General features: G+C 33.9%; 2 protein-coding genes across 3 annotated transcripts; both read right to left on the reverse strand.

Annotated features, from left to right (window-relative positions):
- Nucleotides 1-356: 356 nt before the first annotated feature.
- LOC101898159 (uncharacterized) lies at nucleotides 357-5,060 on the reverse strand. The gene is made up of 2 exons (XM_005187871.4): nucleotides 4,834-5,060; nucleotides 357-1,030 (listed from the first exon to the last, which is right to left on the reverse strand). Exons 1-2 carry the CDS (start codon nucleotides 4,840-4,842, stop codon nucleotides 548-550), a joined length of 492 nt encoding a protein of 163 aa, XP_005187928.1. The 5' UTR covers nucleotides 4,843-5,060; the 3' UTR covers nucleotides 357-547.
- Nucleotides 5,061-18,562: 13,502 nt separating this feature from the next.
- Nucleotides 18,563-39,661, reverse strand: LOC101897868 (uncharacterized). Of its 2 annotated transcripts, none has more exons than XM_005187870.4 (2): nucleotides 39,006-39,661; nucleotides 18,563-19,217 (listed from the first exon to the last, which is right to left on the reverse strand). In XM_005187870.4, the coding sequence occupies exons 1-2, from the start codon at nucleotides 39,024-39,026 to the stop codon at nucleotides 18,855-18,857; spliced, it is 384 nt and encodes a 127-aa protein (XP_005187927.1). In that variant the 5' UTR covers nucleotides 39,027-39,661; the 3' UTR covers nucleotides 18,563-18,854. The 2 variants fall into 2 exon arrangements, with proteins under 2 accessions (XP_005187927.1, XP_019893875.1); XM_020038316.2 differs by lacking the exon at nucleotides 18,563-19,217 and adding an exon at nucleotides 21,309-21,735 and having other exon boundaries at nucleotides 39,006-39,611.
- Nucleotides 39,662-66,347: the final 26,686 nt, after the last annotated feature.

Genomic DNA, 66,347 nt, shown 5'->3' on the forward strand with positions numbered 1-66,347 from the left:
ATACATACGGAAAGTTCGGAATTATGGCTAAAGTTCTTTCAAATATTCTCAAAAATCTAAGATTTTTCGTGTTCTTTAAAAAAAAATAATAAAAATTTATATTAAAAAATCGTTGATTTATAGATGGGAAGGCCCGAAAAATATATTTGTGAGCTGTTAAAAATGTATTAAAAAACCGAGATTTTTGACCAGGGAAAAATACTACTTTTAATCCTTACAAATGTCCTTGAAATTTTTTTTTTAATTAAGGAAAAATTTCATTTTTTTTGGGAGTGATTTTTTTTAGTGAGGGGCCTTTCGATTCGGTTTCCGCTCATAGATTTTAGTTAGAATAAAAAATAAAATAAAATTTCAAATTTTGTATTTTTTTTTTAATTTTAAATATTTATTTATTTGTTTTTAATTATTGTTCTCTTGTACTCTTTCACTATGAAATAATATGAAACACTCGCAAAAAATAAAATATTACAACTTTGAAAAAACAATTACAAAAACATTCTTTCGTTCGTTCTTTCTATCTTCTGTTCTTTCTTTAACTTAATCTAACCTATTGTTGTTGTGGTGGCTGTTGTTGTTGTGGAGCTTGTTGCTGCTGTTGCTGATGGACCTGTTTGCCACGCCCTTGTTTGCGGGAATGCTTATTGTGATGGGTCTTCGAGGGGCCATTTGGATTGGACTTCGATTTGCCATGAGATTTGCGGGCACGGCCTCCGGATGGATGCTGTTGTTGTTGCTGCTGCTGATGGTGTTCACCACCCTTGCGATTCTTGCCATGACGATGTTTGCGTCCACCTTCACGCACGGGTTTCTGTTCGCCGGCCACCACGCCGTGGTGATTGGTTTCCTCTTTCAGCGGCAATGCGGATTTGGGTGCATGTTCCAATTTATGTTCGGGCAATTCTTTCAGCTGATGTTTTTTCTCATGGCCACCATTCTTTAAAAGCTTTTTCGAGTCACCAGAATGTTTGTGGGATTTGTCAGCTACCACTGTGGAGACCAGCAGGCAAAGGCAGAGGGAAACGAAAATGATCTATTGTGGGGGGTGAGGGAGAAACAGAAATACAAAGAGGAGGGAAGAAAAAAACAATTAATACAATTTATAAATAACTTTATTTTATTTTGTTTTATTTTTTGCTGTTGTAAGTGGAATAAAGAATACGCAGTCATATTAATATTAGAGGAAGTTATGGCCTCCAATGATAAGATAACACCGAAGCGAACCAAACCCCAGCCGTATCTTTTCACTGTTTGTTTATTTACTGGAATACTATGAACTCAAAAATCCATATGGCGGCTTTGATAGCCACCAAAAAATAAATTGCTATCCACACAGCTTTTGTTGTTGTCGCTATCAGTGTTCATGGCCGGTCGTCCTCCTCCGTTTGCGTCTCATCATAATCATCCTAATTTTAGGTTGTGTTAGAGTTTTCTTTTTTATCTTTTTGATATTTTGGATTTGAGTTCGTCGTAACTTCCAATATTGGCTGCGTTTTATATTCAATATTTTTGTTGTTGTTGCTGTTGTTGTTTTGTGTTTTTGTATGCAGACAGCGTTCATTGTTTTTATTGCAATTGTTGTGCCTGTTTTCATCAAATACAGTCATGATACAGTCAAACAGGGTTGTGACGAGCAGTGGCTATGGAAAATTGCCGACAGTATAGAAGTTCTCCATAAACGATTTAATGTAGGGCAAAGCTTTAGAAGTATTAATATAGAGTACGAAGATCTGCAAACTCTATACTCTATGTATAGCAGGGTTCTGAAAGCTTTTTTTATGTAAGAAAAAGCTTTATACGTTTTATCTATGTGTCGGAGGTCTACAATTTGTTTTATATTTTAGAAAGTTCAGGAAGCTATTCTATGTATTGGAAAGCTACAAAAGCTCTTCTGTGTAGAGAAGAAGACTTCTGGGAGTTATTTTATTTGTAGAAATAGCCGAGCTGCATAACAACTCAAGAAGATCAATGGAAGATTTTTTTATGGATAGAAGACTTGTAGAAACTTTTCTACGAATAGAAGAGCTTTTGAAGCTCTTCTACGAATATAAGAGCTTTTTAGACACCTCTACGAATATACTTTCTTTAAAGAAAATCACAATAAGATCTAGAAGTAGAAGAGCTGTAGGAGTTCTTCAATGGATAAAAGACCTCAAGAAGCTCCTGGTAGCATAAGAGCTCTTCCTATCATAGAACCCCTCAAAATATATATTTTTTTTGTCAGAAATGTTCTTCAATTCGTAGAGGACCTATATAATCCATTTTTATGAATAGTGAACTTATAGAAATGTGTCTAGCTCCAGACGTTCTTATGTGTATAGAATAAATATAAAAGCTCTTCTACGGTTAGAAGATTTATAAAGATCTCTTTTACAAATACACGACTTGGAAGCTCTCTTAAGAATATAAGCTCTCTTAGCTCGCGTATGATTGGTTGAAGATCTATAGAAGCTTTCCTTTTCAATGAATAGAATACTTCTAAAAGCTCTTTAATAAATATGTCAGTTCTTATATGAATATATGAATTTTTAACGCTTCACTTTATATAGATCCTGTTCTATGGTTCTAATAGCCCTAGAATTTGTCTAGTTGCAGAAGATTTTCAGAAGCTCTTTAATTTTCACCAGAGATCTACATTCTAGGCATATTTAGAATAAGCTATTTTATATGTTGCAGAGCTAGATAAGCTCTTCTATATGTAGAAATAAAGTAAAAGCTCGGCTATGAGCAGAAAAGCTCTTCTACTATGCATTACAAATTACTAGAGCTCCTACATCTACAAAAGAGTTTCTCAATCCCTTCTCTGTATGGAAAGCTTCTAGAGCTGTTTTGTCTATAGAACAGCTACGGGGACATAAAAGTTTTCTCTATGAATGAAAAGCTTTTTGTACTCCTATATATCCTATAGGTTTAAGAGCTTATTTCGTCTTCTATTGGAACTTAAACGGTTTTTTTAGGGCTGGATATTCGATTTTCTTTTTAAAAACATAAATTTATGACAACCCAACATTTTGAAGCCAGAAACGGATTTAAATTCGAAGCCAGCTTTTATTGAAATGTTTTAAATATTCAGATTTCCATTACGTTTTCGTCCTGTATTTGGAGAGTTTGGGAATGTATTTTTTGATTTCGGTGGCTCCAAGCAATTTTTTTAAGACGGGTTTTATATTTACCGTCTAAGATTTAAAACGCAGTAAGTTCGGCCGTGTCGAACTTTGAATACCCTCCACCATTTGGAACGAATTTGGAAATTTTCAAAAAAGGGGATCCCTTAAAAATTCTGTTAAAATCTTAAAAATACCGAATGTAGCCGTTATATTGGGGTCTATACGAAGACGTGGACCTGCATAGGCAACTTTTGTCATAAGCAATTACAATATTCAAAATCTGGTGAATAATGTCGTTAAAATAATCAAAATACCGAATATAGGGGGGTACGGTTATGTCGGGGCTATACAAAGACCTGGACCTGCACAGACAATTTTCTGTCCGAATTTTTTCAAATACGAAATTCCAAACAATTTCGGTGAATATTGTACCTAAAATCTTCAAAATACCGAAAATACGGAGGTAGAGATATATGGGGCCTATACGAAGCCGTGGACCTGCATAGACAATTTTGTTGCCATAGGCTGTAGAACCCGATCACGAATTTTATATACGAAATTTGAAACAACTCCGGTGAATAACGTCGCTAAAATGAAATATGGAACAAAGTCAAAATATGGAATATCGGGGGGTTCTGTTATATGGGGGATATACGATATCATTGACCTTTTTAGGCATTTCTCTTCCAGGAAATAAAGTGCTTAGAAAGAACTTCTATTAAGGATTTTTAGACAATTTCATTGAAACATATAGCTAAAATCATGAAAATACCGACAATAGGGAGGTTTCGTTATATGGGAGATATACTCTTGCAGGAGATAAAGTACGCACAAAGAACTCCTTGTGTAAAATTTCAGAGAATTCCATTGAGAAATTTGCCTAAAATCATAAAAAGGACCGAATTCCGGGAGGACACCGTTATACGGGTGCTATACTATATCGTGGACCGATATACCCTATCTTCAAACTTGACTTGCCTTCAAATAAAAGACTAATCTGTGCAAAATTTTAGCTTCCTATTTTAATTCGTTTTGACTCTAGCGTGATTACAACAGGCAAACGGACGGCCAGGGCTAAATCGTCTTAGCATTTTACGTTGATCCAAAATATATATACTTTGCTAAGTCCAAAATTATTACTTCGATGAGTTACAAACGGAATGCCGAATTCAATATACCTTCCATACTATGTATGGTGGAGGGTATTAAAAAAGATAAACTCAGTTCAAAAATTTGTAAAGCGACTTATTGGCTCCACTTTTTCTTATGCTTTGGGTAGAGGGGGATGTTTGAGATTACAACACTATTTTGTATAACATTTTCAACTTTTAAACCCTTATAAAATCTCCATCCATATGGTGGCAACTATTTCCATGATGGTATTGAAGCTAACGACTGAAAAATTTTAAATTCCAAAGACAATCTTCCATAACCAGGTTCCACTGTACGATCGTAGACTTTATCATTGCGTCTTGAGAATTGGATTCTTTCTTTAATATCAATTTTTTCTTGTTTTTCTTGTTATTGCTGTTGCGTTGTTGTTATTGTTGGCATTCACTTCCTTTCGTTTGGAGTCGCCAAGACTTCAACTTGTTTTTGTTGCGTCTACAGTTCATTTCAGTGATAAACAGCCACACATCCCGCAAACACTATTCACTTGCTTTACTGATTAGCAAACGCACAATCACACACACACACTCACAAACACACAGTAAAAACAACAACTTACTGTTTTCATTTTGATTTCTTTAATTTTTTTTTCGAATTCTTCCCGGAATTTCTAACCGCTTCACTTCTATTTTAGGAGGCCTGTTTCCCTTTTTGTTGGGATCTCTAACTCTTCTTCACTGGCGGGGAGTTTCCGTGAAGCGTTTCGTCGTATCACCACTGCTTGCTTTTAAAAATGCGCGTTGCGTGTTAACTGTCCGCTGGCTCGTTACAAACTGAAATTTGAAAACCCTTTGCTGCTTATAATGGCTTCTCTTTATGATTTATCTTTGGGATAGTTGTTGAATGCTTCTTGTGACTGCCTGCCTGCCTGTTGGCCCGTCTGTCGGACGGGCATGTCGCTGTTATGCCAGTGTGTGTATCGGTATTTGTTGTTGTTGGTGTTGCTGCTACATTTTTCCAGCTTTCTTTGGAGTTTATTATGCGTTGCGCCGTTGCATGTGTGTTTATTAGGGTGGCTAGCCTGTTTGGGAGGGCCAATTGGAAATATCTTTAATTAGTCTCAGAATATATTTTTTAGAGAATATTTTTTGTAATATTTAAAAATCTGATAATAATAATTATAATTAAATATACAGGGTGTGATGAAAAAAAAAACTGCAACGAACTTCAGACTACTGTCATTTCTAAGCCACTCGGCCGAAAGCTGTTAAAATTATTCCAGTGACAGCTTATTATATTGTTCACAAGCGTACAAAAGCATTTTCGTGAGAATTTTCCAGAAAAAAAGTTGTTCCTGATGGAATTCAAGCTGGATAGTGTTATTTCTTTATATTTGGCTGGAAAACCACAAGTGGCTATCGTTAGAGCACTCCAGCATTTAAATGCAAATAAATCTTTTGTGTCTCGTACCATCGCTCGTTACCGTGATACTGGTAGCGCAGCCCGACGTCAAGAAAACATCAACATCAGCAGATATGGTTCGAAAAGTAAAGAAGCGACTTGATCGAAACCCGCGTTGCCGTGGCTCGTGAGCTGAACATATCGCAATATTCCATTCGGCAAATATTGAAAAATTAGCTCGGGGTAAAGCCATTGAAATTCCAAAAAGTGCTAGAACTTACACCGCAACAGAAAGAAAGTAGACTCAAAAGTGGTAAAGAGTTGCTTCGCTTGACCGAAAGTGGTGTACTTCCGAATTAGATTTTCTCCGATGAGAAAACATTCGTTGTCCAGCAGTTTGTAAACAAACAAAAAATCGTGTTTACTTACCAAAGAGGTCAGCTGAAAATGTGCACCTTCGGTTGGCCAACAAAACTCAAGCGCCGCCATGCTGATGGTGTGGGCCGCCATAACAGCCGATGGTCGCTCTCCGCTCGTATTAATCGATCGTGGCATCAGAATAAATGCCGAATATTATCGCGAAAATATTCTGGAGGGTGTATTAAAGCTTTGGGCACGCAAACATTTTGGCCGCATCCCAACAGAACTCAGCACCATCGAATTCAGCACGCGCCACTCAAGAAGTACAAAATGAGGTTCCTCGCTTCATTTCCAGCGCATAATGGCCACCAAAATCTCTGGATACCAATCCGTTGGACTATTGTGCCTGGTCGTAAGGACCAAATTTCATCCCATTTGGGCCAATATTACACGTTTGATGCACAATAAAAGGCAAATCGGACGAAGATATACCCATATGGGATTCATATCTAAATCTGAACCAATTATGATAAACAATATTAAATCGACTCAGAATGTAGATCATAAAAAGGAACGATGGAACGATGCACAAATAGATAATATCCTGACCACCATGTCGTGTAGGGTATTTAAAAAAAGTAACTGTCGATTTTACCGGCGGAACAAATCTAGTTTAGTAAAACTTTCGGAGTTTTTTGAAATTTTTTCCAGAGGTAGTTATTTGTATCCTGATTCCGTGAAATCATTTTTTTTTTTTTTTTTTGAGCAACGGACACAGATACTCGGATATTTGACCAAAAGTCTCGGTCCAAGACCTACTAAACCGATGTGGACAATAAAGGTATCATTAGAAAGCTAATGAAAATACCTACCAACAAGTAGTCACACGATAATAACAAATATTGTAGAACTTTGGTAAGGTTATAGTGTCAGCAATAAATTGGCATTCATTTTGTGGACTCCCTCAAAATCCAAGTCCAAAAACTCAATAATTTTGATACAATTCCGGAACCGTTTTAAATAACTCCATCAAGTGACCACTTGAATTAAGCCCTCAACCAAGTTCGTTTATTTAAATATTGTTTGATATTATGATTATTGAAAATGTTGACCTTTTATGGTGGAGGTTGCGAAGGGGTGGGCCAATATCGTCCGCCTATGTCTATTTTCGGACCTAAGTCGAAAAAATATATATATTACAATGTACCAGATTTGCACAATTTCGGAAAGAAAATAGTAAAATGTTTGCTTTTTATAGCAGAAAGTCTTTAAATCTCATGCATTTTAAAGTTTACCGAGGAGGATATTACTAATACCCCTGCACAATGAAGGCACATCCAAATTTTCTGTCCAAAACTATTTCAACCGATCCATATGTATGTGGAGATTTCAAATCAAATCTCTATTCCTTCACCCAATACAAAATTTAGTACCATTTAGTTATTTTTCGTACTGTTATAGTACACATTTTCAGAACAATCTCCATATATCATCCTCAGATAACAATGGAGACCTCAGTATCAAGTTTCAGGATTTCAACTGTCTCATTTTCACTTTTACTAAATTTAGTACCAAAAAAACTCATTCTCTCATCCACGAAACCAACAGTGACATCTATATCAAATTTCGGGGTCCAGCTCTATCCCTTCACCCAGTACCAAATTTAGTACCATTTAGTTCTTTCGTACAGTTAAAGTATACATTTTTAAAACGATCTCCATATCTCATTCACGAAACCAACTGTGGGCTCTATATCAAATTTCAGGATTTCGACTCAATTTCTTTACCCAATACCAAATTTTGTGTGTTTTAGTACTTTTCCTACAATTTTAGTACGCCTTTCCCAAATCACCTACATTTCTCAATTCCAGATGAGGTCTTTCAATATAAAATTGGAGGATTCCAGCCCTATTCTTTCAACCACTACTAAATATAGAACAATTTAGTACTTTTCGTACAATCAAGCCAAATCTCAAGGGCAGATGCCATCAGTAATCTCAATATCAATTTTTAGCATTTTATCTCCTTCCCTTCACCCAATAACAAATATAGTACCATTCCGTACATTTCCTACAATTACAGTACACATTTCCAAACCACCTCCAAATGTCCAGTCTTCAAGATTTCAAGAACTGTCTGTTTGTCCAGAACCAAATATAGTACTACTTTGTATTTTTCGTGCATTTGTAGTACACATATCCGAAACCACCTATTTATCACAATCCTACCATCAACAGGAACCTCAATACAAAGTTTCAAAAATTCCCGATTTCAAAAACTATCTGTTCACCCAATACCAAATTGTACCAAATGTAGTACTATTTAGTACTTTTCGAGCGCTTGTAGTACACATTTCCAAAACCATATTTTTATTACAAATCTACCACCAAAACGGACCCCAATGCATGATTTCAAAAAAATCCAGCTCCAACCGTTCATCCTAAACCAAGCGATTCCAAACTTAGTACTATTTAGTATATTTCGCACACTTCGTACAGAGGTATCATTTTGGAAGTTTAATACCATTTTAGAACTTTTCGTAACCTACAACTTTGAATTTCCAAAAACCCTTTGCTACATCTATCCTGCACTCCATTAGCGACTCTCATTGCAAATTTTCGAATCTAGCTCATCCCGTTTGTCTAAGAAAAATTAATAATTTTTTAATACATTTTAGTATTTTTTGTACACGTTTAGTACGAATTTCCAAAAATGCAGTTGGAGTATATTCCCTGAAGAAATATTTTTTAAAATATCTAGAAAATCTCTTTTAAAAATCCACATTTGTGAAAAATTTGTTTTTAAAAAATTTCTATTTCAAAAAACTCCGCGCTTGAGGATACTTTCTTAGTTCCAGGCGGTAGTTCCTCAGATAGAAGACATATTTTTTGAAAAATCTCGTTTGAGGATGGACATGGAAAAATATTTTCAAAAAGTCCTCTTTTGTGAATAATACCTTAACATATATTAAAACAAGTAAGCAAAGGCTATAGTCGTGCGGGGCCGACCATGTGATACCCTACAACACAACGATATGCTAGAAGCCCTCAGCTCGGCGAGCTAGGGTAACCTATATGGGTAACCAATATTTCGAGGTGTTGCATAAATTCTGGCCCAATCAAACTTATAATACCCCCAACACATAGTGTTGTAGGGTATAAAAATCACGTGAATAGCATCTGAAAAAATATTTTTGAAAAAATACACATTTCAAAAAAATATTTTTCAAACCCAGCTTTTTCGATAGCCCACAAAAATATTTTCAAACCATTCACAATTGTCAATTTGATCATTTTTTTTTCTGAGCCGAAGTCAAATCTAATGGATTAAAGTTCCAACCTAGTTTCCATCAATGGGGGTATCTGCAGCCACAACATAAGTTATACCCTCAATAACTATTCTATTTCTTGCTGTTGTTATTGTTTCTTTTTTTGTGGGTTTTAATGATAAAAATGTGTTATTTACACATTTTGTTGTTGTAGTCGTGTATTTTAACGCTCCAATATTGTATTTATATTTTATCACATGAACTACTCTACAGCACCAACCAAATAAGTGCGGAATATATAGATTTGGTTCAAAACTTACATACACATATAATATTACATACCTACATCGATATCTCTATGTGTATGTATGTATGTACGCGTGCGGATGTTTATACACATTCGAATTTTCCCAAATAAAAACAGTCAATAAAATCAACGATTGACGATCATCGTCAATTCTTCGAAGAACATACGTGTCGTTTTACCTCTCTTTGTCAGTCCGTGCGTAGGGTGAGAGTGTGTGTGTGCGCACACGTCAGGCATACTTTTGCAGACGGGCCTCCCCCAAATAAAAATCGATTCCATTTCGTTGACGTGTGTTGTTGTTATCATATCGACAAATGGCTTTAAATTCAGGTAAAACAATGGCAGACTGACCTGCAAGAAATGGTGAAATTTTGAAATAACTAATCCCATCGAAGAAAATTCCCCCCAAAAGTCCAAACAGATTTATGACACCTTTCTTTTTTGCCCCTTTGAGCCACTGTGCCCCGGTTCTGTTAATAAATAGTTGTCTCTTATTGACTTGACTTATTTGATTTGATGATCACACAGCTGATACCGAAGTCAATGTAAATACCTGACCGAAATTGAGAAAAATAATTCTCCCAAGCTACTGAATTTCTATTTGCGTTTTTGATTTATTTTGATGGATTAGCCAATAAGTGTAGCATATCTGTGTGTGTGTTCAAATATTGGCTGTTATATTATCGAGAGGAATTGATAACATTATGAGATAGTATTTGGACCGTTTGACGACATTGCGAAGACGAAAAGGTAGGAAGAGAAGATAATAGGTAAATTGAAGGCATTTTGTAAGGTCAATTTAAGATAAACTATTTAAAAAGCAGTAAGTTCGGCCGGGACGAACTTTGAATACCCTCTACCATTTGGAACGAATTTGGAAATTTTCAAAAAATAAAATCCTTAAAAAATGCTGTTAACATTTTTAAAATACCGAATATAGCTGTTATATTGGGGTCTAACGACGTGGACCTACATGGGCATTGTTTTTCATAAGCCATTACCATATTCAAATTCAAAACTTGAAGGTATAGGGAGGTACCGTTATATCGGAGCTGTGCGAAGACCTGGACCAGCATAGACAATTTTCTGTCATAGGCTGTAGCATCTATTACGAACTTCAAATACGACATCTCAAACAATTTAGGTGGGTACCTAAACTCGTCAAAATACCGAATATAGGGAGGTTCTGATATATGGGGCCTATACGAAGACCTGGACCTGCATAGACAATTTTCTGTCACAGACTGTAGCATACATTACGAACTTCAAATACCAAATTTGAAACAATTCCGATGAATAATGTCGCTAAAATCATCAAAATATCGAATATCGGGAGGTACCGTTATATGGGGGCTATATGAAATCGTGGAGCTACATGACTCATTTACGAACTTAACCTGCCTACTGGAAAAATAAACATGTATGCAAAATTTTAGCTCTCTATTTCAATTCGTTCGAAAGATAGCGTGATTACAACAGACAGACGGACATCGCTAAATCGAATTAGAATTTTAGAGTATTTATAGAGTATTGAAATAACTGACATTTTGTACAAGGGTCAGTATTGGTGCAGGATTGATGTATCAAAGGGTTTTTGAAAATTCGAACTTAAAGCTTACAAAAAGTTCTAAAATGGTACTTAACTTCTAAAATTGCACCATTTTGTATTATATGAACGGATAGTGATAAAAACTTAAAATTTGGTAAGAGAATCAAGGTTGCAAGGTAAGTTTGATATATGAAGGTGGTTTTGGAAACTGTACTAAGTTTGCGAACTGTACTAAATTTTAGTATGGTTTAGAGTGAACGGATGAAGCTGGTGTTTTTGATCTTTTTCCTTAGGATCTCTGTTGGTGGTACGTTAGTGATAAAGAGGTGGTTTTGGAAATATGTACTACAAATGCACGAAAAGTACTAAAAATTACTTTATTTGGTACAATTTGGTATTGTGGGAACAGATAATGCTTGATATCTGAATTTTTGTATCAGAGTTGCTGTTCATTTGTAGCCTAGACATATGAAGGTGGTTTCGGAAATGTGTACTATTATTGTCCGAAAGGTACTGAATGGTACTATATTTGGTATTGGGTGAAGGGAAAGAGATACAATTCTGATATTTCATATTTAGATTTTATATGATATCTGTGTTTGAGATTTGTCCGTGGTTTGGAAAGGCGTCCTATATTTGTATATATATTTATATTTTGATTGAGATATGGAGGTGGTTTATGGAAATGTGTACTATAATTGTACGAAAAGTACCAAGTGGTACTTAGTTGGATATTGGTTGAAGAAATAGAGCGGAGATTCTCAAAATTTGTATTGAGGTCTCAGTTGGGATCTGGGATTGAGATATGTTGGTGGTTCTGGAAATGTGTACTATAATTGTACAAAAGTACCAAATGGTACTAAATTGGGTATTGGGTAATGGAATAGAGCTGGAATCCTGAAATTTGATATTTAGATAACTCTTGGCATCTGAGGTGAGATATGCGTCCTATATTTGGTACAAAAAAGTACTAAATGGCACTAAATTTGGAACTGGGTGAAAGGAAAGGGCTGGAATCCTCAAATTGTATATTGAGCTCTCTTTAGGTATTGGGATTTAGACATGAAGGTCGTTTTGAAAATATGTAATATAATTGTACGAAATGTACTAAATAGGGTACTGGATAAAGGGATGAGGCTGTAATCCTCAAATTTGATATTGAGCTCTCTGTAAATATTTTGGTTTAAGATATGGAGGTGGCTTTGGAAATGTGTACTATAATTGTACGAAAAGTACAAAGTGGTACTAAATTGGGTATTGGGTGAAGAAATAGGGCTCGAATCCCAAAATTTGATATTTAAATAACTCTTGGCATCTGAGGTTGAGATTTGGAATTGGATTTGGAAATGCGTACAATATTTGTACGAAAAGTACTGAATTGCAGTGTATTTGGTATTGGATGAAGGGACGAAACGTACTAAATATTACTAAATAGGGTACTGGGTGAAGGGATGGGCCTGTAATCCTCAAATTTGATATCGAGCTATCTCTTGATATTTTGGATTAATTGATATTTGGATTTTGAAAATGTTTACTATAATTGTACGAAAAGTACTAAATTGGATACTGGGTGAAGGCCTGGAGCTGGAAGCCTGAAATTGAAAATGCGTTATATGTTTGTGCAAAAAGTACTAAATTGTACTTAATTGGGTACGGGGTGAAGGGATAGGGCTGGAATCCTCAAATGTGATGTTAAGGTCTCTGTAGGTGTCTGTGTTTAAGATATGGAGGTGGTTTTTGGAAATGTGTCCTACAATTGTTAGAAAAGTACATAGTGGTACTAATTTGGATATTGGGTGAAGGAATCGAGCTAAAATATTGAAATTATGATGTTTAGGTTACTGGTTTTCTCTGTGTTTGGGATTTGGCGGTGGTTTTGGAAATGCGTACTACGAATAGTAGTACATTTGGTATTGGATAAGGGATTCCGTCCCCATCCCTATTTCTCACACGAATGGTAACCTACATGAGAAATTTCAAAGTTCTAGTCTTAAAAAATATAAATAATTTAGCGCCAAGAACTCACTTTTTCCAAAAACACCCCCCCCCCCCCCCTTTCTTTGTTAAAAAAACATAATTGTTGGTACGTTTTAGTACCATTTTGGTCCGAATTTCAACAAAGACCATGCAGATAATATAATACATAAATAATATTAGAAATGGAAAATTAGAAAATACTAACCCTTAAAGCGTATAATTTAAAAGCGGTTTAGTACGAATTTTTAAAACACTAGTCCGCTCAACACAAAGAAGCAGCTGCAGCTAGAATTTTGAAATTTGATATTTATGTACCTGTACTAAAAAAAGTACCAATGATCTGGATGTTAATTTATTTAACCTTTGAAATTTTAAACTAAAACCAATCCCTTATTTGGTTTTAATCCACCGAAGAACTTTAAAGCCCTGTTTTTTATTGAGGGCTCTTTTATTTTAAGAAGCTGTTATTTAAATGATTTCTACTGTAGAAGACCTTATAAAAATTACCCTTAAGTCTGAAGCTCCTCAGTTTTTTAGTTAAAAACCTAATGTCAATTTCTTTTGTTTATTTGACACCAGATTTATGTCTGATAAATAAAAGCTTTGTATTAATTTATTATATGAAAAACTATATATTTTTTAATAAAACAATTAAATATTTACATGTAAAATCCTCGTGGTCTTGATAACCATTTTATTATCTTTCATATTTTTATATCTTATCTACGGGGTTTTTCCCATTTTGGCATGTGGATATTATTAATAAACAATTCTGACGTATTTTTTGTCTGCCTTCTTATTAAATTTAGATATACTTCAAGATTTTTATTCAATTAATTCCATTGCCAAAATAATGATGGACGAATAGCTGAAGCCATGATACCATGAAAATCTTGCAAATTCAATTGTTTGGATATCGGGTAAATTATGGCAGGTGGGTGGATTTATGTTTCAAAAAAAAGAACGGAATTCAAAGAAGGAATAATTCAAATTTGCGGGAAATTTTCAGACATTTTAATGGTTCTGTAAATTAATTGGAATATAGATAAAGGGGAATTTGTTGCTTTTTATGCGTTGTTCTTTGATCTGCTCAATTGTTTGTAAACAATTATTTTAATGACTTATTCGTAGAATATTCTTTAAGGCTTTCGTAGAATATGGTGAATTTTCAAATAATACAGTTGAGTATTTCATTTTCAAATGAATCGGTGTTTCTTTTTAAAATGTTATAGATGTGGGAATTTTGTGTTGTACTAAATATTTTAGATAAATTTTGGATTCTGTCTTTCTTTAAAACAAGTTAAAGAGTATCAGTTGGTTTTGCCGACAGCTTTATACCGGCAGCCAACTATCCTTTCGTTCGTAGAGGTCCTAAATAAATATGACATAAATATTGTGACGCGCCAGGTTTGGACTACATTGGCTACTTCCTTCACTTTATATGAGAAATGTGATAATTTTTACAAAATGTTAAAATATGTGTGAGATACAGATAAACATAATGGTACGGTCAAAATTACAAGAAAATCGAATATTTATATCCAATATTCAGGTTTCTGGTTGAGAGAAACATTTAGGTATCGTTGTAAAGAATCGCAGACTTGTTTTGCAAGTTATAACAGATGAAAGTATTGAAAATTGTGGTCCCTTGTGGGTGCGGTACCTTTTGGTGTTAGCAAAAATGTTTGTAGTTGTGAAATTTGAAGAGAGTTGGATGCTTATTTTGCTTTCTCTTATTTCTCCTTCTTTTTTTCAAAATCTTGAACCCTTTGTGGGGGAGGTAGCAGAAGGAGTGGATCGATATATCCCATCTACACAGCAGATCTTTTGTTATAGTAGAAATAATGGGATGTGTGAGGTATGAAGAGAGCCGGATGCTTATTTCGGATTTTATGAAAGTTTTGGTTATTGACTTTGTAGTAGAAGAAATTATCCGATCTCTTTTATACAGATCTTTTGTTGATAAAAATATTGAGGTGTGCCAAGTCTGAATGGAATCGGATGTTAATTTCGCGTTATAAGAGCTTCATGAATATTCAAAACTTTGACCCTTTGTGCGGCAGGTACCAGGAGTACAGCGTTATATCCCATCTTCACAGCAGATCTTATTTTAGTAGAACTAATAATTTAGTGAACTAATATGATGAGAACCGGATGCTTATTTCGCATTTTATGATCGTTTTGGTTATTCAACACTTAGACCCTTTATGGGGGAGGTACCAGAAGGAATGGTCCGATCTCTACCAGCATTATAAAAATTCTTGTGTTGATGAAAATATTGAGGTGTGCCAAGTCTGAATAGAATCGGATGTTAATTTCGTGTTATATGTGCTTCATGGATATTCAAAATTTTGACCTTTTGTGGGGGAGGTACCCGAAGGAGTGGATCGATATTGCCCATCTCCGAACTCGATCTAAGTTTTACAATAATATTGCGATGTACCAATTTTGGATCAAATCGGATACTCCCTTCGAGAGTTATCGTGCGCACCAACCAGACGGACATCGCTAGATCGACTCCAAATGTGCTGAAACGGATTTGGTGCAAAGAGATCTAGGGTCTAAAACCGTTATTTCGAGTAGGCACGTTTTGACCGTATTAAATGATATATACCCTATCTAGCCATTTGGCTGAGCCATCAGCCATACATCATTTTAATTAATGCTCTATAGTACTGTTGGTTGATACTGTGCTAATCACTGACGCCTTAAGGTATGCTTTGGTTTATGACAGCTGGTAGTGAGATGAGATGAGATTTTATGTTGTGGCAAAGTTAATAAAACAAAACAAAGAAGACCATTCAAAAGGTCTCGAGTTGACAGTATATATCAGAGCATTACCTAAAATCCAACGTAGCGTACATTAATATTCAACTTCCCCACTATGGTAAAATTTGTTGTACCTGCGTATTGTCCAAATACGTCAGGTCCATATCTTCAAATCTACCAACTTAAAATGTTGTAAAAATAGATAGTTTTCAAAAATCTCTCTATTGTTAACTTTCCAATGTTTTTTTTTTTTGTTTTTTAATGTTTTTATTATTTGATCCCATTTTCAACACATGCAAAAAAGAAAATGGTCAATTGTCAATGTTGAAATTGGTTAACTTTGAAATTTCGTACGTCCGACGTATTTGGATAACTTTCGATAAAAACATGTGTTTTACTTTGTTTGTGTGGTGAATAACGTCGACAGAGTACGTCGAGTTTTAGGTAACGCTGTCAAATTCAAATTGGTTCTTTTTATTAAAGGCCGTTCTATAGAATTTTTTAACCTATAACGCATTGGGCAACAATGTTTGTAACATCTGGAAATATTGGTTCTAGGCCCTCTATGAGTCAATCTAGCTATGTAGTTTGTAATCAGGTTGCAGTCAATTATGGCGCGACCTTTGCGAAATTTTGTACGAATTTAAGTATTTTTTTGGAGATGATCGCAAAATATTTAGGGATGAAATGAACCGTGATTTTTAAGTTGCTCTACAGTTTACGATTATAGACCAACCAACGTGGAATTTTGCATGGAGAAAGGGTTTAAGACAGAACAGAAACCTTTAAATTTGGAGGGTCACCTGATAATATTTAGATGATTACATGGACCATAACTTCTGTTTGAAAACAATAGCAACAATTCTTTAAAACCTGTAGTATTTTTATTACCGAAATACACGAAAATATGACGTCTGACCGTCTTATTGATGCTTATAGCAAACTTGTATATGAAACTGTAGAATAGTGTGGGTTTGAACCTAAGGAGGCTTTCCAATATAGAAAATGTCGAGACTATCACATAGTCGGCCCCGTACGACTATAGCCTTTGTTTACTTGCTTAAAATATACTACTATATCGACAGAGGATCGTTTCAAAGTCAAAGAAAATCCAAGGCATTCTGTAGGCAGCAAACAACTGCCAAAAGGTTTTCCTTCAGAGATCTATGACACAGAAGACCCTTCAAGGGGTTTACTAGAGACCTCAAATAATGTCTTGTGTACAAAACTAATTTATAGGGTCTTACCTGGACTTTAAGAGGTATTTCCTAGGTTGAAAAAAAAAAAAAAAACAAGTAAAACAACAATGAAGTTGTTCCGAACATTTAATAACCTCCACCATTTGGAATGAATTTGGACATTTTGAAAACAAATCCGTTAAAGAATTCTGTTAAAATCCTAAAAATACCGAAAATCCATGGCATTCTGTAGACAGTAGACAATCTGCCAAAAGGTGTTTCTTCAGATATCTATGAACAAAGAAGACCCTTCAAAAGGTTTTCTAGAGACGTCAAATAATGTCTTGTGGACAAAACCAATTTATAGGGTCTTACCTGGACATTAAGAGGTATTTCCTAGGCTGAAAAAAAAAAACAAGTAAAAACAGCTAAGTTCGGCCGATCCGCACTTTCAATATCCTAAACCATTTGGAACGAATTTGGAAATTTTTTAAAAATTAAATCCGTTAAAAATCCTGCTAAAATCTTAAAAATACCAGATTGGGGTCTATACGAAGACGTGGACCTGAGTGGGCATTTTTTGTCATAGGTCATTTCAATATTCTAACACGAAACTTGAAACAATTCCGGTAAAAAGTGTAGCTCAAATCATCAAAATATCAAAAGGGAGGTACCAGTATATGTGGGCTATAGCCTGGACCTGCATAGGCAATTTTCTGTTAAAGGCTGTAGTACCTATTAGGAACTTTAAATGCGAAATTTGAAACAAATGTAGCTAAAATCATCTAAATACCGAATACAGGGAAGTACTGTTATGTGGGGGCTATACGAAGACCTGGGCTTACAAATATAATTTTCTGTAGTACAGGCTGTAGTATCTATTGGAACTTCAAATACGAAATTTGAAACAACTTCGGTTTTTATTGTACCTCTAATCGGTAAAATACCGAATATAGGGAGGTAGCGATATATGGGGTCTACATAGCCAATTTGCTGGCACAGGCTGTAGTACCCATTACGAAATGTCATTACGAAATTTTAAACAACTCCGGTGAATAATGACGCTAAAATCACCAAAAGCCCGAATATAGGGAGGTACAGTTATATGGGGGTTATACCTAAGCGTGAACTTATATAGCCCATTTTCAATACCAAAAGTATTGAAAACGGATCGATATAGAAATTTGTGTTGATCAAAAATATATGTACTTTGTGGTGTCTAAAATGTATATTTTGAGGTGTAACAAACGGAATGACAAACCTAATATACCAACTATACTTTGGTGGAGGATTCAAAATAACCAACGTCTGTCTGTTGAAATCCCGATACAGTCCACAATTTTTGAAGTAGAGCTTCGAAATTTGGCACAATAGTTTGAATACTATCTAGAATGGATGACATTGAAAATGAGATATATCGGTCCGTTTATACAATCCTCAAAGATTTTTGTCACTTTTTCCCACGGATTTTTTTTTATATGATAAGCCGCCCTTTCTAAACCTCTTCTCGTCCCTTTAAATCAAACACAAATCGCAATATATTTTTGCTTCTTATTTTATTAATTTATTAATAAGACACAACAAACATTTATAAAATATAAATAAAAGGAATATATAAAAAATTAGTAATAACAAGATTATAATAAATTATTAAAAAAACATTAATTTAATACAATGACACACAAACATGTGCATACATACATATATAGGAATAATAAAAAAAAATCTTGTGAAAAAAATTGAGAAAAGTCATTTTGAAGGAACATTTGGCACGCCATTTTCAGTTAAATTCTTAGTAGTCCTGGGGACCCGGAGTTCTTCGCCCAGCTCCTTAAACACGACGTTTACGTTCAGCAGCCAATTTTTGCCGTCTCACCTGCTGTTGGCGATAGACGAAGAGGGGACGAAAGACAATGGCTCTACGGTTGCGTGGTTGGACGACATTTTCCTCTAATTTCGGTTTCTCGACGGTTGCGATGACTTCACGTTTCGAACGATAGTTGCGATACAAATTCGATTTTTCCTTATCGTTTTTATACAAATTGCTGAGAAAATCAATGTAGGGACGAGATTGCAGATTAGCCGGTTGCCGTAGGGGTGAATTGTGACTCAGCACCGAGGGAATGGAATCATCAAGGTTTTGTGCCCACGACAAGGCGATGAAGGCCATTACAGCAGCAACGAGGAGTAAGATCTGGGGGAAGAGGGAGAAATAAAGGAAAATATTGTTATTAGTAAACGAATTTAAATTTGTCATTTGAAGGAGAATTTTCAGATATCAGAACTATGAAGCTGGATTTTTTATTTCTTTAAGAGAGCACGAATTTGGGTTTTTGGATTTTTTTCAAGAGCTGGAATTTGGAAAAAACAAAGGGCTGAGGTCAGGAACTTTATTTTTTTTTTTTTAATTTTCCCTGCTGAAAATGTGGATTTTTGAAAAAAAAAAAAAAATTAAAAAATAGTGCTGATAACGTGAATTAAAAAAAATATGTTTTTGGGCTGAGCAAAAATAATTTATGGTGGATTTTAAAACAAATATTTCAGGAGAGATCAGGCACTTGGATTTTGTAAACAATTTTTTTGTGTTTGTATTTAAAAACAGATATATATGAGAAACTGTCAGGACAGTAAATGTGTTTTTTTTTTTAATTTTCTTAAAACTATCTTTCACCTGGAACGCCAATTTTTTAAAAAGTATTTTTAACGACTGATTTTGTAAACTATCTTTAAATGCTGAGAATGTAGGGCTAAGTGCTAAGGATTGTGAAAATGTTTCAAAGGCAAAAAATGCTGATTTTTGAGAAAAATATTATTTCAAGGCCAAATAACAAGGCCTGGATTCGAAAACAAAATAGTCTTCTTAAAGCGAAAAAAACTTTACGGATGGATTAAAAAATATGTTTTAGGTCTGAGTAAAAAAAATATGGTGGAATATAAAACAAATATTTTTAGGAGAGAATGCGAATTTAAAACAATATTTTTTAAGAACTGAGAACGTGGACATATTCAAAAATATTTTATAAAAATCGACTGAGAGCGCGGACTTTTTAAAATATATCGTTTCCAGGACTATCTATCTATCTATTTATATATATATATATATATATATATATATATATATATATATATATATATATATATATATATATATATATATATATATATATATATATATATATATATATATATATATATATATATAAATATATATATTATCTTCCAGGAGGTAAAGTACTCACACGGAATTCCTCGGTGAATTTTTTGATAATTCCGTTGAAAAATGTGGCTAAAATCATCAAAATATCGAATATCGGGGGGTGCCGTTATATGGGGGCTATACGATATCGTGGACTTATAAAGATAATTATCTTCCAGGGGATAAAGTTTAGCTTCCTATCTTAATTCGTTTTGACGAACAGGGCTAAATCGTCTTAGAATTTTACGCTACTCGGGTTATTAAAGCGGAATTTTTTTTATTGAATTGAGTTTTGAATATTTTCCTTCAAGGATTATCAGGACTTTTTAAACAAATTTTCATGGATTATTTTAAAAATTATTAAAACGTATTCTTTCAAGGATAATCAGGACTACTAACGAAATTTTTGAGCACTTTTCAAAAATTATTTTTTTAAAAACAATCAGGACCTGTAAAATCGCTCTTTTACAGGGTTTTGTCAAGGACTACTAAACCTATTTTTTAAAGATTATTTTTAATCCAACCAAATTCTGGTCAAGTTTCATTAAAACACAAAAGTTTTTATTTAACATTTTTGTTTAATAAATTCTTTAAATTTATTAAAATTTCTAAAAATTTGTTATATATATAAAAAAAAAACAACAATAAAAAATTATCAAAACAATAAATTGGGAAAAAATAAAGCTTAAAACTATAATTTCGTTTTCGATCTTTGTTTGTTAAACATTAAATTAAAAGAAAGAAGTTAAAATAATGGTGCTTTTCATAACGATAATGAAGGTGAAGGTGTGTGCGTTGCGAAATCTTTAAAAATATAGAAATGCTTTTTTTTTGCTTTTTTCATAAAAATTAAAAAAAATAATAATAAATAGTAAATTATGGCCATCATGCAGAGGCTAACATTTTACAAATTTCTTAAAAGACCTTTCTTCGATTTATAACAACTAATTTCGAATTGCCCCCCAGAAAAAAAGACCTAGGGATATTTTTTTGGAGGGTTAAATTTTGGCAAGTAAATTTCGGAATAAATGACCAATTAAATGACTCCACATTGTGGCCAAATCACACACAGTAAGCATTTGCTGTTGCTTGGCGAATTCGTTGTCTTTGTTCTAACGCTGAGAGTGATTTTTGGGATCTAAACACGTCTGCGTGCCTCCTGGACCTCTTGCTTCCGAATCTCTTGTTGTCTGTAGACAAATAATGGACGGAAGACAATTGCTCTACGCTGACGATGTTCATTAGCTGCGCCACTGGCAGCCACCGCCACAGGTTCGATGGCCTCAACGCTACGTCTGTTACGAATGTAGGGTTGGAAGAGACTCGACTTTTCGGTATCATGTCGGTACAGGGTACTGAGGAAATCGAAATAGGGACGAGATTTCAAACTATCTGGATGTCTCAGTGGTGAGTTGTAACTTAGGACAGCTGGAACTTCACTATCCGTGCCAAAGTTCTGGGCCCACGACAAAGACACCAACGCCATCATGACGCATAGGAAACAGAAAGGAGTCGTCTAAAAAGAGAGTTGGGAGAAAAAAGAGAGGAAGGAAAGTTGGAGATTTAGAAATATAAATATTTCGGGGTGGAGTTTTCTTATTGTGGTGGTGATAGACTTAAAGGATTAGTTTTGGGGGTGAGTGAGAGTGGGAAGTATGTAGCTTTTTAACCAAAACCCAAATGTTAAAAATTAGTTAGGCGTTTGGAGGGTATGTTATTTTTTTTAACCCAAAAACCAAATATTAGAAAAAAATATAAATATTTTAAGAGAATTTTCAAAAGAGAAAAGTGGAGTTTTAAGAGAATTCTTTTTTCCGAGAAGGAAATTTTCGTTAGAGAGAGAAAATATTTTTCAAAATCCAATTCCTCAAAAAAAGAAAACCCAAGACCTCACAAAATGCTTAAAAACTGTACATCTTGAGTCCTTGCAAACATATTTTTAGAAATTCCAAGTCTAGAGTCCTGGAAAGTATACTTTAAAAAAAATACACGCCTTGAACCGAAAAAAAAAATGTTTTTTTTCAATCCGAGATTTAAATTCCTCAAAAATTGTTTCAAAAATCCAAGTCTTGCTTCCATGAAAAATATTTTTAAAAACTCCAAATCTGGAGTCCTGGAAAAAATAATTTAAAAAAATACGCGCCTTGAGTCCTCGAAAAAAAATATTTTTATAAATCCGAGATTAAAATTTGAATTAAAAAAATATATTTTTTTGGCGAAGACTCAAGGACTCTGGACTTGGAGTTTCTAAAAACATTTTTGCAAGGACTCAAGATATGTATTTTTTTTTTTAAATATTTTTTTGGACTCTCTAAAGAGCACTTCGTCCTAGGACCACTAGATCCATAACATTGACTTTTTACACCACACCCTACACCATATAGTTGTAAGGGTATTATGTCCTTGTGCATTTGCCTGTAAAATGGAAAAGGAAGCGTGATAGACCCTTTTGACGATTTTTAATTATTACTCTTAAAGTCGATTTATGCATGTCTGTCCGTGCGTCTGCCTATCCGTCCGTCTGTCCATATATTCTTGTGTGCAAAATGAGATGAAATTTTCTAAACAATATTTATTTGACCCAAGGACAAACCCTATTGAAATTGGTGAGAATCGGTTCAAATTTGGATATAGCTCCCATATATATCTCCAACCGATTTCGGCTTAATTGTGCACTAAATGGCCAATATCACTCCAAATGAAATGAATTTTAGCACATCCGACCGAATTCAGTGAAGAAGAAATTACATCAAATTTGGTTGGAAAATCGGTTCAGATATAGCTATAGCACCCATATATATGTTTCATCCGATTTGATGTTTTAGTCCCTCACATTCGTAATATGCACTCCACAAGAATGATATTTGGTACCAGATATTTTATAGTGCTCGGAAATGCATTTGCCAAATTTAGTCAAAATCGGTTCAAATTTGGATATATATCTGCAACCATATATATCTGCAACTTATTCCGGATTAATTATACACCAAATGGCCAATATAAGTCTAAATGACCTGAAATTTGATACATCCGACCAAATTCAGTCTAGAAGCAAGTACATCAAATTTGTTGAAAATCGGTTCAGATATAGCTCTAGCTTCCATATATATATTTCATCCGATTTTGTCTGTAAGTCTCTCAAATTCCTAATATCAATTTGACAACAATGATATTTGGTACTAGATATCTTATAGAGCTCGGAAATACCTTTGCCAAATTTTAACGAGATTGGCTACATTTTGGATATAACTCTCATATATATCCTTAATCCGGTTTATTGTCAGATTCAGAATTGGATATGCCCCTCATATATATACCTCCTCTGAAACCAAACTTTAACTGATATAAGCCAAATTTTGATAGGTGGTATGATCAACTTCTAATAAATTCTATTGTTATGGGAGCTCTACTAAATACGCATGGTGGTGTAGGGTATCATATAGTCGGCCCCGCCCGAGTTTTGACTTTTCCTTACTGTTTTAGACCCTTGAAATTATTTTTTTTAGGATTTTTTTCTATGGGCCAAGAGCGGTATTTTTTAATATATTTTTAAGGTATCTGTAATTTTTTCTGGGACCAAAGGACACAAACCTGTTTGTTTTAAAGCAATAAAAAAAGTGATTTTTTAGAAAAATTTTATTTTCAAAGTCAAGATTTACAAACACACCTTTCATTCGAATATGGTATGAAAATTGTGTGTACGTGTGCATATTACAACTTCACAGACTACATTTCATAACCCCAAGAAAAAAAAACACTTCTCGAAAATTAAATACTGAATATTGATATTCCGTGGTTTTAAATTTGCTGTTGGAAAAAACAACTTTTGGTCTGGAGTTGTTGATTTTTGAAATTAATATTTTGGATCTGACGCAAATACTTTGCCTGCTTGCTTGCTTTGCAGTCTTTTAGCCATGGGCCGGATTTTTGGTAAAACCAAGCAACCAACACCTCTTTTTCAACTTATTTTTTTTTTTTTGGTTTTTGTTATTGGCGAATTTATCATCTTCGGTAAACAAGATTTTGAGTGTACGTCGCCAAGTTTGAGTGAGCGTTTATGCCATGCTTAAGGGTCTTAAATGACAAAATTTATTTGTTTTTTTCTTAATTTATTCTTTATTTGTGAATAATTTATGTATTGTGTCTTCTCTTTTTCTTCTGCTGAATTTTGTGGTTTTTAATTTGAAACCGCCAACGCCTTGCATATCTGGGTCTGCTCACATTATGGGAGCAACTGAAAAATGTAATTTATGGCTTGTTTTATGCTCTGAAGATGGCTATCGGATTTTTATGGACAACTTGCAACTTTGTTTTCAAAAAAAAAAAAAAAAAAAAAATTAAAAACATCCAAATTGTAAATCCAAAAAACTATGTATATTAATTTATACCCTACAACACTATGTGTTGGGGGTATTATAAGTTTGATTGGCCCAAAAATTATGTAACACCTCGAAATATTGGTTTCCCACATAGGAAAGTATATATGGATCTTCCTAGCTCGCCGAGCTGAGTCGATCTAGCTATGTATGTCCGTCCGTCCGTCTGTCCGTCTGTCCGTCTGTCCGTCTGTCCATGTTAATTTGTAATCACTCTACAGGTCGCAATTATGACCCGATCTTCACGAAATTTAGAATGGAGGTGGGTCTTGGGTCAGAATAGAACCCTATTTCTTTTGGAGATGATCGCCAAATTTTTAGGGGTTGAAATGGACCAAATACTGAAAAAATGTCGGATTTTGCAGTAGCTATATAGGTCGCAATTATAGACCAATCGACGCGGAATTTCGCATGTAGCTAGAGTTTAGGGCGGGGAAGAAGCCTACCAATTTGGGTGGTCATCGGATAACATTTAGCGGGTAAAATAGACCATATCTTTTGTGTTGAAAAAAATTCAAAATTTTTCATTAAACCACGAATATTTTAAATCCCGGCGAAATCTCAAAGCCATGACAAGGTTACTTCTGATCTTTACACTGATGTTAACATCCAACAAAACGGATATATAGCAAAATATGTGCGATATATATGTTTAAAAATCTTTTATATGTCGAGAACGGCCGAACTGATTTCGACAGTTCTCATTAATTCAGAATGGCCTCTTGGCAGGAAAGAAAAAACGTCTAAAAAAATCGCATAAAAATATCTCTCTAAAGATGAAAATATTGATTTTGTAAAATTTTCTCATATTTTTTCAATTTTGTTATATTTTTGGCATATTTTCATTTTGAATTAAATATTTGGTAATATTTCTACAGCTAACAAAACTAAGTAGTTAGGATATCAGGATATCATATGCAGATCGCATTTATGGCCCGATCCTTACGAAATTTTGCATGGAGATAAGATGAGGGTCAGAATAGAAGCCTACTCTTTTTGGAGATTATCGCCATATATTTAGGGGTTGAAATGGACCAAAAAACTGCAAAATTGTCGCCCGATCCTCCCGCTCATTTGAATGGGGGTTACCGGACATTACAAAAGCCAAGCAGTTTTGGATGGCCATCCAAAAATATTCAATGTGTGAAATAGTTTGCCAAATTTTGACTTTTTGGAGAATTCACCAATACAGGAAAGACGCACTTCTGACTATTTCGTTAACGCTGATTTCGTTGAAGAATATAGTCAAATGTCTGTTTCTCATTTTTTTTTGGGAAATATTGGTTCCAGATCTAGGAAGACCATTTACGTGCAACATCTACCAATAAATTGGAAGTGAGCAAATTAGTTTAAGTTGCTATTATTCGAAAATTAGAGAACGGAACCTGATGGTTTTCTTTTATTATTTGTCACAAAATCTTGTGGAATTCTGTCGAGTACTTCGCCTATATCAACTGTATGGTTTATTATAGTGTTGTAGGGTATTCAACGGTCGGCCCCGCTCGACTGTAGCCTTTGCTTACTTGTTTTTTTTTGCAGTTGGGTCAAGGATTGCCAATTTGAGCATGCATGCATTAATTTGCATGTGAATTAGGCCTATAATGTTTATAGTTTTAGTGACTATTTTAATTATTTTTATTTTAAATGCAAATAATTTTTGTGCGGCAAGGTCACAGGGAAAATTTGCATAAATAGATGTTATTATTATTGTTCTTTGCAAATGATTTGCCCATAAATGTATTCAAAACTGGATTTGAATTTAAAAAATTGATACATTTTAAAACCACACTATTTATTAATACACACATTGACATTGAAATGAGGTTATTTACCAATTTTGAGATTTAAATGTTTTAACCACATGCTCGCCTTGCATGCAGAAGGTCAAGATTTCAAGCTTAGATAAGTCAAATTAGATTTGGTATCAAATAAGAACTTAAAATCCTGGGTCTTTATTTAATATTTGTAACACTAAAACCGAAATATTTATATTTTCAGTTCTATGTTTGAATTAACGTCATCTATACTTCAATTCAGCATCGAAATATACATTGTAGACTCCACAAAGATTTTGTTGTTCTTGAGAATTGCCAAATTCGGAAATTTTCAAAAAAGAAATAAAATCCGTTAAAAATTCTTTTAAAATCTTTAAAATACTATATTGGGGTCTAATCAAAGACGTGGACCTGCATAGGCAATTTTTGTCATAGGCCATTAGAATATTCAAATACATAATTTGAAACAATTCCGGTAAATACTGTCGCTAAAATCATCAAAATATCGAATATCTGGGGTAAAGCGCTCAGAAGGAACTCCTTGTGTGGATTTTCAGACAATTACAATAACAAAATTGGCTACAATCATCAAAATACCGAATATGGAGAGGTACTGTTATATGGGGGATATGTGATATCGTGGGCCTATATAGACAAATCTTTTCCAGGAGGTAAAGTACTCCTAAATAATTCTTTGTGTAGAAGTTCTGAAAAATGTGCTAAAATCATCAAATATCGAATATCGGGGAGAATGGGGGCTATGCGATATCGTAGACCGATATAGCCCATCTTCGAAATTGACCTGCCTGCAGACAAAAGAGTGATCTGTGCTAAAAAGTAGCTTCCTATCTTTATTCGTTTTGACTCTAGCCCGATTACAACAGACGGATGGACGGACAGGGCTAATTTAGAATTTAGGCTCTTAGAATTTTAGGCTGATCAAGAATATTTATATATATATTTTGTTATGCCTAAAATTATTATTTAGAATGCAGGTCGCATTTATTATCCGATCGAAACGAACCCTATTGAAATTGGTGAGAATTGGTTTAAATTTAGATATAGCTCCCATATATATCTTCAACCGATTTCGGGTTAATTGTGCACTAAATGGCCAATATTAGTCTAAATGACCTGAATTTTGTCACATCCGACCGAATTCAGTCTAGAAGCAAGTGCTTCAAATTTGGTGAAAATCGGTTCAGATATATATATATATATATATATGTATATACATTAGATACATCCCAGAAATACCTCTGCAAAATTGTATCAATATCAGTTCAGATTTGGGTATAGGTCCCATATATATATCTTTAACCGATTTCAGGTTTATAATGCACTTAATGGCCAATATCAATCCAAATTACCTGAATTTTGACACATCCGACCAAATTCAGTCTAGAGCTAGTACATACAATTGTTTCATCCGAATTGCTCTAAAGCCAAATTTTGATAGGTGCTATGATCTACTTCAAATAAATTATTTTGTTACTGGAGCTCTACTAAATATGTGTAGTAGTGTAGGGTATCCCATAATCGGCCCCGCCAGACTTATGACTTTTCCTTACTGGTTTTCCGATATCATAGAGGGAAAATCGGTTATTGTAGTAAAAACTTGTCCATTCTTACAGTTCAGACTAAATTAATTATTAACTGCCAAAAATTATCTCTGCTTTTGATGCTCTAATTTTTGGAACTGGAGAATTTTGAATAATTGAGGGAAATTCCAAAATTCTTCAGAAAAATTGTATATAGATAGTAGTCAGTCCTGAAACCAATCTCTATTGCTTCTTCTCTTTACTTATTCTTTTTGTAGCAATACAAGTTTTTAGACACCAAAAAAAAAAAAAAAAATTACAGTAATTTCAAACAAATGAAATTCTTTAAAAATCACATAACTGTCTAAACATTGTCAAAAAACAAGTTTAATTAAAAAAAATTAAAAAAAAAATAATACAACAAAACAAAAATTCCAAAACAAAACCAGAAAATCCGACATAATGACTATTAATGTTCTGCAATTAATAATCCGCATATATAACAACCCAACATCGATCGCTACATAAATCTCAAAGCACGCTTAGATTGTAAGCGGCACGTTGTCAAGATTATGTTCTATTCCGATAGGTTTACACTTGAAAAGAAAAAACAACAGTGCCGCCATCGCCGGTGATTATGGCCTGTGAGGATGCACCCAAGCCACGATCGTTGTCATGATCGTCATCATCATCATCATCATCACGCTCAAGAATTATGAATAATGCAAATTATTTGAATAATTATCGGACTCAAGAGCAATGGTGTAATTAAAATTTAAACAAAAAAACCGCCACTACCACTCTGTCTAAACACTCATAATTCTTGCTTTGTTTTGTTTATTGGCTTTTGTTTTCTTGCTAATCTCCAGTAGTCGGTGTTGTCGCTCGTCATGTTCAGATGTCAAACAAAGATTAGGGCGTGAATCATAACGACTTTGGCATAGCTTTGGGAGGTTGTTTGATTATTTGAATAACCCAGGCAGCATCATCAGCAGCATTCCACTTGACCGACCACAAAACTTCCTGGTAGGGGAGATTTTTTTTTTTTTTTGATTTTATGAAAAAATCATGTTTTTTTTCAAACAAAAAAATGTTTTTTTTTTTTGCTAAATTGAAAATCAAATAAATTGCATAAAAAATATAACACCGGTTTTATTAATGGCCTCTTTAGTTTTATTTGACAAATCATTTTATGTCTCTGGTTTTATTTATTTAAGGAATTCTTTTTAATTTTTTTTTGTATTTTGGAGAGCAATTAATTTGCATTAGAATACCACAAGTAGATGGCGCCGTATGCCATTGTCTGCCAAAAAAAGATGATGGTTGTGACGCAAATCGAGGCATTTAAAGAATTTTGAAATATTGCAAGGTTGTTTAGGGACAGATAAGATTGATGTTTTACTTAGGGGCTTGTCAATAATTTTTGGATTGAAAATATTTTTTTTTATTTCTATTGCTTTGCATAAGAACATCACTAGTAGATGGCGCAATTTTTTGTGGGGACAGAAAAGCTTGATATTTAGATTTGAAGCGTGTTAATTTTTTTTGAGAATATGGTCAGTTAACAGTTTTTAAAAAGGGAGAATATTCGTGGGACTTCTAGACATAGAGGACGGTTTTTTTTGTTTTTTTTTTTTCATTTTAATGCAATTATTTGCATGTATTGTTATTCTTATGTAGATGTCGCCATGATTGCGATGTTTGTGACGCAAATCGAAAATTGCCAATAATTCTTGAGATTAAAGTTATTTAAAAATTGTTTTAAAGGTAGAACTTCCAAAGGACTTCCAGATATAGAGGACGTTTTTTTTCATTTCTGAGAGAAATTATTTGCATGTATTTTTATTCTTATGTAGATGGCGCCATTTGCTATTGTCTTCCAAAACAAATGTTTGTGACACAAATCGAAAATTGCCAATAATTCTTGAGATTAGAGTTATTTAAAAGGTAGAACTTCCGAAGGACTTCCACACACAGAGAGTAGCATTTTTGCGTAAAAATTTGCGTAAAAATATCACATATAGATGGCGCCATTTGCAATTATCTGCCAAAAAAATGTTTTGGTGACGCAAGCAATGAATGCAAAGAAAATCGCAAGCAATGAATACAAGGTGGGGATAGAGCAAAGAAGGTTACTTTTTATATTTCAGGACTTCATGCTTTCTATGGACAGAAGATCTCCCACAGATCATCTAGGGATAGTTCTATTGCTCATCTATGGAACATAACATCTCCTATAGTTCTTGTAGGGATGAAAGTCTCCTATAGTTTTTGTGGGAATAGTAGACCTCCGAGAGGTCTTCTAGGGATAGGAGATCTCCGGCTGGTCTTCTAGGGATGCCAGCACTTCTACTGGTCTTTTTGGGACAAAATATCACCTACAGGGTTTCTATGGCTAGAAGACCTCCTGCATGTCTTCTATCTAACCTCTTTTGACATTGCTCATCTATGGAACAGAACACCTCCCTATAGTTCTTGTAGGGATGGAAGACCTCCTACAGTTTTGTGGGAATAGAAGACCTCCGAGAGGTCTTCAAGAAATAGAAGATCTCCAGTCGGTCTTCTACGGAAAGCAGGTATATTTGAAACAAATGACCTCCTACAGCACTTCGAAAAACTGAAGACCTCATACAGGTCTTTTTGGGACAAAATACCTCCTACAGTTCTTCTATGTTCAGAAGACCTTCTTCTATGACCAAAAACACCCTACATCTCTTCTATGGACAGAAGACCTCCTACGGCTCATCTATGGTCAAAAAACCTCTTACAGGTCTTCTATGGACAGATGAGCTGCTACAAGTCTTCTATGGACAGGAGACCTCCTACACGTCTTCTAGGGACATAAGACCGTTAACAGCACTTCTTCAAGTGATAGGTCTTCTATGGACAGAAAACCTCCTGCAGGGCAAAAGACCTAAAACAGGTCTTCTATGGACAGAAGATCTTCGACAGGTCTTCTAGGGCTAGAAGACATTCTACCGGTTTTCTATGGCCGAAAGACCTCATACAGCATTTCTATGGACAGAAATCCTTCTGCAGACAGGTCCTCTAGACCTAGAGATGACTTTTAAGGACGGAAGACCTCCTACTGTACTTCTTGAAACAGAAGACCTTATACAGGTTTTATATGGACCTTCCAAGGACAGAACAACTCTTAGAGGCCTTCTACGGACAACTCCTAGAGACCTTCTAGAGGTCTTCTAAGGACAGAAGACCTCTTAGAGGACTTCTAAGGACAGGAAATCTCCAAGAGGTCTTCTATGGATACTACAGGTCTGTAGAGGTTTTCTAAGGACAGAAGACTTCCTAGAGGCCTTCTTAGGACAGAAAAAGGTTTCTAGGGACATATGACCTTCTACAATTCCACTAGGGACAGAAGACTTCGTACCGGTTTTCTAGGGATATAAGACCTCCTACAGGTCTGCTATGACCAGAAGACTTTTTACAGCTCTCCTATGGTCAGAAGACCTCCTATATGTCTTCTATAGATATAATCTATTTATAGGCCCTCCATAAATGGAAGACCTTCTAAGGGTCTATCGTAGATGGAAGTCTTTCCATGGGAATCTCATATATAAAAGACTTTATACAATGCTTTTCGAAACAAAGCAACCGGTATATATACCTATATATACCTGACCTGCTATGTGACAAAAAGTCCACCCCAAAATGTGTCTTAAATATATGCGTCTGCGATAGGATTAGTTTTTTAGGAAATGCTATTTTATACACAAATTTGAAATGGATTAGCATTAAAGCATGTTAGCAAATAATTATGACACCCCCAACAACTTGATTAATATTTATAAATTTGTCATTAGACATAGCGATAAATATTTGTTTTAAAAGTTCATTGGCTTGCCGACGTCATAAAAATCGATTCTCATCTTTGTCGCGCTATTTGCAAATCACTTCAGAGACTACTTATGATTTCGTTTGATGGCAATTCGATGACTTCCTTATGAGCTTCAAAAAAAGATTTCCCTCTATTTCCCCATTCGGAACGGGTATTCCAACAGAATTGAATATTGAAATAAAAATCTAGTTTGTTTTTTTTGGTGGACTTTTTTTTGGAGTGGTAGTGGTGGCACATGTTCACAAATGTCTACGGCTATCCAACTTTAGCAACTCATGCTAATAAGTTATCCAATATCGTGGTTGACCTTGTAAAAAAACAACAACAACAGAACAACTCGCTCCCATGGAAGTGGAAGTTAAAAGATTTGCAAATGTGAAAGATTCGCCCTAAACCTAAACTGACGTCAAAAGCGTTTTTTTCTGTTTTTGGATTCTGAGATTCCTGTTTCACGCTACCTGTCCCTATTATTAAGTGTGATATTTATCAAATTATTAGCTTTGTAGCGGATCCCGAGCAATAAAAACTTAAAACGTGCTTTGATTTTATTCGACCTCAATGGGTTCTTATAAATAATTAATATCGATTTTTGTTTGTTTTTTTTTTTTTAGAGATGATATTTGCATTTAATTAGACTATCGTAAATTAATATCTTCTGTATCAGTCGGTGCGATGGGTGTTTAGTGATGTTCACACAGACAGACACACTCATACACACGATCTCACAGAAATATTGAATAATTTTGGACAAAGGAAGTTAGGCTCGGTTAAGTCGAAACTTTAATACACTCTACCAACGAATAAATTTCAATTCTAATTTTGATTTTCGTTCAACTACAACCAGGGTTATAATTGTGTTTTTAAAATAATTTTTGAGTGTCTTTCAGCACCACAAACATGGGGTTTCTAAGCATATTTAAGATTTGAAGCTCAAAAACTAGTCCTAAGCCTTTAATCTGTGGTTCAAAAATCGTATTTTTTTTCTACAATCGTAATTTTTTTAGGAATATTTTTAAGAACCGAAAATATTTTAACGATTTTTTTAAGGACTTTCACAACCATAATTAATTATTTTTTACATTAGTCTTTCCGAGATCTCCAATCTATGATTATTGATTTTTAAAGCATACTCTTAGAGGCTATCAGAACTAAGTGGATATATTTAGAATGATCTATCACAGCAATACTAAAGGATTTTCAAATAGATTTTTTGAAAACCCATGAAAACAATAACAGTGGACTTAAAAAATTTGCAAGGTCCCAAATTTTTAAAAATATTTATTTAAAATCTTTCAGACCTAAAAATTGGATTTAAAAAAAAAAAGATTATTTGATGATCTTTTAGACTCCAAAAAAATTTTTAAATATATAAATATTTTTTAAAATTTTTTTTTTTTCAAAAACAGTCACAGCAAAAATTCTTGAATATTAAATTTTCATTTTGGGATTTTTTGATTCAAATGTTTATTTTTGAAAATATTTATTCCAGGTGCTTCAGATATCACAAAATTTGTAACTCTTTAAAATACACATATATTTTTAAAGGTCTTTACGAAAGGCATAGAATTTATCAAAAGGGGATTCCTAAATATACCTTTCAGTTCTCAGTCATGTCTTTTAACCTCAGAAGTGCATTTAAAAAATACATATTTTTTTTAAGTCTTATAGTAGATTTCTTAAAAGTAGGGTTTTTATGACTTTTGAGACTTTAGTCTTCATGCGTAGATTTTTAAAATATATTTTTTAATGTTTTCTCACCTTATAATCGATTTTTTGTAATAGTCTATCAAACCACAAATAAGAATTTTAATAAAAAAATAAATTTTGAAAATAATTCAAACCCAAAATTTGGATTTGAAAAAATAGACTCTTTTTGAGCGACAAGGGATAATTAAAAAAATATATATTTTAAAGGCCTTTTTAAAAATTATTTACTAGGAATATTTTTTCAAGAGCCAGCGGGACAATAGGCTTGTACTTTCAAAAATATTTAGTCAGATCGAAGAATTATATTTTTTTAGCTACTCTCAGATCTGTTAATACCGATTATTTAAGAATATTTGTTCAGAGACTTTAGATAACTAAAATTGATTTTTTTAAAGAATAACAAACGTTGATTTGAAAAAATAAATAAAGCAGATTTTTACGTTTTTTTAAATCTATCAACATATAATTTAAATTTATAACTCTGATCATCGTGTAATTTTAAAAAAGTACTTTTTAAGGCCAAATCAACGTGGATTTTGTAAGAAATGTTAAAAAGTGCTTATGAGGTACCACTGTAGGTTATTATTAAAAAAAAAATTTTGGTCTACGAACGTAGATTTTTGAAGAATTTTTTTTTCAAAGTCAAAAAGGATTTAAAAAAATGTTCCAATTAATCTTTCAAGGTATAATCAATGTGGATTCAAAAAAAAAAAAAATGTTCCAATTATGTTTCAATTATTATTTTTCAAAGTCTAATAAACGAGGATTAAAAAAATTGCCAATTATTTTATCAAAGTCTAATCGACGTGGACTTATTTTTTTTTTTCAAATTTTAAAATTTTTTTTCAGAGACTTTTTGAATTGCTTATTTGGATTTTGTAGAATGTTTTTTTTTAGATGTTCAAAAATGTTTTTAAATGGCCTTTGAACTGCCTAAAAAATCGTGCGATGTTTTTTTTATTATTTTATTTATCATTTTTTTGTGCATTTGTTTTTAACGAGATATATTCATGATTATCCTTTTGATGATCTGCACAGAATCACATTTTGAGTCGATTCATGCATGGATGTGCGTCTGTCCATGTATTTTTTACACAAACTTCAGGTCACATTTATCATTTCCATAAATCATTTGTTTGGCCCAAGAACGAACGCTATTGGTACATTTGGCGAGAATCGGTTCAAATTTAGGTATAGCTCCCAAGAATATATTTTTCCAATGTCAATTTTATTGGTCGCCACATGTGTGTAATATTCTTCTAAAGAGGATTTATTTCGGTACATCCGAAGAAAATCAGCTTAGAAGGAAGTTCTTCAAATTTGGTACAAATCGGTGAAGATATATGTTTCATACCATTTCTTTTTTAAGTCCCTCACATTTGTAATATGCACTGCGCAACAAGGATATTCGGAACATTGTATCAAATACATCTCAGAAATAACTTTATGTTATGGAGATTTAGCTTTATATATAGCTCCCATTTATATTTCCGTCCGATTTAAATTTTATTGACCAAGAAATCCGTAATCAATGATCTTTGAGAATTTTTTTTTAAGAATTATGAAAATCCTTAATGTGGGATTTTTTTAGGACTATACTTTTTAGGACGGTACTATTTTGGTGTTTATACCCTCGGCCATACATTGTATGGAGGGTATTATGAGTTCGTCATTCCGTTTGTAACTCATCGAAATAATAATTTTAGTCCTAAAAGATGTATATATTTTTGATCAGGGTAAAAGTCTAAGACAATTTAGCCCTTCCCATCCGTTCGTCTATTGTAATCACGCTAGAGTCAAAACAAATAAAGATAGGAAGCTAACATTTTGTACCTATCTGTCTTTTGTCCTGCAGGCTATATCGATATTTTTTGATGATTTTAATCACATTTTTCAATGAAATTGTCTGAAATTCTACACAAGGAGTTCTGAAAGAGAATTGTCCATATAGGTCTACGATATCGTATAGCCCCCATATAAGTGTACCTCCCGATATTCGGTATTTTGATGATTTTAGACACATTTTTTCACACAAGGAGTTTCCTCTGATTACTTTACCCACTGGAAGAGAATCGTCTATATCCCGAGATATTCGGTATTTCCACGTAAAATTTTGTATTTGAAGTTCGTAATGGGTAGTACAACCTATGACGGAAAATTTTTCATACAATGGTATCTCCCTTTCTTCGGTATTTTGATGATGTTAGCGACATTATTCACCGGAACTGTTTCGAATTTCGTATTTGAAGTTCGGAATCGTTACGATGACATAAAATTACTTATCCAGCACCACGTCTTCGTATAGTCCCCACATAAAGGTTTTCATTTGAGCGGTATTTTTCGACGGATTTTTTTTTTTTTGAATTTTTTCAAGTTAATTTCAAATGGTGGAGGGTATAAAAAGATCTGCCGGACTTTATTACTTGTTAAGGTATATAATTTTAAAGATAAGTTTTTTCTATGATCGTCAGGACTTTTGTTCAGGACTATAAAAGGCATTAACGTGGAGGTTTTTGGTCCAAAAATTATCAATGCTAACATATTATTTTTCAACATTTTTTTCCGAGTTTTTAAGAATTTGTTATGATGTAATATTGAAATTTTTAATTTTTTTTTCAGATATCATTGAGGACATAATATTATTTTAAATACATTTCTATTTACAGCAGTTTTTTTTCCAAGAATAATAAGGATTTTTAAAATTTTAAAATTTAAATTTTAAAGAACAATCCAAGCTGTATAAAAGTTAGGAACATGGAATTTTTAAGATCTGTAAATATTAGGACTATTTTTTTTTTATTTTCTTTTTTTCATCTATGAATTAAAACCATCAGGTACATAATTCGAAAATTTTTAAAAAGAATAAGGGCTGTAATGTATTTTTTTTTAATTTTCTAAGGACGATTAGAGCTAACAATTTTCAACTACCTCCAAATTATAGTATATTTTGTGTTGGATAAATAGTAGGTTTCCCTCAGAACTGCCAGAGCTACAAGCGTGGAATATTTCAAAATATTTTGCTGAGGAGAATCAGGTCTATTCATTTGAAGTGTTGTCCATATATTTTCCCAAATAAACTACATTACCTATCCAAAAGGATCCCTAAGAAAACCCTCTCCAATTTTTCCAATAAAAGGGTACATGTCCTGTGACAACTCATTGTCTATTGTCCTTCAATAAAGAGATGGGGCTTTTTACAAAGCCTCTAAGAACAGTCGACTCCTGGAAGGTATTTTCAACTGTTTGTGACTTTTGGTGGTTATTGAGAACTATTGTCATATTTTTACAATTTTTACTGTGAAATTCCATATAACGGCACAAAAGGGCTCAAATTTCTGATCAGAATTCAAAATCATGGACAAAATAATTTCCACTATTCGATGGCCAAAGGATAATTTACACTGGTGGCCAAAACTAAAGCAACTGAAATTACAAGGAGAATGAATGCCCTGTAACTTTTTCAAAAATTAAGAAAATGAGAAAGTTTTTCTTGTTTTAAATTAGGTACTTTATTCACTTTTTAAAAACCTAAAACATAAAACCAAAATTCATTTCTATATAAAAAATAATGTTTGGTAAAGTCAATTAACCCGATTTTGGCTTGGACAAAACAAAAGCAACTCTGTTGTACATTCATATAACCGCTGCAATTTCAGTGGTTTTTACTGTGATATTTATCGCTTTTTGCTTCCTTCGACAATTTCGCTTGTCATAAATCCTTTTTGAGAAGTTTTTTACAACAGTATGTGTTTTTCTTTTCGTTTTTTAAGTACTGCCAAAAAAAATTTAAAAATGGCTAGAAGCAAATACTGTACCTGAATAAAACAGCAAATTATCAGTGATTATCAAAACAACATATCACAGAAAATGATTTCCGAGAAATATTTCATAAATATTTATGTGATTTCATAATTATGTCTGTGCACTAAGTCGGTTTTTTGAAACTGGATCAGTAGTAACAGTCCATAACGGATGAAGGCCGTGAAGAACTTCAGCCCATACTGATCCACAAATTGTGAGAGAAATAAAAAACAACTATTTAAGAGTTCAACAGGATTGGTGAGAGAGCAATCATTGGATATAAGCTCGAGATCAGTGCGTAGACGAGTAGTGGCAGCTGGTCTGCGTGCCCGTAAGACATCAAAAAACCATTTATATCTGAAAAAATCAAAAAGGCTTTCGGAAACCATAATATTAAGTGGAATCAAGCTCAATGGAAAAAACATTATTTCTGGGATGAGTCTACGTTTAATATTAAAGGCTCAGACGTGAAAAATTTTACGGTGAGAAGACCAAAAAATGAAGGACTCAAGCCGCAGTGTTGCAAAGGTATAGTGAAGCATGGGGGAGGGTCAAAAATGGCGTGGCGCTATTTTTCTTTCTATGGACTTGGGTCTATCCATAAAATAAAGGAAGTTGTGGATCCGTTTGTTTACAAAGATGTGTTGGACATCACGTTGTTCCCTTACGCTGAGTAAAATATTGGGCTGATTTGTGTGTTTCAGCATGACAATGATCCCAAACTTGTATCAAAACTTGTCAAATATTGGTTGCGGGAGTCAAAAATTCATGTTTTGTTATGGCCGGCACAATCACCGGACCTAAACTCCTTAGAAAGCCTTTGGAGTATCGTAGATAGGAAGATCAAGAGAGATTCGGAAATAAATAAGCACAACATTTTCTAAAGAATTCGGGGTGCCTGGGAAAGCACACCCAAGGATCAAATTGAGCGTGTTATAGATTCAATGCCTCGTAGGTGTGCAGCTGCTATCAAAAATAATGGTTATGCTATCGACTACTAGCCAAAATTTAATTATTTTAAAATAAAAAATCAAAAGTTGCTTTAGTTTTGACCAAGCAAAAATTGGGTCATTTTAGTTTTCCACATATTATTTTTCGTTCAAACTTATTTTTGTATTTTTATTTTTAGTTTCTTGAAAGTGAATTAAACCCCTCATTTAAAACTGGAAAAATAATTACGATTTGTTTATTTTTGTAAAAGTTACAGGACATTTATTGTCTTTGTGATTTAAGTTGCTTTAGTTTTGGCCACCAGTGTATATACATATGTATGTAGGTATATTTTTTTCATTCCCAGGCATGCTCTATTTGCATTCATGAAAAGAACTTGTAAGGTTTCCCATGGCCGATCCTGTCAAATTTTTCCAAATATTCTTGACCAATGTTAATAACTTAATAATTTGCAATATTTTTTTCCTCTTATTATTCCCTGGCATATTAGCACTGTATTATGTTTTGTTTTTTTTTCTCAAGCACGATTGAACGAATTCGAACAAGTCACATTGCATTGATTATAGGCTGTCAATCAAGTGGCCGAGCGGCAGACAGTCATGGCTGGCAAAATGATGTCTCGCATAAATTTGTGCTAAATTATTATTCATTTTTTTTGTTTTTTTTTTTTTTTTTTTTTTTGGTTTGTAAATTCTTCACAACTTCTTCATTATCGATAAATTAAAAAAAAGCAACAAAAACATCATGGGCAGCAGCAATAGCTAACAACAACAACTCACCTTTCCATTTACAGCAAACATTTTTTTGTTGTTAATTTGGTTGGTGTGGCGGTCGAACGTTTGTTTTTCGATTTTCAAAATGGATGGATGGTATTGGCTTAGGTTATTCTTTTTTTGTCAAATTTTTTTGTTTTTTTGCTGGACAAAATTTCAAGTCTACGCAAAATGTCAAACAATTGCACAAAATATTAACACTTCTAGCCTTGGACGTTGAATTTTTTTCGGTTTTGCAGTTTTTTTTTTCTTTCGTTTTCAAGATGCTTTGTTTTTCAGCTGTTCAGCGATGAGTTGGGCACTTGAATTTTATTGAAATTGTGTTTTTTTTGGGTTTGAATTTTCTTGTAAATATTTTTTTTTTCACAATAATCCTTCGGTGTGTTCTTAATTATCCGTTTCGCTTGAACAAATGATTAAATTGTTTTTTTTTTTCAATTTGTTTGTGTTGGTTTTTTTTTGTAAGCCAGACTTGTTATCCGCAAATGTTTACACTTCGAATTCTGATCCGTTACTGTCAATAATTTCGGTTGACAAAATCACTTTTATATAAAAATGCGAAACAAACCGCACAGAATCGGCAAAGCAATAAAAAAACAAGCGTTCACATTTCGCTCGTTGTTGTTGCCGATCGCTGTTTTGTTTAACTTTGAGATTGACTTCGTGGTTGATAGACCGCATCTTCTTTACGACGAAGATGCTGCTGCTGCTTATTTGGTCTGGCGTTTTGATTGTGGCTTTTATTATTTATTTTGCCAATCTGCTCCCAAAAAGGTTGCTGCTGGTGTTTATCTGTTTTTTCAAGTGGTCCCGGTTTGTGGCCATTTGAAGGCATTTTTTCAAGGGTTTTGTTTACATTCAAGTACTTGGAAGTGCTGAGTGGCAAAAAATCGGAAACAACCTGGAAAAAACAAAACAAACAGGTTAGTAGTTAACTGTGAACATGGAAGACCCCTAGAAGAGATATTATGTCCCAAGAGGACATTAAAGGGACTTTGGTAAATTAAAGGCCTTTGAAAGCTTTTTTATCTATAAAAAGCTTTTGAGATACTTTGGCTCATTTCAATTTTTTTTACTCTGTAGAAGATCATGGAATATTTTGGTTTACTTTAAAGTGGTTTACTGTAGAAGATTATGGGGCTTTAAAAGCTAAACAGGGGCTTTCAAAGCTAAACAACAGTTTTAAAATCTAAACTGGAGCTTTAAAAGCCATTGGAGCTATGCAAGAGTCTTGAAGTTATTTCTTCTGTGGAATTATTTTAAAATTTAAAGTTTTTTCTACAATTAAGAGTTTTTAAAAGCTTCAGAGAAGTTTTAAAATCTCTTTCAATCATAGAAAAGCTTTGAAGGATTTCCGAACTACGAAAGAGTTTTGAAGTCTGCCAACTTATATATCTATACGAGCTTTTAAATGCCATCTGTCAATAGAAAATATTTATAATGTCTTCTGCCTATAACATATGTTTAAATGATCGTCTGTCTATAGAGAATTTAAATTTTCTTCTGGCTATAAAAGAGCTTTAAAGCTTTGAGGGATTTTTCTATTGACATAATCTTTTGGAGGTCTTCCATCATCCATCGAAGAGATTTTAAATGTATTCTATTTAGAGAATATCGTTAAAAGGTTTCCTATTTATAGAAGAGCTTTAAAATTCCGCTTGTCTATAAAAGCTCTATTTAAGGTGGCACATGTATAAATTAGTTTTGACGTTTTCTTAAAGCTCTTCCTTGGATATAAAAGCTTTAAAGATCTTCTGTCGTTAGAGAGCTTTTAGAGATATTATATTAAAAACTTTAAAATTATTTTATTTATTTTTTTGGGGAAGTAAAAGCTTTAAGGTCTTCTGTCGTTAGAGAACATTTAGAGATATTCTAAAAAAGCTTTAAAAATTATGTTCATTATTTTTATAGACGGGATTTTTACATCTATTATCTAGGTTATTTTGTTTGTAGAAGAGCTTTAAATTTTGTTCTGTCTACAGGTCTTCTGTCGTTAGAGAGCTTTAAAGGATATTCGATAAAAATAATTTCAAATTATTTTCATTACTTTTATAGTCGTGCTTATTTTTTATAGACAAACTTTTAAATCTTTTCTTTATATATAAAAGCTTTAAAGGTCTTCTGTCATTGGAGAGCTTTCAAAGTTATTCAAAAAAAGCTTTACAATTATTTTCATTATTTTTATATAAAATCTATGTCTTTAGAAAAGGTTTCAAGGTTTTTTGGTTATAGAAGAGCTTTTAATTTTGTTCTGTCTACAGGTCTTCTTTCATCAGAGTGCTTTAAATGATAAAAAGCTTTAAAATTATTTTCATTACTTTTATAGACGAACTTTTTACATTTGTGGAAGAGTTTTTAACAGGTTTTCTTTCTATAGGTCGTCTATAAAGCTTTTCATTAGATATAAAAGCTTTAAAGGTCTTCTTTCGTAAGAGAGCTTTTAAGGATTATCGATAAAAAAGCTTTACCATTATTATCATTATTTTTATAGACGAGTAAAAGCTTTAAAGCTCCTTTGTGATTAGAGAGATTTCAAAGATGTTCTATAAAATGTGTTTATGTGTCTGTAGAAAAGTTTTCAAGGTTATTTCTTTTATAAAAGAGCTGTCATTTTTTCTGTCTGCATGATAGCAGTCAAATGTATTCTGTCCATAGAGAGCTTTCAAGCCTTATGTCTTTAGAAGAGCTTTTAAGTTGGGTTTTGTTTATAATGGAGCTTTTAAATATATTACGCGTATAGGAAAGCTTTAAAAGGTTTTCCGTCCCTAAAAGAGCTTTCAAATGTCCTCAGCTTTTTAAAGGTATTTTATTTATAGAAGAGCTTTTAAATGCTTCTATTTGTAGAAGTGCTTCTGAGTATTCTCTTCATAAAGAAGAGTTTTCGAATATCCTCTGTCTAAAGAACAGTTTCAAAGGCATTCTGTTTATAGAATAGCTTTCGAAGTTTTTTTTTCAAATGATGAGCTTTCAAAACTCTTATATCTATAGACCAGCATTCAAAGATATTCTGTGTAGAGAACAATTATCAATTGTGTTCTATGTACAATATTCAATTCAGTCTACAGAAGGGCTTTCAAAGGTCATCAGTCTTTGTAAGAACTCTCAATTGTGATTTGTCTATCTTATTCAAAGTCCTACTTCTCATAAAAGGGCTTTCAGATGTCTTTTGCCTATTAAGAAGCTTTCACAGTTCCGTTGTATATAGAAAAGCTGGAAAATATATCTTATATTCTGAAGAGCTTTCAAATGACTTTTGTATATAAGAAGCTTTAAGAGATGATTTATCCACAGAAGACTTTTTAAAAATCTTTAAATTATTTTTATTTATTGAGGAGCTTTTAAATGTCCTTTTTAAAGGTCTTGCGTCTATAGAAAGCTTTCAATGGTGTTCTGTCTACAGAAGAGAGCTTTTAAAAGTCTAATACCGAAGAACTTTCAAATTCCTTCTGCACATAGAAGGACTTTCAAAGGTCTTTGGCTATTAAGAGGCTTTCAAAGTTCCGTTGTGTATAGAAAAGCTTGAAAATATATGTTATCTCCTGAAGAGCTTTCAAATGACTTTTATATATAAGAAGTTTTAAGAGATGATTTATCCATAGAGGAATTTTTAGAAATTGTTATATTATTTTCATTTATTAAAGAGCTTTTAAATTTACTTTTGTTGTGTTCTGTCTACAGAAGAGAGCTTTTAAAGGTCTTACACAGAAGAGCTTTCAAATTCTTTCTGCTCATAGAAGGGCTTTTGCCTATTAAGAAGCTTTCACATTTCCGTTATGTATAGAAAGGCTTGAAAAGATTTGTTATCTACTGAGGAGCTTTCAAATGACTTTTATATTTAAAAAGCTTTAAGAGATTATTTATCCGTAGAAGACTTTTTGAAGCTCTATAAAATATTTTATTTTTATTGAAGAGCTTTTAAATGTCTTCTGCTTGCAGAATAGCTTTTGAAGATATTCTGCACAGTGAAGAGCTTAAAAAATTGGTTCGGAAACAAATTATTTGCTTATGAGATTTTTATTATTTTTTTATTTTTATTTACTTTCACATTTACGATGCCATCCTATTGCAGTGAATGACAACTCTTGCAACGAGAAAGTATTTCAATATTTTTTTTTTTTATTGTTAACAATCATTTCAATATTCACTTTAAGTAGGTGTAATTAAAAACATATGTTTAAACAAATAACACGGGCATTATATAATGTATCCCATATGTTCCCCATTGGAAATATCAAAAATATGTTAAAAGGTGTATATTATACAATCAATTTCAATTTGAAACATATTTTTTCGAAAATAATTTATATCAGCAAAAAATTTCAATTTTTTATTTCCATTCTTAGAATAAATTTTACAGTTAGAATTTCTATTGAAATCAAAAACATGGAATAATAAAAGCTCCCATTTTAAATGAGTTGATGAAAAGAGACGATGAGTTTTTTAATGGCCCCAATGATCTAAGCTGAAGAAGATTAGGAACCACCTCAGCATTGTATGACGTTTCTACCTATGTGTTGTTGTTATTATTATTATTTTTTTTAAATTTTTTCCATAAAAAATAAAATCAAGATCAACAACCGAAAAAATGTAAATTTAATCGGTCATGTGGCGTAACGTTGACTTGCATATCCAAATGAGATCGCGAAGACGCTCTTCTCAAACCGTCCATCCATCGGAACCGAAATTAACCTCAAAAATGTTAACCAGGGAATCAATTTAAATGAGATTAATGAATTCGCCGGGCAATCAAGATGAATTTAATTGAATTTGAAACAGCACACACATACACTTATACACATGTACAAAATTATTAATATGCGTAGAACCTGAAATTATGCAGATTCCACAAAGCATCCAAGGTGGGAGCAGAATTTTTAATATAAATATTTTTTTTTTTATTTTATAAAAATTGTTGTTTAAGCTAAAATTTTGTTTTTTTTTCTTATTTGTTGGTGTCTTTTTTGTTTTTTTTTTTCTTTTTTTAATATTTATTTGATTGAATGCAGTTGACTTTAATGGAAATTAACTAAAGAAATTTAAACAGTGTTTATTGGCAAGGTTTTTAAAATAAAAAATCCCACCCAGCTGGTTTTGGTTGAGTTTTTTTTTTTTTGGTTCTTTTTCGAAAATTTTTGTTAATTCATTCCCAAATAGTTCTGGTTCTAATCAAATTATCCAATTGATTTTTTATTCATTTAATTTTTATTTTCCTTATTTCATTTTTCCAAGCCGTTCCGCTAGACGGATAAATTCATATTTCGAGGTGTAGCGACAATCTGGTTGATATTTAAAATGTTTTATATTGACGTATATCGAAGAGCATTTTAGAATTGCATACCATATTTAATATCTTGTTTCTTTTTTTTCAATACCGGATGTATTTTTGTTGTGGAGAAATTCCCAGAGGAATGTCTAATAAACATTGAAGACAATATACACAAATATAAAATTATACATACACATACATCGATATGTTTAGTTATTATTCCAGATATAAAACCAGTAAGGAAAGCTCAAAAGTCGGGCGGGGCCGACTATATGATACCCTACACCACTATGCATATTTAGTAGAGCTCTCGTAGAAAGGTTTATACAGAGCATTTCAGAGCTCTATGAAATATTTGGTACAAAATCAAAATCTATCTAATTCTATCGTGCATTTTACGAACTATAGCTATCTCTGAACCGGGTTTCTCCAAATTTGACGTATTAGCTTCTAGACTGAATTCGGTCTTTTGTACGAAAATTCATGCCATTTGGGCTGATATTGGCCATTTGATGCACAATTAACACGAAATCGGATGAAAATATATATGGGAGCTATAGCTATATCTGAACCGATTTTTACTAAAATTGGTGTACTTGCTTCTAAGCTGGTTTCGGTCGGATTTGACAAAATTGATGCTATTACGGCCATTTGGTGGTCAATCACCCGAAATCGGATGAAGATATATATGGGAGCTATATCCAAATCTGAACCGATTTCGGTAAAATTTAAAACAGCTATTCCTGTGCTCCAACCGATTTCGATAAAATAACAAACAGCTATTTCTGGGCTGTATCTTTTATCTGGTACCAAATATCATTCTTGTGGAGTGCATATTACGAATGTGAGAGGCTTAAACACCAAATCGGATAAAACATATATATGGGAGCTATACCTGTTTCTGAACCGATTTTCTCCAAATTTGTTGTATTTGCTTTAAGGCTAATCTCGGTCACATGTGCCAAAATTCGGGCCATTTGGGCTGATATTGGCCATTTGGTGGCCAATTAACCCGAAATCGCCTACTTCTTATACTTTATATGAAATACAGGGTGAGGTTAAAAAAAACTGTAAAAATGTCAAACGAAATAATTTTTTCATTTTTTTTTTAAATTTTATTGAAAGAAAGCTAAAAAATGTCGGAAATAGGATCAACTTTTAGAATATGTTTAGATTTGTTCGAATTGGTTACCTTTGGCACGAATTATGGCCTTCAAACGGCCAATGAAACCGCCACAACCTGCCCGAATGTTGTCGCTTGAGATGATCGAAACTTTGGTATTTTTTAGTACCTACCTTGCTTTTCAAAATACTCCAGACACAATAGTCCAACGGATTGGTATCCGGAGATTTTGGTGTGAGGAAGTGAAGAACCTCATTTTGTAACCATTCTTGGATGTCGCGCGCTAAGTGCTATGGTGCTGAGTCCTGTTGGAATGTCCAAGGTCTGTGGCCAAAATGTTGCATACCCAAGGCTTTAATACACCCTCTAGAATATTTTCGCGATCATATTCGGCATTTATTCTGATGCCTAGGTCGAGTGATTAATACGAGAGGGGAGCGACCATCGGCTATTATGGCGGCCCACACCATCACCATGAGTTCTGGTGGCCAACCGAAGGTGCACATTTTCAGCTGTTTACAAACTGCTGGACGTCGAATGTTTTCTCATCGGAGAAAACCATAAGGGTTATAATCATCCAAATTTTGACCCTTTATGGGGGAGGTACCAGGATTGGTCCGATCTCTAACATCTGTATAACAGATATTGTGCTGATAAAAATATTGAGATATGCAAAGTTGAATGGAATAGGATATTAATTTCGCATTTTAAGATTTTCATGGATATTCAAAATTTTGACCCTTTGTGGGGGAGGTACCAAAAGGAATGGTCCGATCTATACCATCTTTATAACAGACTTTGTGTTGATAGAAATATTGAAAAGTACCAAAATCTGAATGGAATCGGATGTCAATTTCGCGTTTTAGAAGCTTCATTGATATTCAAAATGTTTACCCTTTTTGGGGGAGGTACCAGAGGGAGTGAACCGATATATCCCAAATTCTCACCAGATCTTGGCTTAATTAAAATACTGTTATGTGTGTAATTTGAAGACAATCGGACACCTACATCCCGTTTTATAAGAGTTATATTTATTCAGATTTTGACCGTTTGTAGGGGAGGTACCAGAAGTAATGGTCTGACCTCTACCATTTTTATAACAGATCTTGTGTTTATGGAAATATGTAGAAGTACCAAGTCTAAATGGAATCCGATGTTAATTTCACGTTTTATGAGCTTCATAGATATTCACAATTTTTGTCCCTTTGTGGGGGAGGTACCAAAACGAGTGGACCGATATATCCCATCTTCATACCAAACCTTGGGTTAAAAAAAATATTGTTATGTGTGTAATTTGAAGACAATCGGATACTTAAATCACATTTTATAAGAGTTATAATTATTCAGATTTTGAACCTTTGTGGGGGAGGTACCAGAAGGAATGGACCGAACTCTACCATCTTTGTAACAGATCTTGTGTTGATGGAAGTATTGAGAAGTACCAAGTCTGAATGGAGTCGGATGTTAATTTCACCTTTTATGAGCTTCGTGTATATGTAAAATTTTAATCCTTTGTGGGGGAGGTACCAGAACGAGTGGACCGATATATCCCATCTTCATACCAGACCTTGGGTTAAAAAAATATGGTTATGTGTGTAATTTGAAGACAATCGGATACTTAAATCACATTTTATAAGAGTTATAATTATTCAAAAGTTTGACTTGATGGAGTAGAAACGGATTTGGACGAAAGAGATCTAGGGCCTAAAATCGTTATTTCGATGAGGCACGTTTTGCCCGTAGCATTACTATCAGGGATGTACTCAGGGTGGGGGCCGGGTAAAAATTTATAAACAATTGCTCCCTTCGAAGTGCCCACCTTTTGATCATTTTTATATTCTCAGCCATCTGGCTATGGAGGGTTTACCATAGCCTAAATCAACCCTAATGACAAATTTGAGATTTCAAATACTATTCCACACATAACAAAATCACCTCCTTATATCAACACTGTTTTTCAGACTTGTTTATTTATTTCTCTATCCGTTTATATAATTACAAATGGTACCAAATTTAGTACACTTTAGTACTGCTGGTACACATATTTCTTGCTCTATTTCTTCCCCAGGTACCAAAGTTAATACTATTTAGTTATTTCCGTTCTTTTTAGTGCGTACTTTCACGTTCACAAACCCCAATTCGCACAAAAGGTGATCCTAATTCCAAATTTTAGATTTCCAACTTAATTCCTTACCCAAAACACCAAATTTGCTACTTTTTAGTACGTAATTCCAAAACCACTTCATATCTCAAACCTACACACGAACATCGACCACAATTAAAATGTTAGTACCATTCATATATTTTCGGTACATATTTCCAATACCACCTCCAAATCTCAGACTACCCCTACTCAGAAATATTACTATGCCTACGATCATTACTGAATTTTGTACCCTTTTTAACTTTTGTACTCTTGTAGTACTTATTTTCAAATTTCAGGTTTCCAACTCTACCGGTTTGCTCAAAATTTAAATTGTACCAAATTTAGTACCATTTAGTACGCATAAATACGAATTTCCAAAACCACCTACATACCTCAGCCCTGCAATGCAATAGTAATCTTAGTTCCAAATTTCAGGATTCCAACTCCATTGATTCTCGCAAAATTGAAATTGTACCAAATTTAGTAGCATTTAGTACATATTAGCACGATTTTTGAAAACTAACTTCATTTCTCAGTCCTAGAATGCAAGAGAAATCCTATTTCCAAGTTTCAGAATTTCGACTCTATCAGTTCTCCCCAAATTTAAATTGTGCCAAGTTTGGTAGCATTTCGTATACATAAGTACAAATTTCCAATAGTACCTACATACCCCATTCCTACAATGCAAGAGAAATCTTATTTCCAAATTTAAGGATTCCAGTTCTATCTGTTCACCCAAATCCAAGTTGTACTAAATTTAGTACCATTTAGTACCGTTCCTGTGCATAAGTACAAATTTTGAAAATAACATCCATACCCCAATCATATACTTTGCTCGTAATGTTAATTTCAATCTTATGGTCTCCAGTTTCATCCGTTCCTGCAAATTTCAATTGTACCAAATACTTTTCGTATTAATGTGTACACACTTCCAAAGCTACCTCCTTACAGCAACCGTACTCTTCTACCTTCATTCCCATTCCAAATTTCAAGTTTTTAGCTCTAACCGTTCACATAATACGAAATCGCACCAAATGTAGTACATTTTAGTACCTTTCGTACACTTCCAGAGCGAATTTCCAAATCCCTTGGTACATCCATCACTCACTCAATTAGCGACCCTTATTCCAAATTAAAGAGTTCCAGCTGTACTGGTTCGTCAAATACAAAGGGTATCAAGTATTTATTATCTTTTAGTACTTTTCGAACCGAGTTCTAGTTCTAGTGCGAATTTCCAGAAACCCAACCTTATCTGACCCCTTCGGACCAAAAGTGACCCTTACTCAAAATGTCAAGATTCAAGCTCCAGCCGTTTCGCCTGGGCGTTGTGAATCATTAAGTCATTCAGTTTACTTTACTCTTTTATTATACTCTACAACACTATGTGTTGGGGGTATTATTAGACAAATATTAGACGTTTGGTGCACAATAAAAGGTAAATCGGACGAAGTTATATATGGGAGCTTTATGCAAATCTGAACCGATCTCGATAAAATTTAGCAAATGTATTTCTGAGCTGTATTTGATACATTTCCCCAAATATTGTTGTTGCAGAGTGCATATTACGGCGGCGGTGGACAAAAATAACAAATCGGATGAACAATATATATGGGAGCTACAGCTATATCTGAACCGATTTCGATCAAATTTGTCACACATATTTTCAGGCCTAATATGGGTGTATATGCATACAATTCGGGCTGACATTACACGTTTGGTGCACAATAAAAGGCAAATCGGACGAAAATATGTATGGGATCTAAATCTAAATTTTGACCAATTATCTCCAATTTCAATAGGGTTCGTCCTTGGGCCAAACAAATGATCTGTGCAAAATTTCATCTGGATCGGGCAATAAATGCGACCTGTACTTTGTTTACAAAAATACATGGACAGACGGACAGACGGACGGACATGCATAAATCGACTTAGAATGTGATTCTATGCAGATCATCAAAAGGAACTATGGGTCTATCTCGTTTCCTTCTGCCTGTTACAAACAAATGCACAAAGACATAATACCCTGACCACCTTGTCGTGTAGGGTATAAAAACTGAATATTTTTTGTTCCATTTTTTTTAATTCTTGTCATATTTTTTATCGCATGCGATTTTTTCAATTTGACTTACAATTTTGAATTGTAAATTTTCTAAATGTTTACACCCTTCAACACTACGTTTTGAGGGTATTATATGCATGTGGGTAGGGTCAGAATTAAAGCCTATTGTTCTTAAGATGTACATTTTGAAGTGCAAATGGACTAAAAAATTTAATTTTTTCCAATTTTGTAGTCGCTCTATAGGTCTCAATTGAAACTAATCGACACGGAATTTCGCATGGAAGAGAGTTAAGAACAGGGAAGAAGTCTAGCATTTTGGATGACCATTCGCTTATATTTAGCTACAACTTTCACAACTTTTGCCAAATTCTCCGGGCCAAAAAACTAAGGGTAACCTCTGGGCGGGGCTCTTTGACATTATTTCAAAAACGAAATCTTCCAAATTGGATTTGGATGAAGGGAAAAGACCTAAAATGGTGAAGACTAGACAAAATGCATTTTGAGCAAATGGTTTGTGTCTACAATACATGAAGTAACAGCTCATGGCAGGGACATTTTAATATGAAAAACACATTTACAAAAACGAATGATAAATAAAAAAGAGAAAAATCGAAAATTTTGGTTTCATAATTCTATTCTATATACCTTTCCAAAAATTTGCACCCTTTGCTTTGGCGGTTTAAATCAATTAACATTGGTAGCTATGTTGTTACGACATCATAACAACAGATGTATTTTCACATGGTTACCGTACTTGGACTTTCTCTTGTCCTATATTTATGCTTCAATGTCTTTGATAAGGGGACTCCGAACATATTGTAGTGTTGTTGGGTATCACACGACTATAGCCTTTGCTTACTTGTTAATAATATAGATTAGCAATGTTTTGGGAGATAAAAATAATTAGAAGCCCCTTTTTATTCGGTAACTCAAGAAACCGAATTAGAGAAGAGTTTGAGATAATTTTCTTTCTTTTTTAAAAATTCACAATATTTCCTGTTTCGAAATTTAGAAAAACAAAACATCAAAAATTTCCACACCAACGCATATTCCTATTTTATGAGGCCCATAAAAAATTTCAAATTCCACCTGCCTATTAACATACATGGCAAAATAGCCATACAAATTAAAATATATAAATAAATTCCATTCCCGAAATTATTAATTTACAAACAAAAAAATTATCTTTAATTAGTGGACAATGAACCCAAAATTTTTCCACAGCAAAAAAAAAAAAAAAAAAACTACGTCAATAAATTATTATATTTTTTTATAGATATGACGAAACAGAAAAATTGACAATTATTTATTAATTTTTATCTGTGACGAGATTTGACTAATCCCCCCAACAATAGTTGCAAAAACAATTACTCACTGAAATTGAAGAAGAAGAAAAGAAATGTGTCATAAATTAACACCTTTTGGCCATTTGTCCGAAGGCATTGTTTTTTTATTTTTTGTTGATTGCCGTTGCATTTGAATTTCATTGGAAATTACATGGAAAAGAAATGAATGAATCCGATAACTGAAATACTTTGGAATTTGTTTTACTACATTCAAAGAATTATAACGACCGCTTTTGGGACCGACCACAAGTGTAAGGAAATAACCAAGTGTTTAGTCAACAACTTAGCACCAATTAACACCTTCAATTTCGACGTACACCAGCTTGGCGTTGGCAAGCGTCAACACTGTCACGGCTGTCAATTTGCGGATAAACAAATAAATAACAAGATAAAATTAAGATGAAACAGTCATCGATATAAAAAAAATTAAATAAATATTTTTTTATTTGTGTTTGAGATATAATGACGTAAATGGATGAGTTTGGGATCTCTGGGAGTAGAGAAATGAAAGCCTAAAAATTTAACAAGAATAACTAAAGGCATGTTTGCACATAATGAATCAAGAGAATTTTAACTGTCAATTACATTAATTGGACTTCAAGTCTGAAATACAGTGGAATTGAGATTTGGAATCCGCTAGATTTATTTTATCGCTACATTCCTCAAAGATCAGCATAATTCAAAATATGCGTAAAATTATTCTTATTCTTGATGGATTATCCGATAAATAATAAAATACTTCCTTTGAAAAAAAAAAAATAATAATAGGGCATCATGGCTATAATCGTCGATTTTATAAATAGTTTTTATGAACCATCAATACTACAGGGTGAGATAAAAACAAGTAAAAAAACATTAAGTTCGGCCGGGCCAAACTTTTAATACCCTCCACCTTAGGGTAAAATAAACATTAGAAGAAATGTGGCAAAAACCATTAAAATGCCGATTATGGGGAGGTACCGTAATATGGGGGCTACACCAAAACGTGGACCTATAATTACAATGTTTCGCCACACGAACTAGGACTCATTATGGCCCACAAATACCAATTTTTAGGCAAATCAGTGAAAAAATGTGGCAAAAACCATCAAAATACCGAATATCGGGAGGTACCGTTATATGAGTGCTATACAAAATCATGGACCCATGCATGCAATGTTTCGCTACCGAAGCTGGAACCAATTATGACCAACAAATACCAAATTTCAGACAAATCCGTGAAAAAAATGTGGCAAAAATCATCAAATTACCGAATATCGGGAGGTCCCGTTATATGGGGGCTATACCAAAACGTGGACCTATAATTACAATGTTTCGCCACACGAACTAGGACCCATTATGACCAACAAATACTGATTTTCAGACAAATCCGTGAAAAAATGTGGCAAAAACCATCAAAATACCGAATATCGGGAGGTACCGTTATATGAGGGCTATACAAAATCATGGACCCATACATGCAATGTTTCGCCACCGGAGCTGGAACCCATTATGACCAACAAATACCGATTTTCAGACAAATCCGTGAAAAAATGTTGCAAAAATCATCAAATTACCGAATATCTGGAGGTACCGTTATATGGGGGCTATACCAAATTTTGGACCCATACATGCAATGTTTTGCCACACGCTCAGGGACCTGCTATGACCTACAAATACCAATTTTAAGACAAATCCGTGAAAAAACGTGGCATAAATCATCAAAATACCGAATATCGGGAGGTACCGTTATATGGGGACTATACCAGAACGTGGACCGATATATCTTATTTTCAATACCAACCATTCTAGACACAATGCAAATAGCTCTGCTAAATTTTGGAGCTCTACGTCAAATAATGTGGGCTGTATCGTGATTTCAACAGACAGACAGACTGACAGACAGACGGACATCGTTAAATCGACTTAGAATTTTATGCTGATTATGAATATATATCACACATTCCTGGTTGAGAGTTCGAAGCGTGCAGAACAAAAGGAGCAGAGCTGTGAAGAGTAAGACAAATCAACTTTAAAAAAAGTGAAAAATAAAAAGAAGAAATTGTGATTTTTGAAACGTGATTACTGCGGAGCGTTGCTGTCGGTGTTTTTCATGAAACATAGAAAAGCAGATTGCTGCAATTCTTTTTGGTGGCAACAAGTAAGAAAATTATAATCAACGTGAACAATAAAAGAATTCGCTGTATTGGTACTGTGGAGCGTCGTTTGATATTTTTGTGCTGCGTAATAGAGCTGACATTGCTGCAAGTCGTTTTGGTGGTAGTTTTGCCTGTTGGCGTTGAGCGGCAAAAACACATTAGTGCATTGGGTAAATTGATGTGCCCTGGAAAAAGTATAAAATTGTGTGTTTTATCCCAAAAATCAACTTTAAATTGATTTCGGGATTGTGTGACGATGGATGAACAAATCATCGATAATGTCCAAGCTATGGACACAGCAGTAACTGTACCACATTTTGAGGGTACCGTTACAAAAGATGACGCTGAAAATAAAGATGTATGTGTGTATGCGAGAAAGAAAAGGGTATTCGATGCTGTTGATGTATGCGAAGGCGGAGGTGAGGTTGGTGAGAACAGAAGGGGCAAAAATGACAAAGCAAATTCCAACACAGAGGATTTGTGCAAAAACCAAAAGAAGAGGCGCGTTAATGAAGAGACGTTGCTGTACACGGAAAATCATAAAGGTAAGTTCATGGTATTAGTGGATACAAGTGAAGTAGGGAATATGAAGAACAAAAAAATAAAAAATGGCCTTTACTTTTTTGAAAAAATCAAAGGTATTAAGGCAAAAGAATTGGAAAAAATTAAGCAAGCAGACGCAATTGGTGCAACTTTATACAAAATTACCTTTGAGACAATGGAAGCGGCAAATATGTTCATTTGCAATGAAGAAATAAAGAAACTGAATATGCGAGTTTTTATTCCGAAAAATTTTTTCCAAACTTTCGGAATTTTAAGAAATATACCTGTTTCATATTCCGAAGATGAACTCCTCAAAGGGATTGTGTCGGATAGGAAGGTAGCCTCTGTGACTAGGTTCACAAGGAAAGATGGTAGTACTGAATCAGGTTTTAGACCAACTGAGACAATCAAGGTTGGTTTCTACGGGGATAACCACCCCTCATGGGTAGTGTTCAATCACGTTGTTCTTGTGGTGGACACTTATTATCCAGCCATCAGGCAATGTTTCAACTGCGGGCGCTTGGGACATACAAAGCTTGGCTGCAGATCTAATCCCAGATGCCGTAAATGCGGTAATGAAGATTGCAATATGACTTGTACCATCAGAAGCTGTATTTTGTGTAAAGGATCTGATCACGTATGTGATGAAAGGAATAAATGTCCAGTCTGGGCAAAAGAAATTGAAATCAACAAAATTATGACTCGAAAAAAGATGTCCAAAAAAGAAGTTTTAAATTCTTATAAACTTCAAAACAGATTTGACCTATCATATGACGAAGCAAACTTTCCCTCTCTCCCAGCAGGCAGTGGTAGTTGTGTGGGAAGGGAAGAAAGTCCAAAAATTAAAACAATCGATGATGACGTTAATGAGGTTTTGACACCATATACATACAACTCTGTGGCAAAAAAACCCAAAAAACCGTACATCCATAGACCTGGGGTCAAAATTGGGAAACGGTTTTTTGAGGAACCATCCCCATCAGGCCCTGTTTATGTAAAAGAGGACCAAAAACTTTCTGAACTGGAAAAAATTACCAAAGAACTTCTCAAATTTATGTACGATTTTTTCAAAAAGGATGAAAATCAAGTGGCAGTGGATGCTATTCAACATTTCCAACAAAGGATTCAAAAATGCGGAGTAACATTTGAAGGTAATAACAATAATACAATCTCAAATGATAATGTTGAATAAATTAAGAATTCTCCAGTATAATATACAATCTTTTAAGAATAACAAAAACTTCATTGAATTCTTTGCTAACAAAAACAACTATGACATCATAATTTTATCTGAAATTTTTTCAGAAGATAAGAGATGCAGAAACAAACTAATCAATTACAATCTTGTGCAAAAATTCAGACCTGACGGCTATGGAGGAGTGGCCATAGGAGTAAGAAAGAAAATAAATATATCAATAATAGAATATGATACTGATTATGACATCCTGATAATCAAAACCTCAAACCTACAGAGAAATGTCGTCATCGTCTCGGTGTACTTTCCACCAACAACCTCAAATACTTGTTTTATTGAGGAAGTTTCGAAATTGCTTCTCTTCTTGGAAAACTTTCAGAATGTAATATTATGTGGCGATTTCAATGCCCGCAATGAAGCCTGGGGAGATAATCTCACTTCCATTAAAGGCAGGGAACTGCGTATGTTGATTACTGAAGCTGGCTATCTATGTCTCAATAATGGTAAAAAAACCTTTAAAGGTGGGTCCAACTCCCAGGGATCAGTTCCTGACCTAACTTTTCTCAGCAACGTGTCTGGGGGTAACTGGAATGTTCTGGATGGACATTTTGGGGGCAGCCGTCATCTACCAATTACCTTTGAAATTAAAGCGGATAAGCCTAAAGGCCAGAACTTCTTACACAAAGCAAAATTAATGAAAGCACTGGGTGAGTTAGAGCTAGAACCTGACATGCTAGCTATAGAGGATGCAATAAGTTCAGAAATAAAAGCTGCATCTAACAATCTAAGTGCCAATAGATCACCCAAGTATTGGTGGAATGATTCCTTGAGTGTTGCTTACCGAAATCAACTTGCAGCTTTAAAGAAAGCAAGGAAATATCCTAATTATCAAAACCTATCTAAAGCTAGTCAAGAGGTAGAGAATTGGAAAATGAAGGTCAAAACGGCAAAAAATGATAGTTTTCTCTCCAAAATCAATGAACTTAACAGAAATGCAAATCCAAGAGAAGCTTGGAGATTTGTTAACAATGTAAGGAACAGAGAGTCTGCGGAGGCGAGACCATGGAATAATGACCGGAGCGGTCACTTTCTTCAGTATCTCAAAGACCAAGTACCTGGTGATTTGCTAGAAGTACCTAGCTATAGTGATCAACACAATTTCCATGACAAAATCATTTTTGACTTTGATCACTTTGAGAAAATATTATCGGAAAAGAAAAAAGGGTCTGCCGGAGGGCATGACAAAATAACATACGAAATGATCAAGGCGTTACCCGGCATTTCTAAAAGAGCTATTCTGACAGCTCTATATAATGCCTTTTTAGAGAACTCAATCAATGACAACTGGAGGATTATTAAAATAGTCCCAATTCCAAAACCTAACAAGGATTTAACCGACATGTCAAATTATCGCCCAATATCTCTCATTTCTGTCTTTATGAAAGTCATCAATCTAATGCTTAAAGATAAGCTAGTACAATTCATTGATGATAAGGAAGTTATTCCAGCGAGATCTTTTGCATATAGGAAAAGTAGGTCTACATCTACATGCTTAAATGAATTCCTTCACCGCGTTGCACTGCTAAAGGCCAACAACTATAAAGTACTAGTTCTGTCGTTGGATATAAATAATGCCTACAACTGCGTGAGAGTGGATATTCTCGGGCAAATCTTGAGAAAGCTCAACCTCAACGTATCAATTGTGAATTGGATAATAAACTTTCTATCAAAAAGGATTCTGAGATTGGGTGACAAAGAAGTTGTGGTGAAAAACGGCTTACCACAAGGAAGCTGTCTTTCTCCTCTGCTCTTTAACATCTACACAGCAAATCTTCATAAATTGGAAGATAATAAAACATTAATTTTTCAATATGCAGACGACTTCCTTTTGATGGTCTTTGATCACGATTTTGACATGGCTTTACAACACCTACAAACTAAGGCAGTGGCTTTTCAAAGGAAATGCGGTAATATAAATCTATCCTTCAATCCAGAAAAGTCGAAGACGATTTATTTTGCTAAAAATAGTACCAAACAAATTCTACTAAACGTAGATGGATGTAGAATAGAACAGGTGAAAAAAATGAAATTTTTGGGCAGAATTATCTCAAATTCCTTATCGGTCAAAGATCACTATTCACATATCAAGGATCCAGTAAGCAACAGAACCAGACTGCTCAAATGCCTTACCCCCCCTAAAGGAGGCCTACATCCAAAAGTGTCTCTAAATTTATACAAAAGCCTTGTGAGAGCGAAAGTAGACTATGGTAGAACTACGACTGCCAACTCACCAAAATATGTCAATAACAATATCGAAAGACTTCAAAATGAGATGATAAGAAGATCCCTGGGGGTTAGTAGATCGACACCTAATCACGTTATATATGCCCTAGCTGGAGAATTGCCTCCTAAGTATAGAGCCAAACTCCTCACCGCAAAGGAGATACTTAAGATCAAGCTGGAAAATAATGACTTATCTGACATAATTGAAAACAACCCTCTCGTCAAATCAAGCTACAGCGTCATCTATCATCAATTTGAATACATCTTTAGAAAAATCAAGATTACTTCATACAGAAATCAAAGAAACCTGACGGTAAGAACTAACCTATTACCATCCACGAAAAACATTACGCCTAATGAGGTCATTTTCTCTGCCTTTAATTGCGAGCTGTCTTTTTATAAAAGTAATCAATTTTGTATTTTTGCAACAGATGCCTCGGTAAACATTGAGTCCACTGGATGCGGGGTTTACAATGCTACAAAAGACTTCAAATTCCTTTTCAAAATTGACTTCAAGGCCTCGTCAATGTTTGGAGAACTTTTTGCCATAAAAAAGGCTCTGGAAATTGCGACTGAGGACGGTTATAACAGATGTGTTATTTTCACAGATAGCCTTACAGCGTGCAAGGCTTTAAATTCAGCTGATTCGACAAATTATCTGGTTGCTGAATGTCACAATATTTTGGAAAGATCCTCTATTGAAAAATGTCACATTGTCTGGATCCCTGCGCACAGAGGCATTAGAATCAACGAAGAGGTTGACTTGCTAGCCAAACAGGCCTCTCTAGTTGGTGCTCCTGTAGAGGTATTTTTAACACCTGAAGAGGCGTATTCCAGAATCGAAAATCTGGTGAAAGATGACTGGAATGAAGAATTTATAAGACTATCCGAATCAAAAGGCAGTCACTTCTTTCAGATTATAAACAACATATATGAAAAGCCATGGTTTTCAAAAATGAATTTTGAGTCTAGCAATACTAAGCTAATAAACAGACTGATTACCGGCCATACCAGTGACAAAAAGTATTTACACCGGATAGGAGCTGCAGACTCGAATTTGTGCGAGACATGCGCAGCGCTGGAAACCGCTCACCACTTGATTTTTGATTGCGTAAGATTCAACAACATAAGGAAAAAATATCCCCTCCTGTTCCCTAAATACCATGGACTAATCCCTTTACTGCAATCCAAAGACCACAACCTATACAACCTTCTCCTAATGTTCCTGAAAGAAACCAAAATCAGTTTATGAACACTTTCTATCATCTGTGATAAACAAAGCTGTGATATTAGTTTTAAGTTTTGTTTTTTTTTTTCCTTCTTTTTTTTTTCTTTCTTATTTTTAATGGATGTTGACTAATTGATATTATCCCATCCCATTCCCCACTTTTGGCCCTTTATTTTCCTTATGCAATTTGCAGACAGGAATTCTAACCTTTGGATCACAACTGGACTCACAATTGGGATATTCCTGATCGCTTGGACCTCATAGCTGCTGAACGGGCATATTTTGTCTTTTTACGTCTGTGGTGTCCTGCATCTGTCACGCAAGTAAAACTACCTCTCAACCAGGTGTCGTGAGTTAAAAACCTTTTCATATAAATATTACAATATCAAATAAGCAAACAAAATTGAACTACAATTCGACATTTGTACTTATGTACTATCGTTTTCTTTTTACACCATTTTTATACTGTATTTGCAGTAATCGGAAAATTTATATTGGCAATCCATTTTGCAACAAACGCTCATTGGTTTGTAATCGTTTTCAAGAGTGGCCAACTATTTTGGAAAATAAAAGCATTGGACTGGACTTTGCAATCCATGTTGGGACAAACGCTGATTGGATTGTAATCGATTTCACTAGTGACCTACCAGTTTGGAAAATAAATTCTCTGGAGTGGAGTAATTTGGCGAATCATTTTGAAAAATAAACTTATTGGACTTGAGGTGACTTTCTACAAATTTACCTTAATTTGGAGTACAACCTGGCTTTTTGTATCCTGAGGATCGCCAACGCTCTCTACAACATAGGAGAGCTCGCTTGACAGTCCAAAAAAAAAAAAAAAAAAAAAAATGAATATATATACTTTGTGGGGTCTAAGACGAATATTTAAGGATGTTACAAACGGAATGACAAAGTTAATATACCCTCCTTTCCAAGGTGGAGGGTATAAAAATCTGTTTATAATGTAGCTAAAATCATCAAAATACCGAATATAGGGAGGTACAATACGTGGACCTGTACAGACAATTTTCTGGCATTGATTGTAGTATTCATTACGAAATTCAAATACAAAATTTTTAATAATTCCGGTAAATAATGTCGCTAAAATCATCCAAATACCGAATATCAGGGGTACCGTTATACGGGGGCTATACGAAGACGTGGACCCACATGGCTCATTTTCTGTCTTAGGCTGTGGTATCCATTGCGAACTTCAAATACCAAATTTGAAACAATTCCGGTAAATAATGTCGCTAAAATCATCCAAATACCGAATATCAGGGGTACCGTTATACGGGGGCTATACGAAGACATGGACTTGCATAGACAATTTTCTATCTTAGGGTATAGTATCCATTGCGAACTTCAAATACCAAATTTGAAACAATTCCGGTAAATAATCTCGCTAAAATCATCAAAATACCGAATATCGGGAGGTACCGTTATATGGGGGCTATACGAAGACGTGGACCTACATGACCCATTTACGAACATAACCTGCTTACTGGCAAAATATACATGTCTGCAAAATTTTAACCTTCTATCTCAATTTGTTCGAAAGACAGCGTGATTACAACAGACAGTCAGACAGACAGACGGACATGGCTAAATCGTCTTAGAATTTTACGCTGATCAAGAATATACTTTGTTGGGTCTGACATGAGTATTTCGAGGAGTTACAAACGGAATGACAAAGTTAATATACCCTCCGTAGTATGGTGGAGGGTATAACAATGACGGAAATAGCATCAAATTTTAGAATAAGTTTAGGTTTGTTGAAATTGGTCACCATTGGCACGAATTATGGCCTTTAAACGGCCAATGAAACCGTCACACGCTGCCCGAATTTTGCTCTGCAGTATTTTGGGCCACTCCCGGCGAAGCGCTTTCTTGAGGTGATCGATACTTTGGCATTTTTTTGTGCCAACTTTGCTTTCCAAAATACTACAGACATAAAAGTCCAACGGATTCGTCTTCGGAGATTGTGATGGCCATTGTGCCCTGGAAATGAAGCGAGGAATCTCATTTTGTAACCATTCTTGGGTGGCGCGTGTTCAGTGCGATGGTTCTGAGTCCAAGGTCTGCGGCCAAAATGTTTGCGTGCTCAAGGCTTTAATACACCCTCCAGAATATTTTCGCAATAATATTCGGTATTTATTCTGATGCCATGGTCGAGCGATTAATACGTGCGGAGAGCGACCACCGGCTGTTATGGCGGCCCACACCATCACCATGGCTGGCGCCTTAGTTCTGGTGGTCAACCGAAGGTGCACATTTTCAGTCGACCTCTTTGGCAAGTAAATACGACCATTTTGTTGGTTTACAAGCTGTTGGACAACGAATGTTTTCGCATCGGAGGAAACCAAATTCCAAATTCGGCAGTTCACCACTTTCTGCCAAGCGAAGCAAGTCTTTGTCTCTTTCGAGTCTATTTTTTTTTCTGTTGCGGTGTAAGTTCTTGGACTTTTTGGAATATTGCGATATGTTCAGCTTACGAGCCATTTTTCGGCCACTGCGATGTGGGTTTCCATCAAATCGCTTCCTTACTTTTCGAACCTTTTCTAGTGATGTTGCTTTTTTTCGTCCACTTCCTTGACGTCGGGCTACGCTAACAGGCTACCACGGTAACAAGCGATGGTACGAGACACAAAAGATTTATTCACATTTAAATGCTGGAGTGCTTTAACGATAGCCACTTGTGGTTTTCCAGCCAAATATAAAGAAATCACACCATCACGCTTGAATTCCATCACGAATAACTTTTTTTCTGGAAAATTCTCACCAAAATGCTTTTGTACGCTTGTAAACAATATAATGAGCTGTGACTGGAATAATTTTAACAGCTGTCGGACCAGTGGCTTAGAAATGACAGCAGTCTGAAGTTGACTGCAGCTTTTTCATCTCACTATGTATATCATTTGATACGGCCAAAACGTGTCTAATCGAAATAACGGTTTTTTACTCTAGGTCCCTTTGGTCCAAATGCTTTTCAGGTCATTTGGAGTCCAGCGCACGAAGGGAGTATCCGATTTGGTCCAAAGTTGGTTCATTGTAAAATTATTGTCAATCTTAGATCGAGTTCGTAGATGGTCAATATCGGTCCAATCCTTCTGGAACCTACCCCACAAATATTCAATATTTTCAAAGAAATGAATTTACTGTTCAGAAAGAGAAAGGATAATCCGATTTTGCTCAACCTTTGAAAATCCTAATATTTTCATGAGGTCAGGTGCGAAAATGGACAATGTCGGTCTATTCCATCAAGTTCTTCCCCAACAAAGTCTGGTGTGAAGATGGAAAACATCGGTCCACTCCTTCTGGTACCTACCCCACAAGGAGTCGAAATTTTAAATAGTCGGGAGGCTTATAAAACACAAAACTAACATTTGATTCCATTCAGTCTTGGCACATCTCAATATTTCTATCACCACAATATCTGTTATAAAAATGGTAGAGATCGGACCATTTTTTTGGAACCTCCCCCACAATGTGTCAAAGTTTTCAATAACCAAATCGATTATAAAATCCGATAAAGGCATCCGTTTCTCTTCATATTTCAGACGTCCCATTAATTCTACCAACACAAAATCTGCTGTAAAGACGAGATGTATCGGTCCATTCTATCTGGTACCTCCCCCACAAAGGGTCAACATTTTAAATAACCACGGAGGTCATAAAACTTGAAAATAACATCCGATTCCATTCAGACCTGGCACATCTCAATAGTTCCATCAACACAAGATCTGTTGTAAAAATTGTAGAGATCGGACCATTCCTTTTGGTTCCTCCCCCACAAAGGGTCAAAGTTTTCAATAACCAAATCGATTATAAAATCCGAATAAGCATCTGGTTCTCTTCATATTTCACACGTCCCATTATTTCTACCAACACAAGATCTGCTGTGAAAATGGAATATCGCGGTTCATTCTTTATGGTTCCTTCCCCACACGGCTCAAACTTTGGTATATCCATGCAGCTCATAAAACGCGAACTTAACATCGTATTCCATATAGATTTGGTTAATCTCAATATTTCCATCAACACAAGATCTGTTATAAAAATTGTAGAGATCGGACCTCTCTTCTGGTACCTTCCCCACTAGAGTTCAACATTTTGAAAAATAAAACAATCAACGAAAGCGAAATAAGCATCTAACTCTCTTCAAATTTCACACATTCAAACATTTTTACTAACAAAAGATCTGCTGTGAAGAAGTTGATGATATTTGCGAACCTCTTGTGGTACCTCACCCGCAAAGGGTCACAATTTTTAATACTTTTATCCGTCAGAACTTGCGAAGCATGTCAGCGATTCTTTACCACTTGCTATATCTAAATATTTCTCTCAACCAGAAATCTGAGATAAATATGGAATTTATGGTTTCGCATAAAATTCGATATTAATCTATTCTTATAGAATATTTAGTCAAAGGTCTCCCACAAATGATACCATAAATATATTCTCTATTTAATGTAATGTTAAAATATACCCTTTTTGAAGAAATCATATATTTGAGGTCTCCCTTTATATGGTAGCCTTTTTATGGGGTCCCTTCTCTTAGTCTTCTTCTTCTTATCTTCTTCTTCTTCTTCTTCTTCTTCTTCTATATCTATAAAAGAGGAAAATGTTTGTATGTTTGTTTGTTTGTAATTTATGGACTCGAAAACCGCTGAATAGATTTTCCTGAAAATTTCCATATATACTGCAACATCGCCTGAAAGTAACATAGGCTATACACATTTTTGAATTTCCACTTGGAACTGGAGATATAGCATCAGAATCGGAGGTACCTCCCAAAAATTTAGATTTTATATGCACATATCTATTGATTGGTTGAAGATACAGTCTCCAAATTTGGAATACGTAACGGAATTTGGAACAAAAATAAGTTTGTCAAATTATATTGTAATCGGTTCAGATTTGGATATAGCTCCCATATATATTTTCGACCGATTTCGTTCATTTGATGTCTCAAACACAATATGAATGTTCGATTCCAATGAAATTTGGAATGTGTGACGGGATTTAATCCGAAAATAAATTTGTCAAATTATATTGAAATCGGTTCAGATTTGGATATAGCTCTCATATATATTTTCGGCCGATTTCAAGCATTTGATGCACCAAACACGCTATGTATACCCAATTTCAATGAAATTTGAAACGTGTGATAGATTTTATCTAAAAAATTGATTTCCCAAATTATATTGAAATCGGTTCAGATTTGGATATAGCTCCCATATACATTTTCGGCCGATTTCATGTATTTGGTGGACCAAACACGATATGTATTTCCAATTGTAATGAAATTTAAAATAAGTATCGCAATTGGGAGCCAAAATGAATTTGTCAAATTAAATTGAAATCGGTTCAGATTTGGATATAGCTCCCATATATATTTTCGACCGATTTCGTTCATTTGATGCCTCAAACACAATATGAATGTTCGATTCCAATGAAATATGAAAGGTGTGGCGGAGTTTGGTGTAAAAGTAATTTTTTTAAAATTATATTTAAATCGGATCAGATTGGGATATGATTTTAATAAGAACCATTGACCCACAACGCCTTAGGCTAACACTAAAAAAGAACACAACAATTTATTTGAAATACGCTTATTACGGCGAAGTATGTTGCTATCTCGAATTCACTAATTGCAATAGAAATGCCACTCTACTTAAAAAAAAATGCAGTTTCCTGCAGGCTTGGTATTTGCTATGAAATAAATAAATCCAAAGGACAAACCCTTCGTGTATGCATGTCATGTTACTGCTTTTGTAATGATTTTGTTTATTAACGCATTAAATTAGTGCAATATTTTTTTTTTAATTTTTAAATTTGTTTTTCTTTATCCAACATATATTGGTAAATAAAATTTTGAATGCATATAAAATCAAAAGGGGTAGCGAAGCGCACCGGGTTCAGCTAGTCTTATATAAAATAATAACTCCTTTCAAATCGTAAAGAAAAGACCTGAAATGGCTCTTGCTCCTTAGAAGACTTTCTCTGTTTTATGCAAGGAAATAAATATATTTTTAAATTTCTTTCGAAAAATTCGTCATTCAAAATCTTCAAAACAAGCAGATCTCTGCCATAAAAAAACTATTAATTTAATTGCGTTTAATTATAAAGAAAATAAATGAAAACGCAAACATTGTCTAGTTCAAAGTGATTTCTTCCAGTAATTCATTTTCACGAATTATTTTATTGTTTTTAGGAATTCGAAAATGATTACTTTTTCCGAGCTGGAAGAATAGCTAGCTGTATGCTGTCTGAAAAAAAAAAAAAAAAAAAACAAAACAAAACTCATCAGCACGTTGCTGATAACAAATGATGAGGTAGATAGATTGTGGTGGCGGTGTTCCAACATTAAAATCATTTGTTGATGCTTGTTTTGTATTTTTTTTTGTCATAACCGGCTGATAAGACACTCCGAGTCAAGTTTTCAATCAAAATATTCACATTAGCATTGGTTTAAACCGGCTTGTGTGTATTTATATAAGAATCGAATGGGTTTTTGTTGTCAGAGAAAGAATGAAAGAAAGAAGTCAACAAAAATAATAAAATAATAAAAATAACCAAAGAAAACATTTTTCCCAAATGGATTAACCCTTGGCCGTGGCGTTCCAAGAATTGATGGTACTTTCAGAAATATTAGTAAAAAAACAATATTTCAAAAAAATTATAATTCTTGAAAAAATTAGAAATTCTCTAAAGAATTTTTAAATGATATTAAAGAAAATAAAAATATATATTATTTTTAAAAATATTTTCTATTTAACTGAAGTTTTTAAAAAAATTTAATCTTCAAAATGTACCCAAAAACTCCACGATTGGTTTTTGAGACACTTAAAAAAATATAAAATATTTCGGTGGTGATGGTAATAATAGAAAATATAGAAAACATAATAAATATTCTTAAAATATGTTCTATTTAAATGTAGTATTAATACAAAAAAAAAGGGATTAAGCCTGACCATTTTGCAACAACAATATACTATGGTATCCCGAACAAACAAGCTAACACTGTTCCAACAAAAAAAAAATGTCTCTAAAACTCCAAGATTGGTTTTTGAAACACTATCCTAAAAAAAACTATAAAATATTTCGAAAAAATTTGAAAAAGATATTCTTAAAAATCCACAACTATTGTTTAGATTGTAATTCGAAAAATATTCATAAAGATCCACGAAAAATAATTTTTAAAAATCCTCCTATATTTTCTAAAAAAGAATTCTTAAAAATCCATAGTTATTTCTGAAGAAAATCTTTAAAAATATACGGTTATTGCTTTGAAAGTCCTTAAACAAAATGTCCTAAGAATTCCAGGATTATTGCTTCAAGCATCATTGAGAAATATTTTTTAAAATTCCAGAACTATTGCTTCAAAGGTTCGTGAAAAATATTGTTAGAAACACGATTATTTTTCCCATGGTCCTTCAAAATCCAAGAACATTGCTAAGAGAGTCCATTAAAAAACATTCTTTAAAAAATTATGATTTTTGCTTCAAGTGTTTTTGAAAAGTAGTTTTAGAAAATTATCGATCATATCTCTTATGGCCCATTAAAAATGATTTAATGATCCTTGAAAAAATGTTTCGTCCAAGATCAAAGGCCACAGGGTCCTCGAGAAATCATTTTTTAAAAATTCGCAAAAAACTATGGCTCTTGAATCAATTTTCTTAAATGGTTAACAATTTTTGATCTTGTTGTCCTTCAGAGATTTCATTAAACATTCGCGATTATTGATTAAAGGGGTCTTTAACAAATACTTTTTAAAAGTCTAAGATTTTTTCTTAAAGAGTGCTTAAAGTTATTTTTAAAAATCCACGATTATTGCTCAGATGGTCCTTCGAAAAAATCTTTATTTGAAAAAAAAAAATTTAAATCCACAATTGTTTTGAAAAAAAATCTTCAAAAATTAACGGTTGTTTTTGAAAAAAATTCTTTAAAAAATCCTTGTTATTGAATTCAAGAATTATTGCTTTAAAGGTCCGTTATAAAATATTTTTGTAGACGCC

The sequence above is a fragment of the Musca domestica genome, unplaced genomic scaffold, assembly GCF_030504385.1.
Source record: "Musca domestica strain aabys unplaced genomic scaffold, Musca_domestica.polishedcontigs.V.1.1 8, whole genome shotgun sequence".
In the NCBI taxonomy this organism is placed as follows: domain Eukaryota; kingdom Metazoa; phylum Arthropoda; class Insecta; order Diptera; family Muscidae; genus Musca; species Musca domestica.

What these genes read in the sequence shown, in the direction of transcription:
- LOC101897868 (XM_020038316.2), bottom strand. Translation starts at nt 39,026, where the DNA reads ATGTTTGCTGTAAATGGAAAG. An exon ending in TGTTTGCTGTAAATGGAAAG is followed by an intron (nt 21,736 to 39,005) that starts GTGAGTTGTTGT and finishes CTCTCTTTTTAG; the next exon opens with ACGACTCCTTTCTGTTTCCT.